This window comes from Miscanthus floridulus, chromosome 9 (assembly GCF_019320115.1).
Source record: "Miscanthus floridulus cultivar M001 chromosome 9, ASM1932011v1, whole genome shotgun sequence".
Lineage (NCBI taxonomy): Eukaryota > Viridiplantae > Streptophyta > Magnoliopsida > Poales > Poaceae > Miscanthus > Miscanthus floridulus.
The window spans coordinates 75,801,182-75,873,270 of record NC_089588.1 but is presented as its reverse complement, the minus strand read 5'-3'; the positions used below and the strand labels follow the sequence as shown (position 1 = coordinate 75,873,270).

Below are 72,089 nucleotides of genomic sequence, written 5' to 3'. Positions count from 1 at the left end.
ACCATGATGTATGCTCGTTCCGTACGTCCTCACAAACTTAGAAAAATAATCTCTAACGACATACTCGGTAGCATACATACGTTCTCTCAATACATTCGTAACTAGACGAGCTACACGTTTCGTTGTTAGTGTACCTGCAGAAAATGCATTTCAGCCCAACCCAACAGATATAAGTATAGAAATGTAAATGCAGGATCTAAATTGCAACTAAATACTTCCATATATGTATACCCATACATATACTTCTGTATCAAAGCTACCCGATGACAATTTATACCCACAATTAAATACGCACCATACACACATGCAAGCATGCATATACAGTCATATCAAAACTAGCTCTCCCCGACCGCATGCTCACGTCTTGCGGTCATGCCACTCATCAACTTACCTTCTTACCTTAGCGTAGAGGCATTTGATCCATACATTACCATTCAAGTGAATGGCATCCATACAATAGCACGCCGTATGGACGACGAAAGTAAAAACCCCCCATGTTAGTACTTAAATAGCCACCTAAAAGTCCTTAACTGGGCATAAAGGAGATGACCACTGGCACACTTTAGATTTTTATAACACAAAACCTTTGTTTTTAAATACACATATGACAAGTTTTAATGTTGAATCCTTGCTCTGATGCCAGCTGTCACAGAACCGTCCAATTTATAAGAGCACAAGTACAATAGCAATCACCGAAGCGATCAAACCGTCATACTTGAGCCCATATAAACCCGGTAGTCCAACGAAATCGTGAAGGATCTCAAACAACCAACATACAAACCAAGATCGTAGAGATTCAACACAACCAGTCACATGTTACATCACAGTTCATAAATAGGTCTCATACATCAGAGTTCGAATAATTATTACAAACCAAGTTTGAAAGTAGCGGAAGCAAAGTAGTTTAACATCAACATCACACGTAGTTTAATATAAAGCCAGGGTCATAGTCATCTCCAACCAAAAGCACAAAGGTGAGATGAAATACAGAATGACCATTGCCCATGGTCCTAGTCCTCATCCACGGCAGGAGCAAGACAGTTCTTGCAGTAGCCATGAAACATAACGTTATCTGCAACAAAGGGAATAAAACCCTGAGTACGAGAAGGTACTCAGCGAGACTTACCCGACCAACTAATATACTAAGACACCAAGGAGTATGCAAGGCTTTATAAGTAGAGCTGGTAGACATTATTTGCAGAAAAAGCATAAGTTATCCAACATCTCTTTAATTGGAAATCACCAGTTATTAATCCTGTCTCATACTAGATTAGCAACTATCCTATGCCAAACATGTTGATACCATTAATTCATCACAATAATAACCATATCCAGTTGAGTTCTTGCATAATCTCATAACCATCATTTTCATCCTTTCCATAACTTACTACGATGAAAGGAACTCAAGTCAAGTTCTCACTATCCGGGAGAGACGGCGATTCGAATCGATTCCTACCCAGCTGGGGAAATATTCCTAACACACACCCAGGCATACCTCGCGAAGGTAGCCTTAGGTCACCTTTGGTACAAATCAGGAACCAAATTCGCGGGTACGACCAGCGCCGCACAATCAGAGAACCACTCTGCCAAGGGTGATCGGGACTCTAACCCGCCTTTGGGCTTACGCCAATGGCTCTCCGCACATCCATACTACCATCCAGAGTGCGCACTTGAACTGCTCGTGGTCCCGGCCTGAGATGAGCTACTCGGCTTCGCGGTCGGAACGACTTATCCAACCAACTATGTGAGAAGCTGCGTTCAACATGACAAGATGACCTCCAACGTCCGGTCCTTAAACGACACAGGTGGAGTCACTATAGTACCACATATAAGACTCCACCCGGTCTCCATTTATTCAACAATACCAGGTTATGTTCCACGATAGCACAATATAGCCAACCGTGATTAAGTTATCACCTATAGCTCGCAGGTGACAGGGAATCACCCGACTTCTACCGGTCTAAGCAGAGCTAAGCATGATAAACGTTCCTGGACTTAATTAGGATTCATGGTAGATATATCTGGTCAAGGAAGGTAATATGCAACAATGGTTTCCAAACAACTCCTGTCACGTAATGCAGCAATACGAATAACTTTAAGTGACATTAATAAAATAGGGAGACTTCTAATGCTCCGGGGCTTGCCTTTCACAAACGTCGAAGGCTGGTGATCGGGGCACTCGGGAAGGTGATCGGCTTCAGGCTTTCCTTCTCCGGGAACCTCTAGGTGCTGAACTTCCTGATTCTCCTCCTGCGGGTCGACGTCGAGCTCCACTAGCGTGATCTCCTCGGTTGCACCTATTGCATGCATATGCATAAATAAGTGCCATGAATGCATAAGATGGATCACGGAGGATGTGATAACAGAATGTACATGCTGTGACAATGATATTAAGTAGCAAAATGATAACAATGCTAACTCCTTATTTGCCTAGTAGGTGCATATCTCTTCTCTAGTTATTTACAAATTTCACACAAAGCAATATCTAAGTTACACATGACAGTTACAAGTTTATATCGTAACTGAAGTTACACTCATCCAAATGTTGTGATCTTAGACTTTCTGGAAAGCTTATAAAATTGTCTACAACTCTTATTTACTCACCAAAAGCTGAATCACAATCTATCCTAGACAAAATAGGAAATCTATGCAGTGCTGTCCAGAAATTCCAGAGAACAAGCAATTCGGAAAAACTAACTTTAAACCGATAGAACTCCAAAACCCTTTGGCCTATTTACCTGAAATTTTAACACAAGATAGATGAAGAAGTTACCTACAACTTTGTTATTAACCATTTCTACAGAAAACATCATTTCGACTATGCAACATAACAAGCAACAGAATCGGCCCGAAAACATGTTAAATCGAATTATAAAGCGACAATATTTCTACTACATGTAAGCATTCAAAATTTGGCACCACCAAGTACACCAACAGTTCAGGGGCATCAAATACACTCAAGAAAACATAATGGCAAAGCCCAAACTATTTATTTAATTGTATTTATTAATTTATTTAGATAATTAGGTTAAATAATAAACCTATACCAAATGTGCATAATAAATTCTCAGAAAATTACAGTGACCTCCAAGTGCTACCACAAGACTACTATAAAAGTTTCATGCCATTTTACCAAGTAAAATATTCTTCACAAAAATGACAAGCTAGCGAGGTCGATTTTAGTGAAAATAATAAACCCTATAGAAAAGTGTCAAACAACAGATTATAAATTTTTCCTAGCTAGAGCATGTCAACATAAGACCAACAAACTTAGAATCACAATTTTATCACTTTTCTAGCTCAAGATATCTAATTTACAAGTTTATTAACATTCAAAAAGTATTTATTTAAATACATTTTAATCACCAAGAAAAATACAATAAACTGTATATTTCATATTTTTATAAAAAACTACACTTCATAAGGAACACATCACAATTTGGTTCACAAAAATTGGACCTCTAGAACTCCACCTATGATTTTTCAAAGTTTGCATCAAATCTGGACAGATGAACTAGCTTTATTTGAATTGGGTTACTGTAGCGACGGAAAACAGAGCACGAAAACAGAGCATCCGCGGCGGCCGGGACGACGGCGATACGCCGGAGCTGGCCATGGAAGCGCAACCTATGACTACGCCGAGCATCTACACGCTACTACGAAGCTAATGCATGAGCTAACGTGGCGCAAGGCGGACGGAAACTGTGCGGCCACGGTGACGGAGCTCGGCGGCGGAACTCCGGCGAGCCCGTGCGCGGCGCTGCGGCCTTACCAAGCCCGGCGAGTGAGAAAATGTGGCGCGGTGCGATGGTGGAAACACAGTGAAGCTTCTACGGTGGCAATCAAGCGACGAGGCACGAGCTTGTGCCGTCAATGGAGATGGCGGAGCTGTGGCGCTGCTGCGGAGCTGCTGCGGTTGCGGAGGAGGCGAAGCGAAACAGGGAAATGAAATGAGGCGCTGGGAGGCTCACGGGCGGACGCTGGCGCTTCATTTGGCGTGCTCTGGCCCGGCGTGGCCTGGCCGGTCAGCAGCGGCGGATCCAAAGGGGGGGCTGGGGGGCTCCAGCCGCCCCTAATTTCTTGATTTCAAGCTTAATCACTGTAGCAAAAGCTTGATTTCACCATTAAACCTTCATGCAAATCAACATCTCCATTGTTTTAGCCCCCCCTTATCCCGCATCGTGCATCCGCCACTGCCGGTCAGGACACCGGCGACGCGCGGCGTACACGCGGCCATCAAGCCCTGAACCCGGTCGGAACACTGTAGCTGCGATTCAGTCACCGCGATAGAGCCTGACGACGCGATTTGAAGCCGCTTGATCTCCTAAACCGTGAAGCAAAATCGAAAACAATCTAAATAAAAGTCGTAGACCTATATACCATATTCAACTTCTATTAAAGAATCAATCTCTAATTCCCAACTAATACACAGTAATATCATGCCAAAATCAAGCCTGCGAAACTGGAATTCAGAGAAGGACTTAGAAATTTCTGTGTTGCAAAACAGTGATTTGTTGATTTTTGTGAGCACCAAATGACTAAGCTATGCACTGATTTAGCTCAAGACCCAAACATAAAAGTTGTTGCCCTACTCAAATACTACAACTTCTCTTAAAGGTTCACTGCCATGCAAAGCCTCTATGACATAGTTCAAACTAGGTCAAACATAGTACTTTAAAATGATGACATACACCATATCAATGACTTAGAGACTAAACTAGACTTAGCCATGAATACCAAAGTTGTTCCTTATGCTATTCTAAACATGTTTAAAGCATTCACAAGGTTCCACACACATTCCATACTTTGATTCCATGAAAACCCTAACTTAAGTAATGTAATTAAGTAACACACATGAAATATAAGCTAACAAAGGTATAGCAATTGAGATGCTCATGCACATGCATGCTCATGGATGCTTATGATCATGCAATGTCAAGGTTAAATGCATGCTTAACACCGAGGGTGTTACATGGAACACCAACATCTTGTGCTTGTATCACCATTTGCTCATGGGAGACATGAGTATCTTTATTTTCTACTATCCCATCTTTTTCACCATCTTGTGACACACTTTATGAAGAGGGTGGATTGATCACTTGCATATCATCTTCATCATCATTAGGCTTGATGTCTCCAACCAGAATGTTCTTCATAGCCTCCCTCAATGGTTCATCACCTACATCATCAAGATTCTCATGTGCTCCTTGGGAGCCGTTAGATTCATCAAATTCCATATCATATGTTTCTTCAACCAAGTCGGTGGCATGATTAAATACTCTATATGCTTTGGACTTTGATGAGTAAACAACAAGAAAACCAATATCACAACATCTTTGAAACTTCCCTAGGTGTTGCCTCTTCTTGTAGATGTAGCATTTGCAACCAAACACCCTAAAGAAGGAGACGTTTGGCTTCTTCCCATTGAACAACTCATAAGGTGTCTTGCCAAGAAACTTTTGAAGGAATAGGCGGTTGGATGCATAGCATGTGGTGTTGATAGCTTCCGCCCATAGAGCTTCGGGAGTGTTGTACTCATCAAGCATTGTTCTTGCAAGAGTGATCAATGTCCGGTTCTTTCTTTCAACTATATCATTTTGTTGAGGAGTATATGTTGCGGAGACCTCATGCTTGATCCCAACTTCATCACAATAGGATTCTATGTTTGTGTTGTCATATTCTTTGCCATTGTCACTTCTAATCTTTTTAAGCTTCACTTCAAATTCATTTTGTGCTCTCTTGGCAAACTTCTTGAAACATGATGCAACTTCGGATTTGTCATGAAGAAAGAATACCCATGTGTATCTTGAATAGTCATCAACAATCACAAGACAATAAAGATTTCCTCCCAAACTCTTGTATGTTGTTGGTCCAAATAAGTCCATGTGAAGGAGTTCTAGCACTCTTGTGGTTGACATAAAAGCTTTGGTTGGATGAGTATTTGCAACTTGCTTGCCGGCTTGACATGCACTACAAATCTTGTCCTTCTCAAACTTCACATCCTTCAACCCTCTCACCAAATCATTCTTCATTAGCTTCTTGAGTGAGCTCATCCCAACATGAGCAAGTCTTCTATGCCATAGCCACCCAAGTGTTGTTTTGGTGAATAGGTAAGTCTTCAAATTTGTATCTTCAGAGGTGAAGTCCACTAGATATAGGTTGTTGTATCTAAATCCTTTGAATATCACTTGATCATCATCCTTCTTAGATACAACAACTTCCTTCTTAGTAAACAAGCATTAGAAGCCAAGATCATACAATTGTCCAATGGATAGCAAGTTGAAGCTCAATGAAGCAACATATAGCACATTTGAGATTGAATGATCATTTGATATTGCCACTTTGCCCAATCCTTTAACCTTGCCCTTTGAATTATCTCCAAATATGATTCTTTCTTGTCCATCTACTTCTTCATCTAGTGAGGTGAACATACGAGGATCACCGGTCATATGTTGTGTGCAACCACTATCAATAACCCAATGACTTCCACCGGTCTTGTAGTTCACCTACACACAAGAGATCAAGCTTTAGGAACCCAAACTTGTTGAGGGCCCTTCATCTTCTCAATAAGTGACTTTGCTACCCAAATTTTCTTAGGCCTATTCTTGTTGGGAGGTCCTAAGAACATGTCTTTCATCTTTCCATTAGAATCCTTTCTAAGCATATAATGAGCATTGAAGGCAAAAGGTCTAGCATGCTTGGGCAAGGGTTGTGGTGGTGGAGTTTGGCACTCATGAGCAAAGTGGCCTTCTTGTCCACACTCAAAACATCTCTTAGGCTTTGGCTTTGACTTGTGTTGTTGTTGAGCTTGAGCCTTCTTCTTTTGGTTTGCCAAGTACCCAATGCCACTTCTATCCATCTTCATGACGGTGTTCATTAGTAGCTCACTTTGAAGATGATTGCCTCTTGTGAACTTGCTCAATCCAATCTTGAGATGCTCTTTCTTTAATTTGAGCTTCTTGTTCTCTTCCTTGAGTGCATCATTATTTTTCTCTTCTTTTAGCTTCTTATTCTCTTCTTTTAACTTCTCATTCTCAAGAATCAAATCACCATCATGATCAAGAGTTTCTAGTACTATGGTGTTGGTGGATTTGAGCTCTTCAAGATCTTTCTTTAGCTTTTCATTGTCATTCTTAAGCTTGACAAACTCATCATAATCTTCGGTCTCAACCACTTGCTTGCCCTTGCAACTAGAACTTTGCTCAATGCTCTCAATGATCAAATAATCACATGATGTAGCTATATCAATCTTAACAACATCGTTAGTAGCATCATGTGGCTCATGGGATAAATATTCTTGAGCAATGACAAGATTATCATGATTAATCTTGAGGGTTGTATATTCATCTTTTAGCATATTATGGCTAGTGATGAGCTCATTATGTATCCTCTCAAGTTTATCATGTTTTTCTTTAAGCTCTTTCTTTGAAGATTTGAGCTCCTTGAGTTTGGATGATATAGCATTATTTGCCTCTCTAAGCTCAACACTAGCCTTTTCGGCTATATCACATTTAGCTAAAAGAGAATCATTCTTAGCTTCTAGTTTTTCATTTTTAGCTCTACTCTTTCTAATGATCTTAGTGTATTGATTTAGCAATTTAACAAGATCATCATAAGAAGGTGATTCATATTCATCATCATCACTATCGCTATCATCATTGCTAGCATGTTCATCACCACTACTATCATCATTTGATACCTTGCGATCACCCTTGGCCATAAGGCATAGGTGTGTAGACGATGATGGCGGTGGTGGCGGTGAAGATGATGAAGAGTCAATAACAATAGCGGCCACCTTCTTATTGTCACTATCATCATCGGATGAGCCACTAGATGAATCAATGTCCGTGAGCCAATCACCGACGATGTATGCCTTTCCACTTTTCTTCTTCTTGTGGAAGTTCTTCTTCTTGCCATCTCTCTTCTTTTATGGCTTGTTTTTCTTCTTCTCATCTTCTTCTTCATTGCTTGAGTCATCTTTCTTGCCCTTGTACTTGTTCTTGAACTTGTCTTTCTTGGGCTTGGTGCATTGGTGTGCTAGATGACCAAGTTCTCCACAATTGTAGCAATCCATCTCGGACATTGGCTTCCTTCTAGAGCTAGTGAAGAACTTCTTCTTCTTGCCATCAAACTTGATGCCACTCTTGTTGAGTTTCTTTAGCATCTTGGCGGTTCTTCTCACCATGAGAGCAAGACTTGCATCATCAATTTCATCATCACTTGAGCTCTCATACTCAAGCCTTGCTTTGCCCTTCTCTTGGCTAGCTTTGAATGCTAAGTCTTTTTCTTTCTTCTTAGTAGAGGATGAACCATCTTGTGGTGTGATGTGCATGTACATCTCATGAGCATTGATCTTTCCCAAGATTTATGTTGGTGTAGCGGTGGAAAGATCACCTTGATGAAGCACGGTCACAATATGCCCATATTTATCAATGGGGAGGACACTCAAGATTTTTCTTACAACATCGGATGGTTGCATTTGAGTGAGTCCAAGCCCATTGACTTCCTCTATAAGAACATTCAAACATGAGTACATCTCATTAGCACATTCTTTAAGAAGCATCTCAAAAGAGTTAAGCTTTTTCATGACAAGATGATAGCGTTCCTCACGCTCAGTCTTTGTTCCCTCATGGAGCACACAAACGTCTGACCATAGTGCATGGGCGTCCTTGTGGTTCCTCACCCGGTTAAATACATCTTTGCAAAGGCCTCTAAAGATGGTGTTTCGAGCCTTTGCATTCCATTTCTCGTAATTAACCTCATCGCCTTGTAGGTGTGTGGCATCCCGAGGTTTTAGGAAACCTTGTGAGGTGGCTCTAAGTATTCCAACATCTACAGCTTCTAGATACACCTCCATGTAGATTTTCCAATAAGGAAAATCATCCCCTCAAAGATAGGAGGAGGTCCATCCCTATGAGACATCTTTCTCTAGGCGGTTAAGCCTAAATATGTGAGCACGAGGCTCCGATACCAATTAAAAGGATCAAGATGCCCAAGAGGGGGGTGAATTGGGCTAATTCTAAATTTCTTTGCAATAATTAAGTCCTACGGTTAGCCCAATTAACCCCTTGTGCCTAGAAAGTGTTTCTATTGATCTACCGCACAAAAGTTTAGCAACCTATGTTCCAATCCTACTCTAGCATGGCAATTCTATGAATGTAAATGACAAGAATTGAATTGCTCAAAGTAAAGAGAGAAGGAGGAACGCGGCGATGTTTTGCTGAGGTATCGGAGAGTCGCCACTCCTCACTAGTCCTCGTTGGAGCACCCACGCAAGGGTGTAGCTCCCCCTTGATCCGCGCAATGATCAAGTGCTCTCTACGGGTTGATTCTTTGACACTCCGTCATGGTGAATCACCCACAACCGCTCACAACTTGAGTTGGGTCATCCACAAGCTCTGCCGGATGATCACCAAGCTCCTAATCACCACCAAGCCATCTAGGTGATGGCGATCACCAAGAGTAACAAGCACGAACTCTCACTTGACCATGACAAGCCTAATGAGAAGGATGGATGCATACTTTGCTACTCTTGCTTTCACTAATGAGGGCTCTCTTTGGGATTCTCAAATCTCAATCACCTCACTAGGACTTTGCTCTTCTTGGCACTCTCAAATGTGTTTCTTAGCTGTTGGAATGAGCAAAAGTGCTCCCTCAAACGAATGGAGAAAGTATTTAAACCTTGGTTGAAAAACGAACCGTTATGTGCCTCTGCGGGGTGACCGGACGCTCCGGTCATGTTGATCGGATGCTCTGGTCAGTTCTTCCCGAACTCTAGTGTTCAAGTTGTGACCGGACGCTGGACAGTGTCTGGTCATGATTTTCCCTCTCTAGAACCTTACTGGAGTCGACCGGACGCTGACCCAGCGTCCTGTCACACCAGACGAAATCACCTTGATCAAATGAACTGACCGTACTCTGCGCCAGTGTCCGGTCACTTCGGAACCAGCGTCCGATCAGCATTTGACCCTCCATTCACTTCCAACTCGCAATCATACGTGAATGAAGTTTGCTCCAATGGATCTAAGGGCTTTTTAGGAGCTACCTAGTGCTAGATTTAGCAAGTGTGCACCATACCTAACTCACTAGACTCATCTAGGTCAAACTACGTGTCCATACCCCCCTTAATAGTACGGCCAAAGGAAAAACAAAGTCCTAAACTACTCTAAGCGTCTCCTCAACACCAAACGACACTTAGAACTAGTCTATCCTTTAAAAACCGAAACGGTTTCCATCGTAGGGGCATGAGCACCATGATAGCCCAATCGATCTCCATTACCGTGACCTAACTTAATTGTCTCTGCAAAACACACGTTAGTCACAGTAATCACGTATTGTCATTAATCACCGAAACCCAACTAGGGACCTAGATGCTTTCATAGGGCTCCAATATTCTCTCTCCTTTCTAGGTACTACTTAAGCACAACATTGCGGAGGGCCTTAGGGGCCTATTGGTAGGGCTTTAGATTCTCCTAATGTTTCAAAATCAGTTTCTCATTAGAAACGCTTCTTCGTTGAATCAGAATCACTTTGTGAATCGTTTGGCTTGTAGGTTGAATTCTGATTCTAAAAAAATGATAATAATTAAAAGGATAAATATACCTCTGTTCTTAGAGAACATATAATTTCCACTGTTATAAATTGAATATTTTTCTCCAATTTTTGTTCCTTGCAAAATTTACGGGATGTGCTCATATGTGTAGTCTAACAGGGTGCATCTAGCAATTTTACAGTCGTAACTTCAGGTTTCTTCTCCTCTGCCACATACATGGTCAAAAGGAACGTCAGACATTGTTGCTCTCTCTCTCTCTCTTCTCTGTGCCCAAGCCAGTGTCAGAAGAGGAGGCTGCCAAGTGCCTCCATGGCCGCAGATGGGAGCTCATAGAAGGCTGCCTCTGTCCGATTGTGGGTGTGCCTCGATGGTTACGGATTGGAGCTCATAGAACGCCACCACCTCTAGAACATGAGAAAGCAGAGGGTGGTCAGGGGTAGAACGGGATAATAAGGAAGCATCGATCCATTTCTCGTGCGAAACTAGAATTGAGCGGATTCATCTTCATAGTGTAAAAAGGAGAACCCTTTCTCACCGTTTCTGGAACGAAACACTACACGCATTTTGGTTTGGCAGCGATTCTTATGTTTCAAGCAACAAAAATTGGAACCATTCCAGCATGCCAAACCGATAGATCATGATTAATTGAGTGGATAAGAGAACGGGAGTGGTGTTAGTTGGATGGGAGTAGACGGGAATCAAGGTTGATTGGCCCCACGTCTCTCCGATACTCTGGAAAAGCATCTGACGCTCGGATCAAAGCATTTCCTAAATTTTTATGTCCCGTGCTTGTCCACTTGATATCATGCATATTAACCGTTTGAATATCATTTTACTGTTTATTTTTATTTATTTAATTATCTTTTGTTGTACATGTAAAAATGGTGCGGACTATATGGATTCAAAACAATCAAAACGTGGTGGGGATCATGCCACTGCATTTGACAGTTGGGACTTGGGAGCTTCACTGCAGGGGACACAAAATGATCTCAAAATGCAAGAAATTAAATAAAGAAGAGAGACGGCATACCGCGTGGCAAGAGAGCACCACTCAAAAAAAAAAATCACAAGAGGAGAAACGGCATCAAGCTAACCAGAAAGACATCAAAACGTCCAGTTATATCCGTAAAATACAAAATATGCAGCACATTGGATCGGAGCTCCCATCATTACGTGCTTCTGTTACCACAAACAGGGAGTACACAAACCACCTCCTTTAACTACTACTACTTCCTTTTCAAAAGAAAAAAAAACTACTACTACTTATTAAACGAGGACAAATACTGGAAAATGTCTATGAGTCTTTTAAGCTCGCAAAAATGATGATCTTGTATCAAAGGTTTTTCACCAACAGATCGATTCCTATGCCAAAAAATGCTCATCCTTCTTTTAAGCTCGAAAATTATCTAATCTAATAAATAGAAAATCGAATAGTGGATAAACCTTTATTAAAGAGAAAGCATAGATGCATGAACAGCTAGTAAGCTGTCATTGTTGATATCAGACCCAAAAACTCTTTCAACGTTCTTCTAGTCCTTTGTTATCTGTAGAGTCACAAAAAACACAATATGTTGTGGATCATTAGTCACAATAAGGGAATGTACAATTGTAAATTCATTGAACGCATGATTAGAATTCATTATTGCCCAATGCCAATATCCTTCTTCATCATGTTATAATACCCACAATAAAAAGAAAAACCCATGCAAATAAGCTTTGAGCTGGAGCATTAATTTCATCAATACACACAGCACTACCGGAGACGGCTTCTTTGCCGATTGTCCCACACTTTGTCGAGTGCTTTTTATCGGGCACTCGGCAAAAGGCTGTTTACCAAGTGCCAGAGAGAAAGCACTCGGTAAACAACTGGCAATCGGCAAGAGGTGGTTTGCCGAGTGCTGAGCACTCCGCAAACAATAACACTCGACAAAACTGGCTTTGCCGAGTGTTATTCTCCTGACACTCGACAAAGGGCCGCCGCCGTTAACAGCCGGCAGCCGCCGTTAACCCTTTGCCGAGTGTCTTCTTCTGACACTCGGCAAAGTGGTGATTTGCCGAGTGTCATTTTTTTGACACTCGGCAAAGCGGTTATTTATCGAGTGTCATTTTATGACACTCGGCAAACCATATTTTTTTCCACTTTTGACCTCCAAACTTTTTCTGCAGTCCTCATACAATACCTGGTGCTCCATGTTCCAATGTGGCACATTTCTCGGATTTTTTCTATATTTCTATAATTTATTTCATTTAATTGAATTTTCTTGGATAATTCAAATTATAACTGCTAGTCATTCGAATAATGAAAAAAATGAATGAAAAAATGATATTCATGTTTTTAGTATAATGTGAGGCCGTATCCAGGACCAGACCACCAATTTCGAACATCTTGTTCACGAAACATGACCACGAACTCGCGGTCGAGTTGTTTTTAAATTCTATAAAAAGCAAACGAAGTCCAAAAATCATGAAACTTGTCAAGATATCATGATATCATATGTGGAGGCTATGATAAAAATTTGAGAAAGTTTCGCGCAAGTTGTCACGTACGATGCTTGTAAACTGAAGAATCTCCGAAGAAGTTTCATGATTTCGTGAAGAGGCCGACAAGGTGGTAAGCATCGTACATGACAACTTGCATGAAACCTTCTCAAATTTTTATCACAGCCTCCGCATATGATATCATGACATCTTGACAAGTTTCATGATTTTTGGACTTCGTTTGCTTTTTATAGAATTTAAAAACAACTCGACCGCAAGTTCGTGGTCATGTTTCGTGAACAAGATGTTCGAAATTGGTGGTCTGGTCCTAGATATGGCCTCACATTATACTAAAAAACATTAATATCATTTTTCCATTCATTTTTTTCATTATTCGAATGACTAGCAGTTATAATTTGAATTATCCAAGAAAATTCAATTAAATGAAATAAATTATAGAAATATAGAAAAAGTCTGAGAAATGTGCCACATTGGAACATGGAGCACCAGGTATTGTATGAGGACTGCAGAAAAAGTTTGGAGGTCAAAAGTGAAAAAAATATTGTTTGCCGAGTGTCATAAAATGACACTCAGCAAATCACCACTTTGCCGAGTGCCAGGACGTATGGCACTCGGCAAAGAATTTTTTAAAAAAAAATTAAAAACCCCTCTTTGCCGAGCGCCGGTCCGGGGGCACTCGATAAAGTTTTTTTAAAAAAAAAAACCTCTTTGCCGAGTGCCAGGCCAGGTGGCACTCGACAAAGAATTAAAAAATTAAAAAAAACTTTGCCGAGTGCCAGATCGGGGGCACTCGGCAAAGGGGGGATTTAACCTCCTAGCCCAGTCGGCCCACACACACCGCACACATGCACACACGCACACACGCACGCCCACGCCTACGGCAGCGCCACCGCCGCTGCCCGCCCGCGCCGCGCCGCTAGAGGAGGAGGAGAAAGAGAGGAGGAGGAGGAGGAGAGGAGGAGAGGAGGAAGAAGGAGGAAGAGGAGGAGGAGGAAGAAGGAGGAAGGAGGAAGAAGTAGGAGGAGGAGGAGGAGGAGGAGGAAGGAGGAAGAAGAAGGAGGAGGAGGCACCCCGGCCGCCGTTGCCACGTCCCCGGCGCTTCCCCAGCCGTCACCTTGTCCACCGGCCCCCTGGCCCCTTCACTACCGCCGCCCTACGACGCCCACTAGGTATGCCCTACCATCGTCGTCGTCGTAGTATTACTAGTAGTTGCGGGTAGTAGTAGTGGTAGAGTAGCAGTGGTGGTAGTCGTAGGAGTCATAGGAGTGGTTGTGACATTGTTATATATATGTGGTTGGATATAATCTTGTGCATGTCAGCCATCATGCCGTTCATATATATGTGCATGTAGGCCATTGTGCCGTTGGTTTTATTGCAGGTTTTGAAAACCTCACCATGCAGGGGAGGTACTGCCGAAATTTTGTATTGATAGTTTTATGTTTCTTTTTTTTGCAGAGAAGAGCCTGTTGGAGCGGAGCCAGAGTACCTCGGCGACCCCGATCGCCTTCCTCGCTGCTGCGGGTTTGCCTGCACCGTGTTGCCTCGCCACTGCACCGACCCGCCACAGCCCTGCTAGCCTGACTCCACCACCACCCTAGGTATAACACCTCTTTCCGTATCATGGTCGTAGATCACGTAACCCAGTTAGGCGTCTTCCGTTCGAAAGAGATACGGTTGGAAATATACAGATATTTCTATATCTAAAACCGTATCTGTTTCAAATTGTCCATGTTTTTTGGACAGCCCGCGGATGTGTAGGTGGGGTTAGTTTCCATGGTCTGCTCCGATCCAAGACAGAGTTTCAGCATCAACTCTCTGTTGTTCTCCGGATACACACTCTCCCTGGCAGGACATGTATTTGGAGAACAGCGGGGAGGTGCTGTCGAAGTTCTGTCTCGGATAGGAGTAGAGCATGGAAACTAACCTCATCTATGGATTCACGCATGGGATTAGGACCTATCCTCACCTATTAGATAGTAGGAACGTCGTGTAGATGCAATTGATGTTTATATTACTCGTCGCTATATATGTTAGAGGATGGAGGACCGTGAGTGGATGTACACAAGCCGCGCAAGTCAGGGTCAGGTCACCAATGAATGGATCGACAAGACCAATGCTTTCTTGGAATGGGCATTTGGCATGGCTGCTAAAGGAGTGAGTAAAATTTGTTGTCCCTGCAGTAAATGTGCAAACAGGAAAAGACAAACGAAGAAGGTCATGGGGGAACATCTTTGAAAGAATAGATTTAGACTATACCCGGTGGGTCTACCATGGTGAAGCCGATCGTATGAGAGAGGAGGTGGTGAGACCATGCGTCGAGGATTATGATGCTGATGCCGGGGTAGCAGACATGTTAAATGACTATCACGAGGCACAGTTCGCTGAAGGACGTACGGAGGAGGAGCCAGAGGCAACCGCAAAGGCGTTCTACGACATGTTTGCCGCGGCATAGAAACCCCTTCATGGCCAGACAAAGGTTTCTCAACTGGATGCCATTGGATGCATAATGGCATTAAAGTCCCGGTATAGCCTAAGTCGATATGCCTTCGATGGTATGTTGACAGTTATTGGCAGCCTGCTTCCGGAGGGTCACCTTCTGCCAAAGAGCATGCATGAGTCACAGAAACTTCTTCGTGCACTTAAGATGCCGTATGAGCAGATACATGCTTGCCCGAAGGGGTGCGTCCTATTTAGGAAAGAATACATGGAAGCAAAGTACTGTCCAAAGTATAAATCCTCTAGGTTCCTGGAGGTAGATTCTGGTGATGGCCAGAAGAGGCAGCTTGACATTCCCATGACAATCCTACAGCACCTTCCATTCATACCGAGGATCCAATGGCTATACATGACTAAGGAATCCGTGAAATAGATGACATGGCACAAAAATGGCAAACGATACAATCCTGACAGGATGGTACATGCATCTGATGGTGAAGCATGGACCCACTTTGATGGCATTCATCATGAGAAAGCTAAAGAGGCTCGTAATGTATGTGTTGCGCTGGCAACAGATGGGTTCAATCCTTATGGAATGATGGCTGCCCCATACACATGTTGGCCCATGTTCGTTATCCCCCTCAATCTCCCCCCAGCGTATGCTTTCAACCACAGAACATATTCTTATCGTTGATAATTCCTAGACATCTGGGGAATAATATGGGTGTGTTCATGGAGCCTATGATTGATGAATTGGTCCGTGCTTGGGAGGAAGGGGTATGGACATACAACCGAGCTACAAAGAAAAACTTCAAAATACATGTTTGGTACCACTACTCCCTGCATGACTTCCTAGCGTATGGGATATTCCACGCCTGGTGTGTTCACGGGAAGTTCCCATGCCCAGTATGCAAGGAAGGTCTGAGGTTCATTTGGTTGCAGAAGGGTGGCAAGTATTCATCGTTCGACAAACATCAGCAATTCCTCCCTCTTGACCATGCATTCAGACGAGACATCAAGAACTTTACGAAAGGTGTCATAGTGATAGACCCTACACCACCGATAATGACTGGTGCCGCGGTTCATGAATAGATAGATGGTCTCGTGGTCAATCCAGAAGGTGGTTTTGTGGGATATGGAGAGCAGCATATGTGGACTCATAAGTCGGGCTTGACTCGGCTCCCCTATTTTGATGACCTTCTCCTTCCACACAACATTGATGTAATGCACATTGAAAAGAATGTCGCCGAGGCACTTTGGGCAACAATCATGGACATTCCTGACAAGTCAAAGGACAATGTTAAGGCTAGAGTGGATCTAGCAACGTTATGCGATAGACCAAACCAACATATGAAGCCTCCTAGTCGCGGCAAGACATGGAGAAGGCCTAAGGCCGATTTTGTCTTGAGCAAGCCCCAAAGGAGGGAAGTATTAGAATGGATCCAGACGTTAATGTTCCCTGATGGGTATGCAGCTAATTTGAGGAGGGGAGTGAACTTATCTACTATGTGAATCTTAGGGATGAAGAGTCATGACTACCACATATGGATTGAGTGGCTTCTTCCGGCGATGGTTCGAGGCTATGTCCCTGAGCATGTCTGGCTAGTGCTGGCAGAGTTGAGCTATTTCTTTCGCCAGGTTTATACCAAGGAGTTATCTCGAACCATGATTGCTGACTTGGAAAGAATGGCACCTGTGTTGCTCTGTAAGTTGGAGAAGATCTTTCCACCTGGCTTCTTCAATCCGATGCAGCATTTGATTTTGCACCTCCCGTATGAGGCACGAATGGGGGGCCCCGTGCAGGGCCATTGGTGCTATCCAATCGAGAGATGTCTAAAGGTTCTTCGAAAGAAATGTAGAAATAAATGCAAAATCGAGGCTTCCATTGCAAAGGCATACATTTTGGAGGAGGTTGCAAACTTCACAATAACATACTATAGTGACAACCTCCCTAGCGTGCATAATCCACCCTCTCGTTACAATGCTAGCGAAAATGAATCGAACCTTAGCCTTTTCCGAGGGCAACTCGGAAGCGCAAGTGCATCGACCCCCAAGACCTTGAATCATGAAGAGTGGCACCATATCATGCTATACATGTTGACCAACCTTGATGAAGTAGCGCCGTACATGCAGTAAGTTCTCAACGAACTTGTTAAATACGTCGTCACTATTCTGCATCTAACCCCCTTGTTTCTCGTTGGTACAGGGAATTTCTTCATGAATTCTGGCGTCAATCAAGGGATCCTACCCCGTAGCAGGTAGATACCCTTCTTAGACAGGGTGCGGGAAATGGAATGCCCGATTTCATTTCTTGGTTCAAACGGAAGGTACCCTCTAATTTAGCTCGTACTTAGTTTGACATTCCAAGTTACTCGTACGTGTGAATAATATAACGATGTATCCTGCTTGAGCTTGCAGGGCCAGAGGGATGCGTCTATGCGTGCTGAGTTGAGACAGGTTGCCGATGGCTTTGCCTATAGGGTCAGGTCATTTTCCGGTTATGACGTGAATGGATATCGCTTTCGCACAACAAGCTACGAGCAGAGTCGGCCCATTCGAAGAACCACAAGTTCTAGAGTTTTTACGCCCGGCGTTGATGAGGTCGAGTATTATGGAAGAATTGAAGAAATATACAAACTCAAGTTTCATGGTTCCAAACCTTTTAATCACATCATATTCAAATGCCATTGGTTTGATCCTGAAGTAACGAGACAGACATATTCTAATCTTGGGCTAGTCGAAATTCGACAGGATTCTATCTTACTAGGAGACGATGTCTATATTATGGCCCAACAGGCCATGCAAGTTTATTATCTCCCATATACGTGTCAAACCAAAAGTCATCTTAAGGGTTGGGATATTGTGCACAGGGTATCACCATACGGTAAAGTGTCTGTCCCAAATGATGAAGATTACAACTTAGACCCAAACACATATGACGGAGAGTTCTTTCAAGAAGAGGGACTAGAAGGGAGGTTTGAGATAGACTTAACTGAAGCGATCGGAATGGAAGTAGACAATGAAACGGTTATTGAAGAAGACGCTGGAGATGAGGTGCAAAATGTGAAGGACTTACAAATGCTTGAGCGATTACATTTAGACAATGACAATGGCAACATTGCTCATTCGGATAGTGTTGATTATTTCGACATGATTGATAGTGACGATGAGACTTATGATTCAGCTAATCCCGATCATGAAGATTATTTCTAATACATGTAATACTATGTTATTTTGTAATTACATTTTGTTTATTTTGCATCTCTTTCTAAGTACTTCTTGTTTATCTGTGCATATTGGTTTACTCTTTTTAATTGCAGGTGATTGAACAAAGATGGTGGGCGGTGGGATGAGGAAGCTAGGTGATGATACTTGTGGTTGTTAATGGTACTTCTATTTGCAATTGTGGTTGTAGATGATGGAGCACTTGGATTACTTGTCAACTTATTTGTGATATATTGTGAGACATGTGACGTTTGTGATATATATGTGGTGTTAGATATCTGTGCTGTTGATGATATATATGTGATGTTGGTGATGTTTGTTATATATATCTTCTGTTTGTTTGGATGGAATGTAAAAACAAATAAAAAAGACTGTTTTCAGTCACTTTGCCGAGTGCAATGGCCATTTCACTCGGCAAAGTGATGACTTGGGAACATGCCGGGGAACATGCTTTGCCGAGTGCATAGGCCATTGCACTCGGCAAACATCACAGATTTGCCGAGTGCCACGGGCCAGGCACTCGGCAAAGATCGCCTGTTTGCCGAGTGTCTTGCCGGTGGCACTCTGCACAGTGGCCACCTTTGCCGAGTGTTTGAGTCAACGGCGCTCGGCAAAGAGGCGACCTTTGCCGAGTGCTTGACCTTGACACTCGACAAAGCCACCGTCATGGTGGCGCTTGTCGTCATGGTGACTTTTCTTTGCTGAGTGTCAGATTAGCACTTGGCAAAGGCTTTGCTGAGTGCCCGATAAAGTGCACTCAACAAAGAGGTCTTTGCCAATCAACTGTTTACCGAGCGCCCTTTGCCAAGTGTAACACTCGGCAAAGGCTTTGCCGAGTGTATATCGGCCTTTGCCGAGTGCCTGAGGCACTCGACAAAGAAGCCGCCTCCGGTAGTGAACACACACACACACACACACACACTTTGTTCCCACATAACTAGCTCACAGATGACCCATAACAACTTGAAGCCATCTAAGTTTTCAGAATTTTATACAGACCGTAGACACTTAAATTTGACTTGCAACAGTCAAAAAATGATTTTGACAACAAAGAGTATCCCACCAACAACTTCTATGGTATCCATTAGTCCCTATCGAATCTCCCCATCTAAATTTTGGTTGTCTGCAGATCCATTTAAATTCCTATTGCTTTAAATCCGGAGCAAACAAAAGGTAATGTATCCTTTCTAATATGCCCAAAAAGCGAAACGTGAGACAAGGTTGGAAATACCATAACGGTCTTTAGTATTGTAAATCTAGTTCTGCCACTAGCATTTGGACAGTACAAAATAATTTTGAACAAGAATCTTGAAGATGTCGCTCAAGGTTCTTAGGCTTTTTCCCATCTCCTTCTTTTGTAGTCAATTTACGATTCATCTACAAAGTAGCAGACAAGTTTGTAAGCATGTGAAAAATGATATTTAAACCCTATTACATGTAGTCATAGTGATGTTCCAGATTCAATCATACCTCATTGGGAATAATTCATCTCCATGCTTAGAGACATCCTTAAGCTTCTTCGTAAACCCTCTCAATGTTTTTAGGATCCGTTGAAGATCACGAAGTCACACGGGCATTATCTAAGGCAAAGGTTTATCCAAATCATTCTGTAGATTAGCTCCACACAGCACACAGCTCAGATATCTATAATTTTTTACTCTGATTTGTCTAACTTTGGCTGAGCATATTTGATATGTGGAACTGAAAGGTCAGAACATTGTTAAATTTTTCCTTACAGTTAGTAGACAGTTGTGCCTCAGAATGGATTTCCTACAAAATTGACAAAAAACAAATTATTTGCAAAGGGACCAATGCAAATACAATTTAACTTTTTGCCAAACTGAAAGGTCCCTAGTTTGGTTTTGGTAATTGAGTGACAACCTAGGTGGACTAATGTGTTTAAATATAAGATACACAGGTGATTAGTCCACTGGTACACTTGTGTGAGCAACTCATTCCATGACGTTGAAGATGGCTTGGATTTGTTGCAAGGCTCACACATGTGATGAAGGAGAGCATTGCATATGAGACATGACATGGAGTCATGTGACTAAGGTGGAGAAGATCAAGACAAGACTTGGCTTGATGGACCGGTTGCAAGCGTGAAAGGCAAGTTGGAGGCTTTGGAGAGATGGACTGTGTGGCGGTGAAGCATGAGCAAGACTTGGCGCTAATGGACGAAGGCAACGGTGAAAAGCAAGTGATGTCAAGATCAATGAACCAACAAGGTCACGTGATGATATGAAGTGGATCATATCATTTGTGATTAGTTGGTGCATGTGTTGCATCAACATTGGAGGAGATGGAATGGAAGGCGCAAGGCAAAGGTATATTTGTAGGTTATTTCATTTCACCGGTCATAGGTGTGTATAGAAGTTTATGATCGGGTTTAGGATAGATGGCCGTACTATCAAGAGGGACAAACTTGTTTGCATATCGATCATCTAGTGCCACTCGAGTGATCTAACTTTGCATCGTTGCTAGGATCGAGTGGCATGGCAAGTTGAGTGGCTAATTCTTTGAAAAATTATTGTGAAAATGATAACACGCATGCACATGGTGGTGTAGACTTGGTGGTGTTGGCACATTTGCTAAGGAGAAGTTGTTGGAGTTGAATTGGATCAACTTGGAGAAGAGAGAAAGGTTTTTCGGTGTACTCCGAACTATGCGATGGCTATTGGATTGGAATTTTGTGTTGACCCATTTTTCTTTGGATCAGTTTTACTAGTGGGTTGTATAGCCCTCAGAGTAAACTTTCCAAAATACCCAAGATCATCGAATTCGAAGTTTGGAGCTAAGAGTTATAGTCGTTTTAGCGTTGAAAGGTCTGTGACCGGACTCTATGACCTGCGCGTCCGATCAGAGAGTCCGGTCAATGTTTCTTTCACGTGCAGAATCGACCGGACGCTAAGGGAGTCCGCGGTCAGTGATGACCTGATGCGTCCGATCATCAAAAGAGCTCTCTAGAACCTCTCTAGAAATGACTAGACCCTAGGAGAGTCAAGTCCGGTCGCGGGAGAAAGCAGAGTCCGGTCAGTTGTGTAGAGATGCATTGGTAACCAGACTCATCCTCGACGCGTCCGGTCGTTGGACCTAGGCGCGTCTGGTCAGAAGCATGCGCGTGCGGAAGCTAGCCATTGGAGCCCAATGGTCGGCTACGAAAGGAGGGGACACGTGGCATCATCCTAGCGACCGGACTATGTGACCTTCGTGTTCGGTCGTTATGACCTGCGAGTCCGGTCAGTGTGTATTTTGTCCAGTGAATGGGCAACGGCTCTTTTAGCCCTTGGGGCTATAAATAGAAGTGGTGGCCAGCTTTGGGCTGGTAGCGGAGCACTCTCACGCCTATGTGCCTTGTGTAGGAGTGCTTGGATGCCCTCTAACTCACTTGTGCTTGCAAGAGTGTGAATCAATTGCGAGTGAGTGTGATTCTAGTGCGTTGTATTGTGAGATTGTATCGAGTGGTACTAGGTGTTCGAGTTGCAAGCCGATGGTGCTTGTTACTCTTGGAGGTTGCCACCTCTTAGACGGCTTGGTGGTGGTCTCCGTCGAAGCACGTAGAGAAGATTGTGCGGTGCTCCGGTGAAGTGATTTGTGAGGGGTATTGTGCTCACCCCGCGGGAGCCGCGAAGAGCAACTCTAGTTGAACGTGTCATTGAGCTACCCTCACTTGTGGGTAGGTTCTTGCGGTGCCCAACGTGTAGGCTTGGCGGGTGATGCCAATTAGCCGTTGAACCACCAAGTGAGCGGTCGACACAACGGGGACTAGTTTGGTAGCAACCAAGTGAACCTTGGAATAAAAATCACCGTGTCATCCTTGTCTTCTCGTTAGTTTGCATACCCTTTATACAAGCTTGTATTTACATTTATATACATTGTGCTTGTGTAGTTGTTCTTATAATTAGTTAGCTTGTGTAGCCTGCTAGTTACCTTCTTGCTTGTGTAGCATAGAACTAGCTCTTACATGACTAATTTGGTTTGAGTAACCTTGTTAGTCATATTATTTAGTTTGTGTAGCTAAGTATTTTACGCTTTTTAATTTAGCTCGTGTAGCCTTATTACTGAGCATCGCTACAGATGAAACATCCGTATCCGATGGGCCGGTTGCACTTATCTCCTCACCCATCCACTTTTTTATAAGTCCACCACAACTCCCGTCAAACCTAATTGTACCCCACGACCGCATATCCCGTCAGCTCCTCCACATTGCATCCTCCCTTAAAAAATCGCATCTCTAATCTAGATTGCTAGGCGGCGGTACTTTGATCCGGATTGCTAGGCGCTGGTGCCATCAGAGGAGAATCGCCAGCTGCCCAGCGCTGATCCGGAGGAGTGCCTAGGGACGAGGGCAGTGGCAACAGTGAGACCCTGCCAGCGCTGATCCGGAGGAGTGCCTTGGGTCAGCAGCGGCGGCGAGACCTTGCCAGCGCTGATCCGGAGGAGTGCCTGGGGGCGGCGGCGGTGAGACCCTAGGGGCGGCACCGGCGGCGGCGAGACGCTAGCGGCGGCACCGTACCAGGAGCAGCGGCATCGTGGACCTTGTGAACAACCCTTCACCGGCTGCCACATCCTGCATATCAGGATCACAGCAACATGGGTTCCCCATAATCCCAGGTGACGTCGGAGGATACTGATAGCCTCAACTACTCAGGGCCGTTCTTCTACAGATCTACGCTGTGTTCTAAGTTCAATCACTCTTTACGCTATGCTCTCTTGTCAGAAGTTCACTACTGTTCTTAACAAAATAGGGTCTTGCAATTTGTAGGAAATAGTGGCCGGGCAGTGTATCGAAGACTTTTGCAGCCAGTTTACATGCCAAACAACATTAGTTCTTAATGAAGAGCTGTTTGGGTACAGGTATATCTGTACAAGTTGGCCCATGCAACAGATTTATTATTTATACATGCTAAAAAGATCAATGCTCTTATATATAGTGAAAATGAATCCTTCTTATTTTTTCTAGACTTCAGTGCTCTAACCTCCGATTGTGAGTTGTTGAAAATGTTCTAGCATTTGTTTATTTTTTGTGTGTTAGTACTCTTTATTTTTACTCGAGTTCAGTAGTTGTTGACGACCTAAACCAACACTGTAGTTGTGTAGTTTTATCGTGGCGAGGATTAGATCCTGATTTATTTAATTTTCTTTTATTTTAGGATTATCATGGAGCTGTAAGGATCTGATGGAAATTTGATTTCCCACACAAGAACTGTCCAGACAGTGCATATATATTGGTAAGTTTTCACACTCCCTATAAATCATTATGTGTCATTTCTGTTGGCTTGACCTTTTAATTTCGTTCATATATTCCTTAAGGCATCTGTTCGAGTGTGTTCACAATATCTTTTTAATTTTGTTCATATATTCCTTAACGCATTGTTCGAATTTGTTCACAGGACCAGATCGTAGAGTGGATGTTTAGTGATTGTTTATTTTTTGCAAACCATGTGTGCAGCAATTATTGTGGTCTTGCACAAAGGAGATTGCAGCAGGTTTTGATATGGCTGCCTGGCAGAAACTCTGCAGAAACATGGGTCAAAGGTGATTGCTTGATTACTGAATCCTGATTCAGATAATGTACTTGTGCAAATTAGGGCATATATCTCATGAACTCCAACATTATTATTACATGGAACTGGGCATATATCACCTTTTTTACGAGGTCAGATAGCTCTATATCACATTATTATTAGCAACGCATATATAGCCCAGGACTGACTATGCAAACCTGTATGTAAATTGTAGTTTGACTCCACTGTGCTAAGGTTGAGATGTAATCCAACTCTGCAAGTGAAAGATTAGTATATTAACCATTCTGATTTTAATTTTCTTATATTTTTGGCGTGGACTGTACATTGAAAGATTTACCTATTTTCCTTTGCATCCAAGGTTAGTTTGTATGATAAACAATCAACTAAGTTGGAATCATCTAAAAAGAGTGTACCAACAGAGCAGGCATGCAACTATGGCAAGGTGGACTCATTAAATTTTTAGACTGAAAGTGTGATGCCAAGTAAACCTAGAATCTGAATCCTCACATGATTAATCCTACTATGACTTCAGACATGACTGGCTCACTTTGGAAATATGCTGATCAAAATTTTTCTGAATCTGCAGTTGCAGAGGCGCAGTGGTGGTTGTGGCATTGCAGATATGATGTTTATTCTTCAAAGAAGAGCAGGTCTGATCAAATTACTAGAAGATTAATCCCTATTGCTTTTCGAAAAACACTAGAACATGATTGAACTAGTCATGACTTTATAGTACAGTTTGTGTGACCTTATTGAAATCATGTTCCTTTATTTCGATGGGAGCTAGTTTTGTTGATAATGTTGTGAATTTCATATATAACATTTCATATGTAGGGATGTTTTTCTTAGGGTATTGTACCAAAATGTTTGTATAGTTACTATATTTTGCACCTTTTTTCCTCGCAGGATCGATGAAATAGGAACACGTGATGAATAGATGGTTGGTGGCATTGTAGATGGCTTATTTATGTTTTGTATATTTTATTCCCATATGAATGTTGTATACAAAAAAAATTGCCCTGAATTTTTCGGATGGTGTTCATTGTAACGCAACAATTACTTCTTAATATATGGCTGAGAGTTTTTTATTTCTCATGTGTGAGATGATCTCCAATTTTTCATTATATTGCAAATGAATTATTTATTTATTTGGGTCCAAATTATAATAATTTTCAATATTAATGTTCATTATATGATTTATTATTCCTTGTTAGGCATGTAAGCATTGCAACAATCCACACTATACGTAGCAATGTATTATACAAACCATTCGACTATGGTTAGTACACATGTAAGCCTTGCAATAGCCATTAATATCGGTTGCAAGTTTGCAACGTTTATTTATAAGTGTTACCAACATATATGTAAGTGTTGCAATAGACCCTTCCAACGCCATTTCTGGCAACGTATAATAATGCGTTGGTATAGGCCTCACATGCATATATGAAATTTTAGCAACGCATATATACATTGCAAAAAGGGGTGTCATTTTGTAGTGTGCTTACTAGATTGTGTAGGTGCTCCCTAGTTTGATTGAAGTATCAGTTGCATAGGTTTGTGTGACCTTGTAAGGTAGAATTGGATAGGTGAGCACTAACTAGCCCGGCACCTTCGTTATCTCTTTAGGATCTCTATAAGGTGCTTGTGAACCTAGATAGAGGAGTGTAGTCTTGGCTAGACCGATAGTTTTAATTCCGTATTTGTTTCGGTTAGCCGACGCGATTAAGTTTTAGAAAAGACTATTCACCCCCTCTAGTCCACCATCTCGACCTAGTCCACCATCTCGACCTTACACAAACTCTAACAAGTACTTCATTATTTGGGATGTACCTCATGCCATTAATCTCTTCATTCTACCTAATATAACTGGGTGAACAAGACATTGCCCAATTCTAACTAGGATGGAGGTTAACCCTAAGTATTTTATTTGTTTGAGGACACATTTTACAACATGTTGAAAGGAATAATCTATTCGTTTTGCACACAGGTTAAAAGTTCATTCTTGATTATGCCAAATTATGGGATATTTCTATGGAAATTCAACAAATACGGTCTATGTAAAAATTATTTCCAAAGTTTGTCAAAGTTGAGTTGTAGTTTCCAACATCATTCTTTTGTTTTCTATAGATATGTGATAAGAGTAGAGTGTTCAGAGCAGAGTGTCTCATTGAGCCTCCCGTGAAAGGAAAGCGGTGGTTGTTTAATAGTGGTGGGCAAATGGTGCTCTTGTGAGTTGTGACCATTATATATGGAACACTGCAATGTATTTTTCCTTTGGAAAGTCTTGCAAACTAGTACGTGTTTTTACTCAACGCATCAGTTTTGCATGAGGTTTGTAGAGTTCTTTTTATATTTGGAGTGGATGAGTAAAGTCTTTTCTAGAGAACTGTTTTTAAGCTAGCATGAAAGCATAAGTCTCTTTGGGTGGACTCACACCCTACAATACTAATTAGGTTTTTTGAAGATGGCCCCAATATATTTTCGGGAATTGCTCTCGAAAGTGCCCTTATACAACTGATTGTAGAAATAGGACCTTAATAGGGTGGGTTTGGAAGTGTCCCGAACCCCCAAAAATTAATTTTCAGCTGCTACAAGAAATATTTTTTAAAAACTAATTCTCATGCCGGAGCATGCATCATATGGTCGTGGGCTTGTGGCATTGCAGGTTGCAAGTTCCCCAATTTGTCCCGAACATTCCAGGGATTCTAAGGCTCGTGCAAAACCCTCCATGGCACAACCACACCGCCACTATTGGAAATAGGAATATCCCGAATGGTGCAACTAAATATAAATATAGACAAAACAATTAAAAAATAAAATTCACTCTAGGTCCCTGAACATGTCTTCAAGTGTCAGATAGGTCCCCAAAGTCCCAATTTGCATTTCTGGGTCCTTAGAATTTGTTTCACTACTACAATAATCTTATTGCAGGAGGGCCTTTTTTATTTTCCGAGGCGGGCATCACACCCGCCATGGTCTAAAGGTCACAGCTAATGGCTTTTTTCCCAAGCAGTTCCTGTGCCTGCCTCTGAAAATCAATTAAAAAATAAAAAACAAAAGCCCGCCAGCAAACCCATTCCGAAGCCCACCGGCGAGCCTGCCTACTCCGCCCCCCTACCGCCACCCCATGCACCACCGCTGTCGGTGTTTTTGGACCACTGACGAGTAAATTTGTATTTGCGCGTCTGGCTCGGATGGTGTGCTCAGAGGACACAAGGGTTTATACTGGTTCGGGTGGAACGTCCCTACGTCCAATTCGCTGCTGCTCGTGTTACTGGCACTTGGTTTGCAGTATGTGTTACAAACAGGCGAGAGAGGGAAAGGATCACAAGTCTCTGGTGGAAGGAGTGAAAGGGTGCTGAGAGATCGCTTGCCGCTCAGCCATGTGCTTGTGTCGTGCTCTTGTGTTTTCTATCTCCTGGTCAGATCTCCCGGGTAGGGGCGCCCTGCTTTTTCTTTTATAGGCGAAGGAAAAGCGCAGGTTACAGCGGAGGAAAAGGAGAAGAACGAGAGAGAAGAAGGCTTCCAGGATCACCGGGTCCTTCTTCTCCTTCATGCGGGTCCCGCCAATCCTGTAGATGTCAATAGGGACGGCTCCACGTCATGGCCTTGTTCGTAACTGGCGCCATGCACAGGCGTCATCCGCAGGTCATGGCGTTCCATTCCGTCTTGGCGGACATCGTGGTGAACTGATGTGCCTGTCATCCTTCGTACGAGGGTTAGGCAGAATAGCACCACCATGCCCGACACTGTTCTTGATGTGAATCCTTAGGTATGGCCCATCATGGCCATGGGTTACATCAAGGCGTGCCAGTCTCTTGCCTGGTGTCAGAGTTTTGACCTAGGCCCATACGCTTGGACCTAGAGTGGTTAGCGGCGGTATGGGTTCCCGTCAGATGAGACGGAGCCCGCGGCCTTGGGCAAGACCCCTGTGGCCTCGAGGTCAAGCGAGACGGAGCCCGCATCCTTGGGGTCGGACGAGACAGAGCCCACACCCAAGGAGTCGGGCGAGGCGAAGCCCGTACCCAAGGGATGGGGCGACACGGAGCCTGTACCCAAGGGGTCAGACGAGACGGAGCCCGTGACCTTGGGGGTCAGGCGAGACAGAGCCTACGACCATAGGGGTCGGGCGAGACGGGACCCACACCCAAGGGGTCGGGCGAGACAGGACCCGCACCCAAGGGGTCGGGCAAGACGGGACCCATACCCAAGGGATCAGGCGAGACGGAGCCCACGGCCTTGGGGTCGGGCGAGATCTTTTAATATGTCTCAGGCCATCCGAGGGAGTCAACGTGGCCGCTAACCTCCTTGCTTTGGCTATCCCTACTATCGATACCCGACACTAGCCCCTGAGCCTGCGGAGGAGTAGAATGCTCCTTTGGAGGCTTCTCCAGATGGGAGGACTCTGAGGGTCTTGGCCTTCTTTTTGTAGCCCGCGGTGTGTCCTGGTAGGGCAGCAGTTCCCTTTTGTCATGATCGGTCTCCTTGGGGGCATGTAACCATAGGATTCAGGAGGTGGGAAAGATTTTTCTTGATTTCAGTCCCCTAAGATCCGATCGGTCCACCGTCGTACTGTTACCGCGTGTTTGGTCTCCTTGCGAGTCCAACTTTCCTCGAGCCCCTACGCGTAGCAAGGGTCCGATCAAGGGTTGGCTCATCTTTGTGATCGTCGTCTCTCAAGCATTTTTTCGATAAAATGGTGGGGTTAAGCCATGCCGTGTTTTTCCTTGATGGATGAAACATGGTGCTCGGTGAGCTGTTAACAGGCTAATCCAAGTGGGGCCCCAGCCTCTCATTCGTGGGGGTCTAGCATGGGTCAACTGGTGACCGACTCCAAACTCTTGGCGGTCAGTCCATATAGTTCTTGGATCTGTTCGATCGGTCCCAGGGTCTCGTTGCCTTTCTTCGAGGAAAAACCATGGACTGGGAATCGACCAAGACTCGAACGTGGGTCGGGATGCCCACGGCGCTCGTGCGCCCGGGTACTGGCTGCTAGTGCGTCCATCCCTTTCCATCCCTCGCTCTAAGGGTGCCCCGAGCGGCTGTGAACCTGTCGGTGGGCTAGCCTTTTGAACTCCTGGTGCTAAATTGTCCGTAGGAGCATTTTCAGCTCTGGATCCCTTCTTACCTGCGATGGTTCTTGGCCCATTCAACGGGCTAACTATCATCCGGCGTATCCTTCGAGGGCGTGACCAGAGATAGCGTGCGCGTGATCTTTGGATGGAGGTGACGTGACGCAGTGTAGCGGGCGCGTGAATCTAGGTGGACGGTTCGCCTTCTCGCCCCGCGCCTCCCTATAAATAGCGGCTTCCTCCTTTGCCTTCCTACACACCAAAAATATAGCCTTACCTTCTCCGTTTCTCCGCCACCACCGTTCGGATCTGCCATGGCTGCTAATCCATCGTAGGAGCCCTAGATCTGTAGCCTCCACTTCTCCGCTGTCGCCTTTGCTTCTCCGCAGCCGCCTCCCTCCTCCATGGATTCGTGGTACCGCTCCGATGTTACCCATGCGCGCATGGAGGGTCTCATCAAGCATAGTCTTCTCCGTAGGAGGACCGATGTGGCAGAGTGGCTTATGCCCAGCCGTGAGGATGCACCGGCACTGCATGATGGCTACGTCGTCTCCTTCGCGCTTTTCCATGAGCGCGGACTCGCGGTTCCTCCCCACCCATTCTTCCAGGGTCTGCTGCACCACTATCAGATCGAACTACAGCACTTGAACCCTAATGGGATCCAGCACATCATGGCCTTCATCACGATGTATGAGGGGTACCTGGGGATCGAGCCCTACTTCGAGCTCTGGAGATATTTCTTCTCCATCTCCTTGATCAAGAAGAAGGAGAGAGGCCGGGAGACCCCGGTGCCGATGGGATGCACAAGCATCCACCTCTAGGGCAGCGGGTGGCCGAGCAGATGCCCTACCAGCTCTCCGAATCCAACAAGGGGTGGCACTCGCATTGTTTCTACCTAAAGAATGACCTTGCCCATCCCTTGTTGGTCTTCTCTGGGCGTCTGATCGAAGAGGTACCACCGTCATGGTTGTGGGGGCCACTCGTCAAGGAGAAGTATAGGATGCATGACCTCCTTGAGGCTATCGTGTTCCTAAAGACCCATGGCCTCTGCGGGGCTAGCGTCATCGGGGGGTATCATGCGAGAAGGGTGGCGCCCCTGATGGCGCGCGTTCTCCCGCTGTATGGGATGACACCCGATGCGCTGCTCGTCAGGATGACGCTCGCCCAGGGGCTGCTCTAGGACAGCGAGGTCACGCAACGCGTCAAGGAGGCCACAGGGGAGGCCAACGTCGTGTTCCCGATCCTAGGGCATCCTATGATGTGGCCGGAGGTGGGCTTCATCGAGCTACCAGTGGGGTTAGCCTTTTGGGACTCTGTCGCACCACTGCTAGAGCATGCGGCCATGATGGCGGTGAACCATGCCGTAGATGAACAAAGGAAGAAGAAGGATGATGAGGAGAAGAAATGGCGGTCGAAGCAGCGAGCGAAGCTGCAGCGAGGGAAGCGGCGTCAAGGCTCGTTAGAAGACAAGGAGGAAGAAAAAGAGGAGGAGGAGGATGATGGCTCCATGTCACCCATCCCGTGGGATGATCTGGCCGCTGAGGACGAGGACTTGCCTTTGTCATAGGCAGGGGCCTTCCTGTGGCATGTCCTGAGGCAGGAGGGGGAGGACACGCCCCTAGAGCCGGTAGAATCAAGCCGCACCGCCCCGTCTGGACCTTCGACGGTAGCCTTAGAACTGGTGGAGTCAGGCCACCTCGCCTCATTCAGGCCTTCGATGGCAGCCCTAGAGCCAGTGGAAATAGGTCGCCCCGCTCTGTCCGAGCCCTCAGCGGCGCCTTCGGAGTCGACGGGAGGGCTCGAAGCGGCAACATGCCGACGAGGAGCTGTCGGGGTTGGGCAAGCCAGCCCCAAAGTGTCCTTGTATGATGGCGTCAAGGTGAGTCAGGAGTTTTTTGTCATCCTTCCGTCCTAACAAACTTTTGCTATGAACTGACCACCATGTCCCTTGTAGCGTCGGAGGACATGGGACTCTCCTACGGCTCTCCCTGAAAAAGATCCTACTCCAGCAAACGCGCCCGAAGCCGGCTGGCGCCACGCCGGTGGAGGGCGTGAGTGGCGTCAAGGCCACGACATCGACCAAGGAGGCATAGCCGATGGCTGCATCCATGGGAGAGTAAGTGGAGGAGGGCACGTCCAGGGAGCCCATGGCGGGTGCGGCGCGGCCGGTCATATCCTCGACATCGCCGGCTAAGGCGGCACGGCTAGAGCCATCATCCATGTAGGAAATCATGTCCGCGGTGGGGTGGATGGAAGGGGGCGCACTCGAGGCATCCTTTGCGGATGTGGCAACAGGGCAGGCCTCCGTGTCTGTCTCTCACCCCCTCTATCGCTAGAGGAGCCGCTCTAGAGGAGTTGCCGCTGCCAGAGAGGTCAGCGCTGCTTGAGGTCGGCGCGGGGACGTCCCAGTCTCTGGTCTGGGTGGCTACCCTCAATGAAGCTGCAAAGGAGAGGGAATGGGGCAGCGTCCACATGGAGGTTGGAGACGCGGTTCACGTCCTGACCACCATGCTAAGCTCGATCCGTGATATTGTCACTTTAGTTGGCCAGGTATAATATGATCGTGCTTCTGACCCTCATGTTATCTTTCCGTGCCTCTAAGTCTTGTCTTCTTCATAGATCCTTATGGCCCACAGCTAGGAGAAGTCCTAGTTCCTTGCTAAGGAGATGTGGCGGAGTGAGGGGCTAACTGTACAGCTTGCTGCCGCCCATCAGGAGGTGGCTGAGCTTGCCCATGCTACCCAGGAGGTGGCCGACCTCCGAGTTAGGGAGAAGGATGCTCGTGACGATGCCCACAAGGCCTAGCGAAAGTTTGCAGCCCTGATCAAGAGGGCACACACAGACGTCGTGGAGGCTGAATGGCTATAGAAGGAGCGGGACAATTTGCTTCGGGACATAGAGGAGCTCCACACAGAGGCCGAGCTATCTCACTAGGAGTGCGCCGACGCTCAGCAGCGGATCGACCACCTCAAGGATGAGCTTTAGAGGGAGAGGGACCTAAAGGTTGTAGCCAAGGGATGTTGCTGGGCTCGCCACGAAAGTCAGTCAGCGCCAAGAAGACGTCCAGCGCCTAGAGGTTGAGGTGACCCGGCAGCACGATGAGGTGCATAGGCTTCTGGCAGACGTGGATGGTAAGTCTTTGGTTTCCCTTGTTGTCTTACTCCCTAGAATCCGTGGTAAGCCCTTTTGACATGGTTAGTACATGACTTGGGCAGGTCTCTATGACAAGCTCGGGGCGAAGGTGGTGAAGAGCCATGGTCTAGAGAAGGAGCTCAGCGAGGTGAAGGACACCCTCCAGAAGGAGAGGGATGAACATGACTACCAACGCGTCGCCGTTCAGCTAGTCTACAATAAGCTCGAGCTGGCCCTAAAGCAGGAGACAAGCTTGCTCACGGTTCATGCCACCCAGATAATGGACTAGCACGTGATATGGCAAGGGGCACGCTTCGATTTGGCGTTCACCGATCATGTGCGATCGCCCGTTCTCATTACGAGAACATCGATCTGGTGACAATGAGCCAAGGCTTCGCACCCATCTATGCTGACGCCAAGCTGGACGACATCGAGAAGGAGGTGGCCCCCCTAGGGCATGACCTTTTTGCCAAGATGGAAGATGAAATCATCCCCCCGAGGGGTTAGTTTAGTCAGATAGGTCAGGCGGTGCACTTGTAATAAGCAGGCAAGTTCCAACCCTTCTGTTTGTCTAAACAAGCTTGTTTTTTGTTTCGGTTGAACAAATTTGTTCTTTCTCCCATTTTATGTGTAAAAAGGGGTAATGCGTTCTGACCCTTCCTGTTGTTTAAGACTATAGAGCTTGAGGCATGGGCGAGAAACTCTGGTCACGCTAGTAAGCAAGAGTGCCATAGCCACTGGGGTGTTGGTTTCTTGCAGGCTGACCAGTTTTACTCCGTGTTTGTTTCTACAAGCCTTGCCTTTAGGTTTTTAACGTGAGGAAGGGTCGGGCATGACGACTATTTCATAATGGATATATATACCCTTATCAGCCCCCGAGTGAGACCCGACCCCTTGCCGTTGCCAGGGTCGGGTTTCACTAAAGATCGAGGAGGCGATGGCGAAACTGGTAGGAGAAAGCATTTTTTTGTTTCAGCAATGTTATTCTTAATTTTCGTACATACCCCCTACCTAGGATCCAAGCCATCATTCTGCGACTGCACATTCGGTCTCCTTGCAAGTCTAACTTCCCTTGAGCCCTACGCGTTCTAGGGGTCCGGTCGAGGGGTCAGCTCGTCTTTGTGATCGTCACCCCATCCGTTCTTTCCGCTACTAGAGGGGTTGAGCTAACGTCACTTGCCTCGATGGCTCGAGTGTCGCACTCGGTGAGCTCGCTAATGGGCATGTCCGAGTGGAATGTGGGTCCGTCGTTCATAACGGGGTCGGCATAGCCCTCATGTGGCATTCCACTGCTCCTTAACCCGCCTCTCGATAGATGCCTGAGTCATTCTAGAGACCAACCCAGGTGGCCCACTAGCCTCACCTCAATGGAGATTCTGTGGGTATGGCTCAAGGTTAGGATCAAACGAGAAGGTCGAGATGACCTTGTCTGATTCTAAGTGGGTCGGGCAAAGGCCGTTGGGGCTCATCTATGTTTTCTCCCCTGGCTTTGTTCGACGCAAGGCGGCCTCGAGCTGTTCGCGGGCCAGGCTTCGAACCCCGATCGGTCGTTGCTCATGTTGAATGAGACAACTACCGCTTTGTGACGCGACGCGAAGCATTGTGATGCAATAATTGCATATGCGATGCTTCGATGTATGAGAATGGATGAATGAATGCTCATACACTAAAAAAGTAAAGTAAGGGTTGGAAAAGTTACCTCGATGGCTCAAGTGACGGGTTCAGAGAACTCTTGTCGGATATGTGCAAGTGGAATCTGAGTCTATCATTCATGACGAAGTCGACATAACCTGCATGGGGCATCCTACTACTCCTTACCCATCTCTTGGCAGCGGCCCAAGCCATCCAATCGACTTGGGTGACCCGCTGGCCTCTCTTCGAAAGAGATTCCGTCGGTGGGCCCCTCCAAACCCTTCCTAGGAAGGCGGAGTCTAAAGCTCGGGGTGCGAGCAAAAAACTCTGATCACACTGGTGAGCAAGAACGCCATAGCCACTGGGGCGTAGGTTTCTTGCGGTCCGACTAGTTTTACTCAGCGTTTGTTTCCGCAAACCTTGCCTTTACATTTTTAACGTGAGAAAGGGTTGGGCATAGAGAATATCTACTGAATAGATATACTCTTCAATGCGTTCCTACTCTTTTCATAGTTAAGGCTAAAAAGCTTGGGGTGTGGGCAACAAACTCTGATCACACTAGTGAGCAAGAAAGTCATAGTCGCTGGGGTGTAGGTTTCTTGCGGTCTAACCAGTTTTACTCAGTGTTTGTTTCCGCAACCCTTGCTTCTAGATCTTAACATGAGAAAGGGTCAGGCACAAAGAATGTCTACTGAATAGATATACTCTTATCAACCCCCTGAGTGACGCCTGACCCCTTGCTTGTTGCTGGGGTCGGGCATCACTAAAGATCGAGGAGTCGATAGCGAAAACCGATAAGAGAAAGCATGCATAGATTTAAGGGTAAAAGCGACGTAACAGTTCGATGTTCTAGGCATTGATGGAGACTTCACCATTGATGGTCCTAAGCCCCATGCCATTGCTGGGGTCAGGGTGTCTCTAAAGATCGAGGAGTCAATAGTCAAATAGGTAAGAGAAAGCATGTGTAGATTTATGGGTAAAAGCGACATAGCTATTCGATGTTCTAGGCATTGACGAAAGACTCCGCCATCGATGGTCCTAAGCTTATAGGTGCCTAGGTTGGGGCACCTCCACGTTGACATACCATCCCTCCCATGGCGGAGAGAGCTTGTGGCGATTCTTGTTGCTCTGGAAGAGGTGGAGTACCAGGTCCCCGATGTTGAAGGCCCAACCCCACACTCGACGGCTATGGTACAGGTGCAATGCTTGCTGGTACTTGGCCGAGCGGAGGAGGGCAACATCGCATGCTTCATCTAGCTGGTCCATGGCATCCTCGAGGGTCACCTTGGCTCCCTGTTTGTCGTAAGCCCTGACCCTTGGTGCTCCATAATCGAGGTTGGTTGGGAGGATAGCCTCGGAATCATAGACCATAAAGAATGGCGTGTAGCTAGTGACTCGGCTAGGGGTCGTCCTCAGGCTCTAGAGCACTGTGGGAAGCTTCATGACCCATCATCTGCCAAACTTGTTCAACCAGTTGAAGATCCTAGGTTTGAGGCATTGTAGGACCATGTCATTCGCGTGCTCGACCTGCCCGTTCATGCGGGGGTGCACCATGGCAGCCCAATCGACGTGGATGTGGTATTCATCGTAGAATCGGAGGAACTTCTTCCCGGTGAATTGCATGCCATTGTCCGTGATAATGGAGTTCGGGACCCCAAAGCGATGGACGATGTTAAGGAAGAACAACATGACTTGCTCGGACATGATCGTGGAGATCGATCGACCCTCTATCCACTTCATAAACTTGTCTACGACAACAAGCAAGTGTGTATATTCACCGGGCGCCCTCTTGAGAGGTCCGACCAGATCAAGCCCCTAGACCACAAACGACCACGTGATGGGGATCATTTGGAGTGCTTGGGGGCAGCAGGTGGGTCTGCCAAGCATAGTATTGACACCCTTCACAGGTGCATAGAATCTGTTCAGCGTCAGCTACTGTAGTCGACCAGTAAAAGCCTTGTCAGAATGCGTTTTCGACCAGGGTCCTAGGCATGGCATGGTGCCCATAGACTCCACCGTGGATATCACCCAACAACTACTTCCCTTATTCGATGGGATGCAGCGTTGTAGGATCCTGGTGTGGCTTTGTATGTAGAGCTCACCCCCAATAAGGACAAAGGACTTGGCGCGACGCGCGAGCCGCCGAGCCTCTATTTTGTCCATCGGTAGCGCCTCATGGAGGAGGTAGACGAGTTAAGGCGTCCTCCAGTCGGTAAGAGGGTCAGGCTCTGTCGCTGGATCCTCATCAAGCTCCATGACTTTAGGGTCAGATGGAGCCAACGGCTGGTTAGCCCCCGGACCTAGGGTAGGTGGCCCATCACCGGTCTATTCTAGCACCTCATAGCAGACCGAGAGCTTGTACTGATCACCAGCAAAGACGCCCATCGGTACCAGCTCTTGGCCGAACGCCATTTTCACTAGCGCATCGGCCACCTCGTTGAGACGCCTCAGGATGTGATTGAGCTTGAGACCATTGAACTTGTCCTCTAGCTGGTGGACTTCTTAGCAATACACAGCCATCTTGGTGTTGTGGCAGCTTGATTCCTTCATGACTTAGTCGATGACTAGCTAGGAGTCACCCCGAATGTCAAGCCGTCAGATACCCAACTCAATGGCGATGCATAGGCCGTTGATGAGTGCCTCATACTCGGCCACATTGTTGGAGGAGGGGAAATATATGCGAACCATGTACCTTATGCGTACCCCGAGGGGTGAAACAAAGACTAGCCTCGTGCCGGCGCCTTTCTTCATCAATGATCCATCGAAGTACATCATCCAGTACTCTTGGTCGACGACTGCTGGCGGCCTTTGGACTTCGGTCCACTCTGCAACGAAATCAGCCAGCACTTAGGACTTGATGGTTGTCCGAGGGGCATATAAAATGCCTTGACCCATCAGCTCGAGTGCCCACTTCGCGATTCTTCCTATGGCATCCCGATTTTGGACGACCTCACCGAGAGGGAAGGACGTCATGACCGTCACTGGATGTGACTCAAAGTAGTAATGCAACTTCCTTTGGGCGATAAGGACGGCGTACAGGAGTTTCTGGATTTGGGGGTAGCGAGTCTTAGAATCAGACAAGACCTTACTAATTTAAGTACATGGGATGTTGCACTTTGAGGGTGTGTCCCTCTTCTTCTCGCTCTATCACCAGGGTGGCGCTGACTACTTGCGTGGTGGCCACAATGTAGAGCAGAAGCGGTTCCCCATCGGTCGGAGGAGCCAGGATCGGGGCCTTTCTCAGGAGCTGCTTGACCTTGTCAAGTGCCTCTTGGGCCTCGGGCGTCCATTCAAAGTGGTCGACCTTCCTTTGAAGCTGATAGAGGGGGAGACTTCATTTGTCGAGGCGCGAGATAAAGCGGCTAAGTGTGACGAGGCACCCTATAACTCGTTGTACCCCCTTTATGTTCCGAATCGGGTCCATCCTCGTGATGGCTGAGATATTCTCTGGGTTGGCTTCGATGCTATGCTCGAAGATGATAAAACCTAGCAGCATACCCCTTGGGACCCCGAAAACGCACTTCACGGGGTTGAGTTTGATGTCGTTTGCCCAGAGTTTCGTGAAGGTCTGCTCTAGGTCGGCTATGACCTGGTCAGCCCATTTGGGCTTGACCACGATGTCATCCACGTAGGCCTCAATAGTCTACCCGATGAGATCCCTAAAACACTTGAGCATGCAACGTTGGTACGTAGCCCCCACGTTCTTCAGGCCGAATGGCATTGTGACATAGCAGAACAATCCAAATGGGGTGATGAAAGATGTCACGAGCTGGTTGGACTCTCTCATCGTGATTTGATGGTACATGGAGTATGCATCAAGGAAGCAAAGGGTTTCACACCCTGAGGTCGAGTCGACTACTTGGTCTATGTGTGGCAAACGAAATGGATCCTTTGGACACGCTTTGTTGAGACTCATGTAGTCAACGCACATTCTCCATTTCCCACTCTTTTTTGTACCAGAACGGGATTGGCTAGCCACTCAGGGTGGTATACTTCCTTGATGAACCTGGCCACCAAAAGCTTCACAATGTCCTCGTCGATGGCCCTGCGTTTTTCCTCGTTGAAGCATCACAGGTGCACTGCTTCACCGGCTTGAAGCCTAGCCTGATCTTTAAGGCGCGCTCGGTGACTTCTCTCAGAATGCCTGGCATGTCTGAGGGTCTCCACGCAAAGATGTCTCTATTGGCACGGAGAAAGTCGGCGAGTGTGCTTTCCTATTCGGAGGAAAGTGTGGTGCCGATGCGCACCACTTTGCCCTCAGAGCTATTGGGGTCTATGAGGACCTCCTTGGTGCCCTCTACAGGCTCAAAAGACCCAGCCGACCGCTTGCGGTCCAGCGCTTCTTTGATGACCTCCTCCCTAATGGCCGCAAGCTCTTTGGAGGCGACAATTGCCATGGCGTGTTCGCAGCACTCGACCTCACACTCGTAGGCGCGCTGGAAGGAGGTGCCGATGGTGATGACCCCGCATGGACCTAGCATCTTCAACTTTAGATAGGTGTAGTTGGGATGGCCATGAACTTCGCGTAGCATGGGCGTCCTAGAATGGCGTGGTAGGTTTCATGGAACCCGACCACCTTGAAGGTAAGAGTATCCATCCTATAATTGGTCGGATCCCGGAAGGTGACGGGCAGATCGATCTGCCCAAGTGGCACGGCCTGCTTTCTTGGCATGATGCCATGGAAAGGTGCCTCGGTCGGCCGGATGTGCGCTCGGTCGATGCCTATGGCGTCGAGCGTTTTAGCATACATGATGTTGAGGCCGCGGCCTCCATCCATCAGCGCCTTGGTGAGCTGCTTCGTGCCGATGATCAGGTCGACCATGAGCTGCGGAACGCTTTTTGGGTGGCTAGTCCGATCAAAGGTTATGGTGGACTCCGACCATCAGAGAAAGGTAGGCATGGCTAGCTCAGCCGTATAGACCTCATGGTATGCAAGCTTCTTTAGGCGCTTGGAGTCATAGGCCACCGACCCTCCGAAGATCATGAGGCAGCCATCCAGCATTAGAAATCCATCGTCCATCCCCTTAGCATCGTCTGTGGCCGGCTTGGGCTCCTTCCTACGCCCCCCCTTGTTGGAGCCTCCAGACAAGAACCACTTCATGAGGACACGGTCCTTGTATAGGTGCTTGATGGGGAAAGCATGGCTCGGGCATGGCCCTTCGAGCAGCGTCTTGAAGTGGTCCGAGGTACCCTCAATGGGCTTTCGATCCCTCTTTGCGGTCGGCAATGGCCATGAGCAAGCCCTCGTGCTGCTGCTTGTTCTTCTTCTTGTTGGGATGGTTGGAGGCGCCTTCGTCGGCGTCCTCGTCCCGCTTTGCCTTGCCTTTGAGGCGGTTGAAAATCACCTCGACCGCCTCCTCGCCTAAGGCATGGCTGGTGGCAATGTCGAGGAGCTCCTTGGTGGTTCATAGGCCCTTATGTCCTAGCTTATGAACCAGGGACTCATAGGTGGTCCTAGACAGGAAAGCTCCTATGATGTCGGTGTCGGCGATGTTGAGCAGCTCATTGCACTACCGGAAGAAGCGCCGGATGTACCTATGAAGAGTTTTCTCGAACTTCTGTTGGTAGTTTTTGAGAACCCATGGGTTCCTAGGACACGCGTATGTGCCCTAGAAGTTTCCCACAAAGATCTCTTTTAGGTCCACCCAACTTTGGATTTGGTTGGGTGGAAGGTGTTCCAACCATGCTTGCGCCGAATCAGTCAGGAACAATGGAAGGTTGCGAATAATGAAATCATCACTATCTGCTCCACTGGATTGGCAAGCAAGCTGATAATCCTCGAGCCATAGTCCAAGGTTTGTTTCCCTAGAGTATTTTGGGATGTTGGTCAACGATCGGTATCACGGTGGGAAGACGGCATTGAGGATGTGTTGGCCAAAGGCCTAAGGTCCCGGCAAGTCGGGGCTTAGGCTTCAGTCCTCGCCACTATTGTAGCGTCCGCCACGATGAGGGTGGTAGTCGCGGCTAGCCTCCTCCCTCGCATCACCGTAGGCACGCCTGCAAGCATCGAGGGTGTCGTGCGCATCATGGTGGAGGCCAAGACGTTCATGCATTGGGACCATGATGCGTGGCCTGTCACCTTGCTACGCCTGGTGGACTGACATGTCCCTGTCGGGTCGCTCTGAGGGCATGCGCTGGCAGGCGTCGAGCTCGCGTCATCGGGACAGTGAGCTCTCGGCCTACTATGCCGCCGCACGCTCGAGTAGCGTGCAAATCTCATGATGGACCCGACGATCCTCGGGCGTCGTGGGCCCTAAAAGCCCCAAGAGCAAGGCCACCGCAGCAACGATGTTCTGGCTTGCCCGGGTGAAGTGTGGGAGGGCTTTGTCATCCTTGATGATCCTCTAGTTCATGTCGCAGGCCACGACATGCGCATACCCACCGTCTCCATGGCGCTCGATCTCTCGCTCGAGCTCCGTCGTTCCTGCTCGAGCTAGAGTCATGCTTCTTCACGCTCTTGGTGCCGCGCCCTTAGCTGCTCTACCCGTAGGCGAGGTAGGGACCCTACGTCCCCCTCGACCTCATCGATGAGGTCGTCTGTTGGGGTAGCCCCTCCCTCATGGATGCTTTCTATGTATCCCTCGGGGGTAGCTACCATTAAACATTCATGCGAGGGGTGATGGCTCCCCCTGTTGGAGTAAGAGTCGGAGGGTGACTCCAATTCTCCCACGAGGAGGTCATGGAAAGATTTCATGACATATTCGGTCATCCCTATGAACTCGTCATTCACAGGGGATGAGGGCGTGTGTTGCGCCATAAGGTGGCCAACGGTCTTTGCGGCATTGCGCAGACCGAATGGGAGCGTTGTCGAGGGGCTCTGGATGAGGTATTCCGAGGAGAGCGGCTATCCTCCTGCAAGCTGTGTCATGACATTGGCGAACAAGAAGGTGAGGTGGCCTAGGTCCTCCTAGGATGGTTGGGGTCCTAGGAAGGCGCCAAGCTAGCGCTCTAGCCTCCCGTAATCGAAGCCGAGGAGCTGGTCGCTCCTGGGGGCGCGGGTCTCTGGTGCGTGCAGCTATAGCTCCTCAAGTGCCTCGGCGATCGCGTCGAGGCCGATAGAGTGGAGAGTTTGGACGGCGGCGGGAACTTGCGCCAACTCTTCCTCCATCGAAATGATGAAGTCCAGGTTCTTGAAGCGCACGTACACGCCTGGGACCCAAGTTAACACCATGACTAGCCATCAGAGGTCTAATGTGGATGTTGAGACGCGCAAAAAGCCCCTACCTGGCGCACCAACTATCGGTGTTTTCGGACCACCGATGAGTAAATTTGTATTTACGTGTCTGGCTTGGATGGTGTGCTCGGAGGACACAAGGGTTTATACTGGTTCAGGCAGAACGTTCCTACGTCCAGTTCGTTGCTACTCGTGTTATCGGCACTTGGTTTGCAGTAGGGGTTATAAATAGGCGAGAGAGAGAAAGGATCCCAAGTTTCTGGTGGAAGGAGTGAACGAGTGTTGAGAGTTCGCTTGCCGCTCAGTCATGTGCTTGTGTCGCGCTCTTGTGTTTTTTTATCTCCTGATCAGATCCCCTGGTAGGGGGCCCAGCTTTCCCTTTTATAGGCAAAGTGAATGCGTGGGTCACAGCGGAGGATAAGGAGAAGAACGAGAAAGAGAAGAAGACTTTCAGGATCGTCAGGTCCTTCTCCTTCATGTGGGTCCCGCTGATCCTGTAGATGTCAATAGGGACGACTCTACGTCGTAGCCTTGTTCTTCATTGGCGCCATGCGCAGGCGTCATCCACCGGTCATGGCGTTCCATTCTGTCCCGGCGGACGTCATGGTGAACTGACGTGCCTATTAGCATTCGTACGAGGGTTAGGCAGAACAACACTGGCACGTCCAATACTGTTCTTGATGTGAATCATCAGGTATGGCCCGTCATGGCTATAAGTTACATCGAGGTGTGCCAATCTCTTCCCTAGTGTCAGAGTTTTGACCTAGGCCCATACGCTTGGACCTAAAGTGGTTGGCGGTGGTATGAGTCCCCATCAGACGAGACGGAGCCCGCAGCCTTGGGCGAGACCCCCACGGCCTCGAGGTCGGACGAGACGGAGCCCGCGTCCTTGGGGTCGGACAAGACGGAGCCCGTACCCAAGGGGTCGGGTGAGGCGGAGCCCGCACCCAAGGGGTCAGACGAGGCAGAGCCCGTACCCAAGGGGTCGGGCGAGACAGAGCCCGCTACCTTGGGGTCGGGCGAGACGGAGCCCGCGACCTTGGGGGTCGGGCGAGACGGGACCCGTACCCACAGAGTCGGGCGAGACGGAGCCCGCACCCAAGAGGTCGGGCGAGCCGGATCCCGCGACCTTGGGATCGGGCAAGGCGGAGCTCGTACCCAAGGAGTCGGGCGAGACGGAGCCCGTGGCCTTGGGGTCGGGCGAGATCTTTTATACGTCTCGGACCATCCGAGGGGGGCAGCGTGGGCGCTAACCTCCTTGCTTTGGGTATCCCTACTATCGATACCCGACAGCCGCGCACCGCGTCTGCGTCCGCAGCCCGCCGCATGCCCGCAGTCGCCGTGTCCGTGCCGACACAACAGATCTGCCATCACAATAGTGGATCCACCGTGTCCGCGCGCCCTTAGATTGGTTTGAACGTTTCTTTGTTTGTCTCATCAACTGATCCAAATATGATCACCGTTTAAATTGGCCTTAGCATTCAAAGATGTTGTGCTTTTTCATAGTTTATTAGATATAAACATCTCTTTTGACTGCATATACTCACCTATATTAACGAGAATCCAAAATTGCAAGGTTTTTGTTTTGAGAATTATACAGTACAACGCAGACACTAATAATGCGTAAGCTCACCTCTATGCCTGTGAACACACGCACGTACACCATATCCCTATGAGCACCTTCGAAGAACTGAGTTGGACCGGCAAATCTCGAGGTTGTTCGGCTTACCTCATATTCGGCTTGTTCGGCTTCTTTTTTCAGCCGGAACATTGTTTTTCTCTTACAACAATTCTGCCAGAACAGTGTTTTTTAGCCAGTTTCAGTCAAAATTCTGCCAGCCGAACGGGGCCAAAGTCACCACGGGCGTCTCGCATCCAGAAAAATACGAGCACCCGTGTCGGCAGGTTCCACCACATGAAACCCAACCAACTCTGTAACCACTAGGCTAGGCCCTTTCGCAATTGCAAGGTTGAAGAGATGAAATCAGTTGTAGTATTTGATTAACTCATTGGTTCATAGATTGGAGTATAGCCATGTATAAGATTGAATGTAATTTGTACAGACTAGGGTCATTTGGGCGTAGATGCTGTGTGAGCGTATATGATTGTGCGTCACAGTCACAGACTCTGTCCAGCAAACCTCGTGGGCCGGCCTTATTTTAGTCGTCTGGTTTCCTGTCTCTGTTGTATGTAGCGTTGCGTCGGCCTTTGTCATTGGCCCAAGGCCCATCATTCTGCCTGTGCTACCCGGTGCTTATTGCTTGCTCCTCGTTATTTCCTCGCACTCACAAAGCATTTGGTTCCAATTAACAAATGGACTCGTATGTGTATCCAAATTCATTTTTTCAAATATCAATGTGGACATGGACATGGACATGGACATGGACATGGAAACAAACTGAAATTGCCTATGAAACTGGATAATACCTGGTATGAACCCGCTAAGGTGAATCATGATATTTCGATGAGAGAAGGTGAATAACTCGATTTAGGGAATGGAGATGACGTTCACTGGCCCGACTACAACCATCCAAGGATGCTTGTGCCTTAGCAACCGATACACCACCTCCAATGGCCGTCGCGATCTTAGGGAGCACGATCAACCAAACCACCAGGGTAATTCCTGCAAGCAATCGAGGAACAAGCAAGAACAAGTAGAATAAGCAACTCAATTGCAAATATGGAGATGAAAAACCAATCTGAACTCACAAAGTTGAGGTTCTGAATCAAGTAGAACGGATGATCTAGTCAACACACGCGTCTACAAGGAAGTAGCAATGGCTAAACTTTCAACAAAACAAAACCCAACTGTTCTTGGTGGCGGCTAAGGGGTATATGAAGGTGGAGGGATGACCACTAGGGTGTTGGGGTCGTGCTCCAACCCTAAGATGCGTCCCTAATGGATCCGACTTGATACACGGCCCATTGGGCCAAACTAAGACGACGCAACACCTTTGGACAGAAAATCTCTCACTAGTAATTTGGTCATTGTGGCCGCCTCAGAATAGATATGGACTTGATTCCAGATCCATGTGAAAATAACTTCATAAGGATTCCATGAAGTATTTGAACGCCCCAATCCGAGTCCGTATACGACCGTGGTGACCATCACAAGTTGGAGCTGTCCTGGAGTCCGAATCCAGCCTGCGCGAATCCTTTTCCTTTTGGTCCTCTCCCTGGTTCCTAACTAAAACAAGAGTGCACGCATCTCCATGATCTAAATATGATGGACAGGAACTCAAGAGTGAACTTACTTGATGATTAAGTTGACGAGCACGGGCGCGAGTATTAGGACCAGAAACTGGTACTTGTGTCGGCGTGGATGTATCGTTGGTGTTAATGTCCTCATCAATATCATCTAAAATAACAGTTATTCCCTCTGTCCTAGGAAAATTTTTGTCTTAGAATTTATAGGACAGATTTAGTGATCAACGGGAATGACCTATGTAGCTCTATTTGTTGTAGGTGATCCACACTAATTAAGGAATATCTGGCTAATTAAAAGGAATGCATGAGTTATGCATGCCGCAATCTCAAACTGATATGATCCAATAATCTAGTATGTCCAAGTGATAAAAAAATCAAGTTTTTATGGGATAATTTTTTAATCCTAAAACATTAAGTTATTAAGTTTTCTATAACGGAGCGAGTATATATCTAATAGCCACATTTATCTTAGCCATCTAACAAGATATTTGATTGAAATATTTATTAGCCTGGTAACACTTTAAAACATATTTGTACTTATCTAACTCATGATTTTTTTTAAGTATGAACCATATATTTGTTTTAAATATTGGTCTTTATGTCTTGTTCATCGTATACTGTGGTATTCGTTTAAACTATTAGTTTAAGTATGCCTTTATTCGCAAAAGAATTTGATGTGTTTTTCATGAACTTAAAAATGTACTCCGTTTCGTAAGTTTAGGAACAAGAAGAAAACAAATCTGTTTGAAATTCGCTGAATATCCCAACGGGGACTGGAAACTGAAATGATCCAATTAGTATTACTGCAATATTCAGATCTGTATCTGAAATTTTGTTTCAATATATATATAAAAAAGCAACAACCGTGGAATGAAATCTCGTTTCAGTACCACACCCCTGTTGTTCAATCAGGCCAGTACTAGTTTGTATTGATGGCCAAAGTTTAAACATAGGATGCCACCAAAGTAGCTGTTAAAACGACACTCGGTGCCTGATTCGCCAAGATGGACGTTGACAGCAGGATGAACGCACTTACGTCGTCATAAACACATGTGACGACGGGAACTTTCGTCGTCGTGGTCACTGTCATCAGCTGGCTGGGCTTGACCTCGTCAATCGCCACGCCAACCCTGAATCTTCCTTGACTTGATAGCAGCCCATTTCATTCCTCGGCTCCTCGGCTCGTCATCACTCGTTTCCGTGCGATCCGGCCGGCCTTTTCGGTCCCGTTCCGTTGCTGCGGTCGGTTCTGCCGGTTCTCCTTCGATCCTATAGTCAACTTTGGAGTACTCCGATCCGTTCGTGAATGAATAAACCTGAGTAGTTGTGGGGTATGGTCCTGGTATCTACAAGACAAGACATAGGCTGCATCATCAGAGGTGGCTCGGCTCATAAGATCAAGGCATGCACGGCACTGCTCGACGTGCATCGCAAGCTATTGTATAGCACCAAATAGGATACTTACCTTGTAATCCTACCCTCCAGAATATATAAGGAGAGACAGGGGTCTCCTAGTGGATATCTCCAATCATCTCATTGACATACAGCAATACAATCAGACGCAGGACGTAGGTATTACGCCTTCACGGCGGCCGAACCTGGATAAAACCTCGTGTCTGTCTTACGTCACCATCTCGTTCGTGGCTTGCACACCTGTCTACCGATAATCTACTACCTTGGGCATACCCCTAGGTAGACTGCCGACCGTATTTTATCGACAGTGGCGCGCCAGGTAGGGGGTGTGCGTACTGCTCCCCAGACGAATAAGATGGTCATCATCCCCGGTTCCATGGCTACGCCGAACGGCCTTACGTTCACCATCGGCCAGATCACCTGGACCACTGGCTCCGACAACTTCATCGCCATGACCACGGAGGAGGCGCAGATCCAATCTGCATCGACCACTGCTTCACCAGCATCAGCTACGGCTCCGACCACGTTGGATCTGGCTCCAGCCACACCAGCATCGTCTTCAGCCACGCCGACAACCCGTCGTTCGCTTCCTCGCTACAAAGGGAGACAGATCGACAACACCGACCTGCTTGACTCCATCGATCAGGACGACGTCGCCCGGACTACTTACTCCGACCACCTGCCGCGTCGCAATGATGATCGCCGCGAAGAACGGCGCCGTGACAACCACGATTGCCGCCATGATGACAGTTCGGAAAGCTCGAGCGCCGGGCAACTTCGTCAACGCCGACCAGATAATGCCATACGCCGCCGACCAGACGTTCTATCTAAAGCTAAGTGACGCTTTAATATTTTTCTAAATATTCTCCAATCTTCGTATATCACCATAATATTTCTCTGAGCTGTTTTCTCTATGTTTACTCTCCAAACGTTTTTCTATGTTTGCTCTCCAAACGTTTTTCTTTCATGTATACCATCTTAAAGATGACATACAACTAAGTCTAAGGCAAACCCTCGAACAGTCACGTTGATGCTCGGACGCCTCCAGAGACGGCCCTGTCTCCGGCTCCTCCCTACACGTGCTACGGGCTCCGCGCTCTGCGTTATGGGTGGTCGGCAGCGGCTCCTTGGTCACGCCTGTTCCTCCTACACGTGCACGAGCTCCGCGCTCCGCGTTATGGTTAACGGGCTAGCTAGGGCTGGAGACTCAGCTACACATTAACTGCTCGGATGGTTTATATTAAACATAAATATATTTTCACGCCAACTGGTCGTCCAACTGCATACGCCGTTTCATCACCATTGCTGATTTTTCTCCAGGGTTCATTTATTTTTACATCATGTACTACCCGTTCTACATGTTTGTATTGTAGGATCATCGTCCAGGTGATCGAATCACCTGGTGCTCGGGCTTCTCCACCGATCAACTGGTCGGACCGCTCGGTTCATGGACTCCATCGCCGACCAGTTGATCGGACTGTTCGCCGGTCGCCTCTACTCGATGCTCACTTCACCGCCGACCAGTTGACCAGACTGTTCGTCGCTCTTGCTTTATCGCCAGCTACGTCGGTTACTCCTCAGCGCTCGGATTCTTCGTGCTCGAGGACTAAGTGGGCACACTTCACCGCACGGACGTCATCAGCTACGTAGGTGCTCTGACCTCGCCACCTACGTCGAGGACTCCTTGTTGCTCGGACATCGCCGCCTGCGCTGAGGACTCCTCGGTGCTCAGACCTCGCCGCCTACGCCGAGGACTCCTCGGTGCTCGGACATCGCGACCTGCGCTGGGGACTCCTCGGTGCTCGGACCTCGCCGCCTACGCCGAGGACTCCTCGGTGCTCGGACCTCGCCGCCTACGCTGAGGACTCCTCGGTGCTCGGACCTCGCCGCCTACGCCGAGGACTCCTCGCTGCTCGGACCTCGCCGCCTACGCCGAGGACTCCTCGCTGCTCGGACATCGCTGCCAACAACGCCGGGGACTCCTCGGTGCTCGGTCATCGCCAGCGACATCGGGGACTCCTCGCTCCTCGGTGCTCGGTCATCACCAGCGACGCCGTGGACTTCTCGCTCCTCGGTGCTCGGTCATCGCCAGCGACGCCGGGGAGTCCTCGCTCATCGGTGCTCGGTCATCGCCAGCGATGCCGGGGACTCCTCGCTCCTCGGTGCTCGGTCAGCGCCAGTGACGCCGTGGACTCCTCGCTCCTCGGTGCTCGGTCATCGTCAGCGACGTCGGGGACTCCTCGCTCCTCGGTGCTCGGTCATCGCTAGCGACGCCGTGGACTGCTCGCTCCTCGGTGCTCGGACATCGCCAGCGACGCCGGGAACTCCTCGCTCCTCGGTGCTCGGTCATCGCCAGCGACGCCGGGGACTCCTCGCTCCTCGGTGCTCGGACATCACCAGCGACGCCGGGGACTCCTCGCTCCTCGGTGCTCGGTCATCGCCAACGACGCCAGGGACTCCCTTGTTGCTCAGATCTTGCTACGTCTCATCGGTGTGCTATCAAGCTGCTCCATGCTGTTCGGATCAGGGTGCTGATCTTGGACAGCACGTCTGGGGTCTTGATACGCGCATGTCGAACGACGTTGGCAAAGCTTTCAGACTTCTTTTTCTTTAACCCTGCTACAAGATTCATTCTTCATCTTCTAGCAGGCTCGGAGACTAAGTGGGCACACTTCACCTTACGGTGAATGTGCTTGTTCTCATCTCGAGGCTACGCCCAGGGACTGGCTGCCTGCTCAGCTGGTCTTCTACTTTCTAACCCTGGCACCACGCGACTACGTCACCTACTATCACGCTCGGGGACTAGCTGTGGAGGTATGGCCCCCGGTATCTACAAGACAAGACATGGGCCGCACCATCAGAGGTGCCCCGGCCCACAAGATCAAGGCGTGCACGGCACTGCTCGACGTGCATCGCAAGCTATTGTATAGTACCAAATAGGATACTTACCTTGTAACCCTACCCCTCCAGAATATATAAGGAGAGGCAGGGGTCCCCTAGTGGATATCTCCAATCATCTCATTGACATACAACAATACAATCAGACGCATGACGTAGGTATTATGCCTTCACGGTGGCTGAACCTGGATAAAACCTCGTGTCTGTCTTGCATCACCATCTCGTTCGTGGCTTGCACACCTGTCTGCCGATAATCTACTACCTTGGGTATACCCCTAGGTAGACTGCCGACCGTATTTCGTCGACAGTTTAGATCTAAAAATTGAAGGACAGCTTGGATCAACGTGCATGTAGGAGTCGTCTGTTTGCGTTAGTCAGGGGGCGTTTGGGACTGCTCAACTCCACGTTTTTTTTTGCTCCGCTTCATGTTTTTTAGCTAAACGGTTTCAGCTCCATGTACTCTGTTCGAGGAAAAAGGGTGGAGTTGTGAGAGCACCTAAAACTCTAGTTTTTTGTGGAGCTACTCCACGATGGAGTTTGTGAAACAGAGTTTGTGTAGGCAGTCTCAAACTTTTTTTTCGTCCTCCTAAACCCTGGTTGAAAATTTTCTATGCTTGTTGTTGTTGACAGGCTGTGGCTTCCTACAGTACCATTTTTTTTACTTTGTACAAGAGGTTTGTCCCACACTGTACTGTACTAGTCTTGCCGCTTGCATCATGCTTCATGCATGCATGCGTAGTACGTGCCCATTTTAATCCCTGTACATTTACATGCTTTCAAACATTACTCACTCAAATCTGTCGTCGACATTGATCCATCTCCATCTCCATGGATGTCAACTTTGTATATAATAGCAGCTTGAAAAAAAAATCTTGAAAGCTACGTATACTCACCGGTTGAAGCTGAACAGGTCCATTTCGTTGCCCGGCCGGATGACCATCAACCATCATGCAAGCATAGTTGTTGTTTTCAGAATTATTTTCGAGACAACCTGTTGGTTTGGATCTCTACTTAATATATAATACTTCTGTAAATGAACCCTCAGGCACCGACTGACTATATTCGAATTGTTCAAGAATACGTACATCATGCCAAATATGTGCTTGCCAACGTATCTAGCAATCTCTGCACAACAACACTCTCGGAAAAAAAAGGCAGAATACGGCTTCAGTTACAGTGTATTATTGACTTGGCAAAGATACATCTCTTTGGCAATTTGCATGAGAGAAGCTCGGCACACGTGTGGCTAAATTTTCAGTGCTTGAAAAGTTAACAGAGTATATGGTTCTGTTATCTGGACACATCTTTTCAAGTTAACAGAGTATAATTCCACGGCATTGATATATTGTCATAAATGTAAGTTGAAAAATACACCTACAATATAATGCAAATGTGAAAACACATGCTCGGCAATATTGTCCCTCCTTCTCGAGACGGACATCCATGACAAAATTCGATAACGAAAGGGTTTGACAAATCTCAAGCCTGATGTGGACTGCACAAGTTCACACGTCGATGTGCAGGGGACCTTGAAAATGAACCAGAAATTAAACCTTTTAAAAGTATAGATATGCTTGAATTTTTGCCAACGCATCTATTCTATCATTGTACGTAACACAGAAAATCAATAAGCGTGTGTACCAATAGTGGGCCAAATTAGCTTGGCACCACCAAGTACGGGCTACAATTGATGCACTCATAAAGAAAAATGGTAATGTACTCATAAATAAAATAAATGTTTTTTATATATGATAAATACAAAGATTATTTGTGGATGCACAGATATACCCATGGCATGTTGAAAAATCACAGGTGTCGATAACATTTGGATTATTTTCTTTAAGAAAAAACATTGTGACTATTTTCTTACCAAATGATTAATCTATTCTCTGAATTTGACAGGAATACAGATAAGAAGAAAATTGCTTCTCGTTAGGAGTAAAAGATTAAGTCATATAAAGCTATTGTTTTAGAACCCTTTTGTTTTTAGTTACATCATTAAACCATATACTCTCTCCTTCCCCAAAATAATTCAATTTTAGAGGAGCAAGTCAATTTTTTTTTAATTTTGACTCAACACTTATGTCTCTAAATAGGTTTACTATGAAAATATACTTCCTAATTAATCTAATAATATTATTCAATATCATAAATGCTATTTTTTAAAAATATTTGGTTAATTTAAAATAGTTTTACTTCTCGAAAAGTGACCATTGCATTTTTTTTCAAATGGAGTATGTACCAATTTTTTGAATTGTCTAAGTATGTATTTTAATAATAATACTAGTGTTCCTATAGAAAAAAAATTGCTATATACTCCCACCATTCAGATTTATATGTCGTTTTGTCTTTTCTAGATACATTTATATTTTATTATATACCTAGACATATCGTATATCTAGATGCATAACAAAAGTTGTGTATCTAGAAAAGTCAAAACGAGCTATAATTTAGGACAGAGGGAATAGAAAAGAGTTTATTAGAACTTATTCAATGTAGCCTCCTCCTGATTAATATAAAAAACCACGAGATCAAAATGGGACAGTGAGCTATTATATTTCAACAATCAATGGCATATTTCAAGAACTATATTGTCATCTTACAACATTGATCACCATCTTTGAAACGTGTGTCGTCATCCCATGACAGTGCACTGCTTACTTTGAATCTTTTTTCTTACAATTATTGCACAAACCCCACTGAAATTCCTCTAAATGCACAATTGCAGGAACATTCATGTAGAGACAAAAATACAATAATAAATAAATAGAGAAAAAACAATTGCAGGAATGTTTACAGATTGGCTCCCTCATTGGCTGGCTGGCTGTCTCCTTCCTCCCGTTCTTCCCTTGCATCCCCGTCGCGCTGTTCAACGTTCAAACCCTTCCACCTCCTCTTCCCTTGGTCGCGCAGTCGCCATTGACGACCCCCTCCACCTCCACCTCCCTTAAATCCCTCCTCTCCCCGCGTCCTTCTCCCCCATCTACGCCTCATTCCCTCCAGCCTCACCGCAATCCACAGCTAGCTAGCCAGCCAGCCAGCCAGCCGGGGAGATCTCCAAGAAACCATCTTGGAATCCGAGAACACCCAGCATTCGGTGTCAGCCAAGGATTCGAATTCTGTCGAACGAGCTCTCGGGGCCAAAAAAGTCCGATAATTTCCGCGGGGAGCTCGAGGAGGCGTCTCGGCAACCGGAGGAGGAGACCCCGTGGGGATTAAGGAGGGGGAAAGATGGTGAGGCTGCCGTACACGACGGCGCTGACCACGCTGTTCAGCTACGGGCTGCTCTTCGCCTTCGGCCAGCTCAGGGATTTCTTCCGCAAGTTCGTCGACTGGTTCAAGGCCAAGAACATCAAGGTACGCGGCCGGCCGGCCGAATTCCGCCTCCCCCCACCCGGATCCTGGAGATTCCGTCCCAATTTTTCTTGGTGTTCCTAGCCTGATTCGGCGTTTGGCTTCGTGCAGGGGTACGCGCCGATCTGCCTGGGCCTGGAGGATTTCTATGTGCGGCGCCTGTACCTGCGGATCCAGGTGAGATGAACACATCCGAATTCATTGATGTCTGAAGAAATTTCTCTGCATTATCTTGAAAATAGGCTGTCCTGGTATATATTTGGAGCGTATTATTAAGAAATCCGAGCACATTGAAGTGGGCTATTATGTTCAAAGATTATTCTTTTTGTTTATCTTTGAGCATTTTAAATGTAATCTTCCCTAATTTTTTTATGCTTATTATTCATGCCTTTGAATGTCTTATGCACCTGACACTAGTGAACAGATAAACTTGCTTTGAATATTATTCTAGACCAAAATACTATATTCTGAAATACTGTGGTGAGCTGTAAGTTAGATGTATTCTACTGGTTAATGTTGGATTCAAGTTTGTTTTGCAAAGCAAGATTGAGCCCTTCAGCTACTTCATCGTTGATTGTATTGGATATAACCAATCCGTCCTTTGTGGTTTTATAGGATTGCTTTGGTAGGCCGATCGCAAGTGCACCAGATTCATGGTTTGATGTTGTTGAGCGCACCTCAAATGACAATAACAAGACATTACAGTAAGCATTTATTCTATTATTCTAATTTATGGGAAATAAGTTCAGCTTAGCCAATATGACAATAGACTAAACATAGTTAACTATGTCTCGTCCACTTTTCAAGGTATAAATTGGGAATGAATGATCATTCAGACATAAATTATGGCAAGTAATGGAATGAAAAGCAAGTTTCAACTGTCCCTAATGCTCATTATTGATTTATTGTTGCAGGTGTACCTCAAATACCACCAGGTGCCTCAACCTGGGCTCCTACAACTACCTTGGCTTTGCTGCAGCAGATGAGTACTGCACACCACGCGTTATTGAGTCTCTGAAGAAATACTCAGCAAGCACCTGCAGTGTCCGTGTTGATGGCGGTACTCTACATTCTCTACATGCTTATATTTTTACAACTTTTTAGGAACAAAAACTACTAAGCTGATCCCTTCCATCTTGTAACAGGTACAACCAAGCTTCATGCTGAGCTGGAGGAGTTGGCTGCGCGTTTTGTTGGAAAGCCTGCTGCTATCCTATTTGGCATGGGTTATGTTACAAACTCTGCCATCATTCCCTGCCTAATTGGAAAGGTTTGATCAAATGCTTAAAAATGTGGCTAAACAGAGGTGATTACTATATCTAAACCGAGGGCTGATTATTTATTTTACCTTTTTGCAATATTCCAGGGTGGGCTGATAATTAGTGACTCTCTGAATCATAACTCAATTGTCAATGGCGCGAGAGGATCCGGTGCAACTGTTAGGGTTTTCCAGCATAACTGTAAGTTGTTGCGAATTTCAGCAATGCAGATCAGTATTTGGTCTATCTTATTCATAATGACTTACAATGGCTGATGTAATCTTACAGCCCCTGCTCATTTGGAAGAGGTCCTGAGAGAGCAGATAGCTGGTGGTCAACCACGGACACACAGACCATGGAAGAAGATCATTGTCATTGTTGAGGGTATCTATAGCATGGAAGGGGAGCTGTGTAAACTCCCTGAGATTATAGCTGTCTGCAAGAAATACAAGGTCTTGAGAATTTTCTTGTAATTAAGTTTGGCACATAAATTACTCTTTTCTGCTTCTCAGTCCATTGATAACCTTAACTGAGTGGAACAACGAGGACTGGCCCTCTGGCCACCCATAACAGTCATATTCATTTACTCCTTGTTTTGTGAAACAGGCTTACACATATCTGGATGAGGCCCATAGCATTGGTGCTGTTGGGCAGTCTGGCCGCGGTGTTTGTGAACTCCTTGGGGTTGACCCAGCTGATGTAGATATAATGATGGGTACTTTCACCAAGTCTTTTGGATCATGTGGTGGATATATTGCCGCATCAAAGGTGCATACTTCTGAAAGCAACCATATTATGACTGTACTACATGGTAAGACTGCGTTGAAGACTGGCTGATTCTTTTCACTATGACTTTCAGGAGATAATTCAGCACCTGAAGCAGAGTTGTCCGGCCCATCTGTATGCTACTTCCATGTCACCACCAGCAGTCCAACAAGTTATCTCTGCCATTAAAGTTATCCTTGGGGAGGATGGCTCCAACAGAGGTACTAAACAAGCTTTTTTAACACTTACTTTTTCCCTTTTCATTTCATTTGTACCTGTGTTAATGTTCAATTAAATAATTCTTTTTTTCCTTGTGATATATTGAAGGTGCCCAAAAACTTGCACGCATCCGCGAGAACAGTAATTTCTTCAGGTCAGAACTCAAGAAGATGGGTTTTGAGGTTCTTGGTGACAATGACTCTCCTGTCATGCCCATAATGCTCTACAATCCGGCTAAGATTCCTGCATTCTCTAGGGAATGCCTTAGACAAAAGGTTAGTAGTAGAGTTTGTCTGAATATTCTGAAGATCCAAATAGCACTATGCTTTTGGTATAGTTTTCTTTTTAAAATATTACTTTCTTTGAGAATTGTGGTGCTAATAGCAATCTGCATGTAGTCCATATGCATCACTATTTGCACCCATCGGTTTCATTCCTCCTATTTGTCATGCTACTGATAAGATGCTTATATTTCAGGTTGCTGTTGTTACCGTGGCATTTCCTGCGACACCTCTTCTTCTTGCTAGGGCACGAATCTGCATTTCTGCTTCACACACTAGGGAGGACCTGATGAAAGCCCTTGATGTGAGTGTTATATATATATTTTTGCATAAATACTTCATTTTATTCTAGTAGCCATAAATAGAGCTGAACTGATGTGTTTCTTGTCCGTGCAACCCAATTTCAGGTTATCAGCAGAGTTGGTGACCTTGTAGGCATCAAGTACTTCCCTGCAGAACCACCAAAGATCGCTGAAGCTGATCATGATAAGCTGGAGTAGGAATGAACCCTGAATCGCCCCATGAGTGATTGGAGTTGTTAGAATCCCTTTTGGAGTTATCAACAAATCATTATGGAAACAAGCACGCATTGAGCAGTTTCATTGGGATTTTGTCGATACGCAAGAGTCCAGGATCCGTCGTATTAGCTGACTATTATTTGTTGATTGTACAACTATTCTTCCAAATGTGTATAGCTGGTTGAAATTCAGTTTCTGTTGTTAATCGATTCCCAATATGTAATATAATTGGAGGCAATATAAATTTTTAGTTGAACGTTGCTGAGTTTCCCCGGGCAGACCACTGACGACTATGAAGGCCTCTTGCTTTCATGTATTTTTTACCTTTTGTATTCAGTCTATGTTATATGGGACCAGTAGATGTGTCTTTACACTTTAGATGAAGTTACCAATTACTTAGCTATGTATTATTTTTTTTTGATAATTCAGGGCCTGTTTGGTTTTCCCTGTTAAAGTTTAGCTAATTGTCGGTGCAGAAAGTGATCAACAAGTAAATATTTGTAGTTTTGCCAGTACGTTGTGATCAGAGGTGGCCTTAGCACTCAACGACACAGGGTATTATACTGGTTCAGACAACGTGTCCTATGTCCAGTTTGAGTCGGTTGGTGACTTTATTCTTGAGCCTAGGTGTTCGAAGTTTACAGTGGGGTTACAGACAAGAAGAAGGATGGGGTACAAGAGGTCCGGTCGGACTCCTGCCGGGAGGGTTGAGAGTGACGGGAGCCCCGCTATGAACTAAACGTTCGAGCGTGTGCTCGTGGTTCGAATTTGGTGGTTCTGTACTAGTGAACTTGGTCGATCTAATGAATCTGAAATGACTTTGAATGCCTTTGTTGGGAGAGAGTGCATCCCCTTTTATAGATGAAGGGGGTGGCCTTACAAATGAGAGGGAGAGAGTACGTGTGCTTCTAATCCTTGTCGCCCACGCCGGCGGGTACAGGATGATGGTAGGCGCCCACAACACTGTTGGATGTCAGATGCACGTGGGAGGTTACGTCGTCTTGTTCAGGTATGGCAGATGTCGGTACCTGCTATACTGTTGATGCCCAGAGGCATGTGAGGAGTCTTACCATGTTCTCCTGGTACGGTAAAAGCCGGCGCCCACAACACTGTTGATGCCCAGAGACATGGGGGGCCTTACCGTATGGGAGTTAATAGCGCCCACAATACTGTAGGGGAAAACGTCAACGCCTACAACACTGTTTTAGGCTCTGTCGTGCCAGAGAGGTCGCAGAGTACTATTTCTACATGTGCTCAGGGTACGGACCCCGGTATTGCGGTTTGACTTGTGTGCCCTGCCTTGCTTTCTTCGTTCGTTCCCTGGTCCTTACCGAGCGGGCGTCCCCGGTCGGTTGGTTCCAGTCGGCTCTGATTGCGCCAGTCAGAGGAGAGCAATGAGCAGGGGTTTGGCGCACCCCCAGTTGGAGACGCAGGGTCGGAGTCGGAAGCGGTGTTGGTCCAGGCCTTCTGGTCAAGAGGCCATCCGGAGGTGGGCTAGATACCGGAGCGAGCGCTCCGGTCGAAGAGGTGGGCCGGAGTTGGAAGACAGGTGATGTTCCTCCTCGGCCAGACCTTTTGGTCGGTGATTGAATTGCCCTTCTGGCCTGTTGTTTAGATACCTAGGCCGGCCCGGGAGTTTGCGCGTTGTCTGCTTGGGCCGAGCCCCTGTTGAGAAGCCGGTCCGTGAGGGACCCTGGGTTTATGAACCCGACAGGAGCCCCCGGGCCCTCGGACGATTCGGGTAGAATCGTCTGGGGGATTTTTGTCTTGACGGCGGGTACGCGTCAGCACACCCGCGGGTGTAGCCCCCGAGCAATTCGGGCAGAATCATTCGGGGGGTTTTTCGTGTAGCCAGCGGGGGAGGCTTTCATTTTGTCGGCGGGTGCACGCGAGCGCACCCGCGGGTGTAGCCCCTGAGCCCCCGGTCGATTCGGACAGAATCGTCTGTGGGGTTTTGTCAGTGGGCGTGTGTGCGTGTTTTTAGTCGAGATGGAGTTGTCAACCAAGGCGTCATTGCGCAGCCGAGGCGGTTTAGTTTTTTAGGGATCGAGCGAGACGGAGTCGTGGATCTTGGCGTCGGTGCGCACCGCGGGATCAGGTGAGTCGGAGTCGTGGATCCTAGCATCGGTGCGCGCCATGGGATCGGGTGAGTCGGAGTCACAGATCCTAGCGTCGGTGCGCGCTGCGGGATCGGGCGAGTCGGAGTCGCGGATCCTGGCATCGGTGCACGCCGCGGGATCGGGCGAGTCAGAGTCGAGATAGTTTTTTAGTTTAGGGTCCAAACGAGACGGAGCTCATGGATCCTGGCGTTGGTGTGCTCGTGGGATCGAGCGAGTCAGAGCCATGGATCCTAGCGTCGGTGCGCGCTGTGGGATCGGGCGAGTCGGAGTCGTGGATCCTGGCGTCGGTGCGCGCCGTGGGATCAGGCGAGTTAGAGTCATGGATCCTGGCGTCGGTGCGCGCCGTGGGATCGGGCGAGTCAGAGTCACGGATCCTGACTGTTAGTCAGTTAGTTTTGGGATCGGATGAGCCAGAGCTTGTGGATCCTGATGGGGCGAGTTCGGGGTCGTAGACCCAGACAGTTAGTTAGTTTAGTCGAAGCGTAGCCGATGGATGGGGCGAGTTTGGAGTCACAGACCTAGATAGTTAGTTTAGTTAGTCGGAAGCATAGCCGATGGATGGGGCGAGTTCGGGGTCGCAGACCCTGGCCTTGGTGCAGTCCGCGCAGCCGAGGCAGTTAGTTAGTTAGTTTTGAGATCGGACGAGATGGTGCTCGTGGATCCTGGTGTCGGTGCGCGCCGTGGGATTGGGCGAGTCAGAGTCGTGGATCCTGATGGGGCGAGTTTGGGGTCGCAGACCCAGGCGTTTTGGTGTCTTGAGCCCCCGAGCCCTGTTGGGCCTTAGTAGGGGTCGGTTTGAGTTGTGTGCGTTACCCCGTCCTCGGTTCCTCACAACCGGAGGGGCTGAGTTTTATCACTTGTCCTGATCGCTCGAGCTCGAGTGCGCACTCGGTGAGTTCGCTAACGGGTATGATCGAGTGGAATCCGGGTCCATCGTTCGTGACGGGGTCGGCATAGCCCTCTTGTGACATTCCACTGCTCCTTTACCTGCAACCCGGTAGATGCCTGGGTCATTCCGGAGACCGACCCGGGTGGCCTAATGGCCTTCCCTCGATGGAGATTCTGTGGGCTTGGCAGAGGTTTAGGATCAAACGAGAAGGTTGAGATGACCTTATCTGCCAGACTAGGCGAGGGCCGCACGGGGCTGATCTGCGTTTTTCTCCCCTAGCTCTTGTTTGTCGTGGGGCAGCCTCAAGCCCTTCGTGGGCTGGCCTTCGAACCCCGGTCGGTCGTTGCTCATGTCGAATGAGGCAACTGCCGCTTCGTGACGCAACACGGAGCGTTGTGATGCATTTCGCTGCATGTGCGATGCTTAGTTCTCGAGCCCCCGGGTGGTTCAGTGCCTGAATTGTTCGAGGGGCACGGGCGTATGGAATGAATGCGCGTATAGATGTATGATATGATTTAAATAAAGAAATAGAGGGGGTCGGTAGTTTTACATTGACGACTCGAGTGACGGGGTTTGAAGAGCTCCAATCGGAAATGTCCGACCAGGACCCATGCCCGTCGTTCGTGACAGAGTCGGCATGGCCTACATGGGGCGTCCCTTTGGTCCTTACCTATCTCTCGGTGCATTTTTTTGAGCCGTTCGATCGACTTTAGGAAGCCCGATGGTCTCTCCTGGTGGAGATCCCATTTTTGGGTTTTTCCAAGTCCCGCCTGGGGAAGCGGAGGGCCACCTGCGTGTGGTGGCACTTTGGTTCTTGTGCCCGGCGTGCGGTAGTGGTTGGCATGCGGTTAGTGGTGGGCCATGCCTAGGCCACGTCCCGTCTGATCAGAGGTCGTTCCATCGGGTAGGGCGTGTCTCATCGGTCAGGGTGCGTCCCATCTGCATTGAATGGGAAAGAGAGAGGGTTTTTCGCTCCGCCATTTCATATTTCCCGATCGGCGCGCCTTCCCCAACTGCTGCACCCTTTTCCTTAAGTAGGAGAAGGGAAAAGGTTTTTGCCCTGTTCCTTTGCCTATTCCTTATCTGCCGCCTCCTTTCCTTTTTCCTTCTTGTCGAGAGCGTTCTTGGGAGCCACGGCGGTTTCTAGGAAAGAAAAGAGGGAGAAAGGAAAGGGACAGAATGAGGGAGAAGAGAGAACTCATGAATCTTCTTGCGATCCTTGGAGCGAGATGTCGAACTAGAGGTCTTCCACCATGAGGGAGTCGGTGTTGAAGGCCTTCGCCGTAAAGGGGTTTCTGCCGCCGAAGGAGGTGGCGCACTGGAGGGCTCCCAGGAGGGAGGAATTTCCACAACCCTCGGCCTGGTGAGGTGGTTTCCTTTCTCGCCTTCCATGAGCGTGGGTTGGGATACCCTCGAGCATTGGTTCTTGCGCAGGCTCCTTAATGAGTGGGGTCTGGAGCTGCAGCACCTTAATCCGATGGGGGTGTTGCACATCGTCGGCTTCGTCACCGTCTGCAAGGCCTTCCTTGGGATGGAGCCACATGCACGGACTTCTTCCGGTGGCTGTTCTCTGGGCGAGCTTTGCCGGTGGGGAATCCGCCCGAGGTCGCGCCGGTGGGGGGGTTTCGCCCTGCAGAGGAAACCGAGCGTGGGAGGCTCGTATCCCGCGTACATCCCCTGCGACTCCAACCGGGGGTGGCATGGGGAGTGGTTTTATATCAGGAATCTGTTGGAGGCGGCGTTCCTGGCATTCACCGGTGGGAGGCCAGAGAAGCGGGATAGTTGGTCGTGGGGCTGTTCCCGTCGTGAGAAGAAGAAGGTGGAGATCATCGAGGTGGAGCTTCAGAAGCTTGTGCGGCGTGGCCTTGACAGGGTGTGGGTGTTCCACACCCTCTACCGCCACCGGGTTGCTCCGTTGGCGGAGAGGGCGCGGCCGATGTGGAGGTACAGCGGTGTGTCGGACCCTGATCGTGCATCGCCGGAGGAGCTGCCGGATGACGAGGTCTAGAGTCGCCTTGATCGGGTGCTGCAGCTGAAGCCCAAAGAGAAGGTCGAGGGAAAGCCCATACCTCTCAATGCCTATAGATGTCAACGGGGCCCTGTTCCCCGAATCCCCATGGGGAATTCACCCATTAGGGGACGGGGATGGTATGAATTCTACCCCCATGGGGGATTAAACGGGGCTGAAGTTATCCCCGTCGGAGATCACGGGGGCGGGGATGGTATGTAGGCCCCCGTCCCCGCTCCCCGCGGGGACCCGATTCCAAAGGCCCATATACTGGCAATGCCCAATACCTATGATATATAAGCAATGTTGCAACCCTAGCTCCTATCAAAACGATCAATGGAAACGCAAAACGAAAGTTACATTTCATAGTCCCATTATATCACTTAGGGTTTTAAACCAATTTTTATTAAGCGAAAATGCTATAGAACATATATGTGCTACTTAAATAAAGTTTGAAGTGCAAACTTTGTAGATGACGATGAAATACCTATGGTCCATGGGGATCCCCACAGGGACTAATTCCTCGCGGGGATGGGGATGGGGAGAAAGTCTCCCCCATGGCACTTGATGGGGATGGGGATGGGGAATTTTCTTCCTCACGTGGACGGGGATGGGGAGGCACTCCCCGACGGGGAATTCCCCGTTGACATCTAGATTAATGCCTCGGTGGAGTCCAAACTGGTTTGCTCCTCTTTCTTTACTTCGTGTTCTTTTCCCCATTTGCTTTCCTGCTTTTTTTATCTTGAGCCGCCTGTTGCGTAGGGGCTTGATGCTTATAGGTCTTGGCCGCACCTTCCAAAGGGGCTGGAGGGCGTGGCTCGATAGGCTGCCCAGAAGGAGGTGGTAGATGCCAAGAAGAAAAAGAAACCCGAGGTGGCTCAGTGGAAGTACAAGAAGGAGAAGGAGATTGCCCGGCGCGTGAAGGCTGGGGAAAATAGGTGCGACGTCGAGTCCGAGCTCGAGTCGGAGGATCCCACATATGTGGATGACATGGTTTTCTCCGAGGAGGAAGGTCCGGAGGTTGTTTTGACCTCGGTGGAGCATCGCGACCCTACGACGACGCCCACTGGTGATGAGTAGGAGGCGGAGAGGAACGCCGAGGTTCCCATGCCGAGGAAGCATGCGGCGAGCGTAGACATCACCGGCGAACGGGAGGCGAAGTGGGCACGGTCACCGCGCCCCTCGGTGGCGTCGCCGGTCTCGTCCCCGCCTGTTGCGGGCGTGACCGAGCAGGACAGGCGGTCAGAGGAGCGGGCTTGCACCCGTGTGTCACCAGGACTGGTGCCAGCGCATGACTCACGGCGGGAGGATGCCCCGCCTGCCGCTTCGGCCGGCGCGTCCTGAGCCGAAGGTCGTGGTGACCCGCAGGTCGGGCAAGAGCCAGTCGGAACAACTCCGCCCTCGGCTAAAGTGAGGGGGCATAGGTCGTAGCCCGAGAGCGGTCCTCGCCCTGCGAGCACGTCGATGCCGGGTCTTGGCTTCAGAGTAGTGTCGCTTACCTCCTGGCATGTTTTCCTTTGTTTCTTTTCGACCTTGTTGTTGAGTCTATTTTTTGGGTATGACTGACCCATACTCTTTGTCAGCGGCCGGGCGATGACGGGGTTGAGTATCGCCCCAACTCCTATGCAGGAGGCTTGGAGGCCCACCCTACAGCGCGCCATGACGAGCGGTGGGGGGGAACAGGATGGTGGTGGTGAACCCTTCCCTTCCGGGGGTGGTGCTCCCCAGGACGGTTGTTAGTACGACAACAGTGGTGGCAACGGTGCTGGCGGCAATCTCGGTGGCGACGGCGGAGGCTTCACCGGTGGTGTCCCTTACGGCCCCTCCTCTACCAGCCATGGTGGAAGAGGAGAAGGAGACTGAGACCCCTATCACTTCGAGCGAAGGGCTGCACGGCTCACCCTCGCGGTCGGAGCCGAAGGTGCCGGGGGAAGATGTGGCCAGGACCGAGTTAGAACACCTGTCAGTAGCCCGCGCAACCGAGGTGGTGGATATCCCATCCGACGACGAAGCGGATGTCATGGCAGAGCTGCTAGCGTTGTTGTGGGAGCTGGCGGTGGTTCGGTCGGAGGCTGGGCCCTCCGGCAGGGCTACTGGAGGGTGACCTAGAAGTGGCCCTGCCCTGAAGGACCCAACAAAGGTATGGTTCAGTCCTTCGGGATTCCTAGGAAGTGTCAGCTCTAGGACATCCTTGGGGAGAAAGGGCTCACCGTGGAGTCCGATCTCAGCCAACCTATCGGCGAAGCTCGAGGATGCCCAGGAGCAGGTTAAGTCCACGCCAGTAGTTGGTCAAGGTCGACCTGTAGCTCACCGCAGAGGTTAGTCTCTCATGTTCTTGATCTCTTAGTCTGTTGTTGGTTGCCTCAGCATGCTTGTTTTTCGCTTTCATAGGGTCTGAAGGGGATGTCGTCCCACAAGTCCTGTTTCCTCTAGATGGAGCATGCCCAGGGTGGCTGAGCTTGAGCATCAACTGGAGTCCGCCCACCATGAGTCCCTAGGATTAGGGCGGCTGAGGTGGCCATGGTGTGCGTGGAGGAGCAGCGCGCAGCAGAGCGGGCGACCGCCACTGAGGAGAGGCTTGAGGAGGCGAAGGCTCGCCAGGCAGAGACTGAGATAGGGTTGCAGAAATTCCTGGCGGACACTGAGGTGGTGCTCCAAAAGTCCCTGGAGACCCTTGAGTCGGAGCGGAGCGCCTTAGTGTCGAAGCGGCGTGCCCTGGAGTCTGCTCGAAAGGCCCTGGATTCGGAGTGTAAAACCTGGTCGAAGGCAGACCAGGAAGTGCTCGTGCTTCGGGGCCAAGTGATGGGGATGGAGGAGGCGAACGCCCGGCTACACGCGCAGACAGCCCGGCAGGCGGAGGAATTCTCCGTCCTCGAGAACTTCCACCTCGGTATGTACCTTTGCTGTTTTTCGTTGTGTTGGTTTCTTCCTTTTCAGCTTGTTTCTGAGCATGCCGCCCTTTTTGCAGAGCTGGGCGAAAAGGTGAAGTCGTTGGAGCGGGACCTGGAGACGGTCAAGGTGACTTTTGGCCAGAATGCAAAGGCACTGCCCAAGTCCCTTGAAGAGCGACATGCTCTTGAGGGGGAACTTGACCAGGTCCGCAATGTTGCCCAGCTTGTCGTCTTGGAGGTCTTCGGGTCGGCTCCAAGTACTAGCACGCCCGCCGTCCAGCTGGTGGAGGTTCTTGATGAGGTCCGAGCCCTTATCACAAGCGAGCTATTCTACGGAGTGTCGAGGGTGTTGACTTCGGTGGCGACGCACCATCCGAGCCTAGATGTCGCCACTATCTGCAGCAGGTATGCCGATGGCTTGAGCATGGAGGACATCCAATCGATTGGGGAGAGCTTGCTACCGCACGCAAGGTTGGTGGCAAAGCAAGTCTCTGCACAGTGGGTGATGGATGTCCGCCGTGAAGACATGGCCAGGAGCGTGCATCGGGGGGACGTCGTCCAGCCTGCGGATGGCATAGAGCCTGGGTCAGAAGTGGACGTCGTCCTACCTCCAACCGAGCCGAATGTCGTCCCATCGGAGAGTGAGCAGCCTATGCCTTCGCCGGTCGCACCGACAGCAGATGCCGTCGAGCCGCCCCAATAGCTTGTAAAGTATAAGTAGTTTAGTAGATGTAAAAAGTTTAAGTTCGTGGGGGAGCCCTCGTGTAAACGTTCTTATGTACTTAATGACTGCAATTGGTTTTGTTTTTTGTGATGGAGTTACTCCGTTCGGGGAAGCTTGTCCCTTTCGTTCCTTAGTTTTCCCTTAGCATAATTTTGTTTTTTATTCTTTCTTTCTCATACTTGCCCATTCGTCTCGTAGGCTGCAACCTTAGGAGCTCGAGGCATGGCCGCGAGGCTCAGCTGCTCGTAACCGTAGTTAGAGGCGGGGTTGCGATCGGCCAGAATATTTTAAAGCAAAGCTACGCAAGGCAAATTAAAGGAACAAACTATCCTTTTGTTTGGGTAGGAAGGAGTTTCACCATATGATAACAAATGAAGAAAGAGAGGTAGTAGTGCACCCTCGTGGAGCCCCCGAGCGACCCAAGCCGAAAAGTGTTCGGGTCAGGGTGGTCTTATAGGAGCAAACGCTAAGTAAACAATGGTAAGACTGAATTTTAGGGGAAGAAAAACGACATAGCTGTTCCAATCATTTGGTGAGAATGTCATCGTTGTCGTCATTCAGTCGGTAGACGTCCGGTTGGATCACTTCAATCTTCAGTCATCCGGATCCTTGTTCGCTATGCTCCCTTTCTTGGCTACTGTTTCTGCGCCTTTTTCTTCCTTTGACCCACCGGCCTGTCGCAGAAGGTGCTTGAGGAGCTCACAGTCCTTGTAGAGGTGTTTGATGGGGTAGGCGTGGTTGGTGTATGGGCTCTCCATGAGCTCATTGAAGTGGCCCAGAGGGTCCTGCTGGGGCTGCTTGCCCGTGTGTTCAGTCATGGCAACCAACATAGAGCTGGCCGATCGGCGGCGATCTTTTCTATTCTTTTTCCCCTTCTACGTGGAGGGGTGAAAGCTCTAGTTTGGTTTTGGTTAATTGATGAAACCCTATGTGCTAACCTAGTTTATCAAGATGATTATGAGATAGGTAGCACTACTCCAAGTGATGAAGAAATGGCGAAGATCATGACAATGGTGATGGCGTGGTTGTGGTCAAATGCTTAAACTTGGAAAAGAAGAAAGATAAAAACAAAAGGCTCAAGGCAAAGGTATAAAATGTAGGAGCCATTTTGTTTTAGTGATCAAGACACTTAGTGAGTGTGATCACATTTAGGATAGATAGCCATACTATTAAGAGGAGTGAAACTCGTATCGAAATGCGGTTATCAAAGTGCCACTAGATGCTCTAATTTATTGCATATGCATTTAGGATCTAGTGAAGTACTAACACCCTTGAAAATGTTTGTGAAAATTTGCTAACACATGTGCACAAGGTGATACACTTGGTAGTTGGCACATTTGAGCAAGGGTGAAGAAGTTAGAGTTGAAATGGAGTTGGTCAAAATGATGCTGGCATCGGTCTACTGATCGGACGCTGGGTCACTCAGCGACCGGACGCTGAAAGGCTGTGTCCGGTCGAACTGACGGGTCTGCATAGTACCTAGGGTATTGCACTGGACGCTGGTCTATGTCCGGTCAAGGTGGACCGGACGCGCCCAGTCGAAGAAATACGCCTCGAGGAGCTTACTGGAAATGACCGGACGCTGGGGCTTCAGCGTCCGGTCAGTTTTGCTGGAGCGTCCGGTCAGCTTCATAGCCGTTGAAATCTGACAAACATCGTTTGAAGCTATTGACGCGTGGCGTCCATCGGGCGACCAGACACTGAGGGCCAGCGTCCGGTCAGTCTGACCGGAGCGTCCGGTCAGCCCGCGTTATGCCCAGTGAAGGGGTATAACGGCTCTATTTCGTGGGGACTTCTATTTAAGCCCCATGGCCGGTTCTAGCTCACTCTCTGGCACATTTTCATTGACATAGCAACCTTGTGAGCTTATCCAAAGTCCTCCCACTCATCTCCATCATTGATTTATCATCTTTGTGAGATTGGGAGATAATCCAAGTGCATTGCTTGAGTGATTGCATCTAGAGGCACTTGGTATTCATGTTGCGCTGTGGATTTCGCTTGTTACTCTTGGTGGTTGCCATTACCTAGATGGCTCGGTGTAGCGGTGGAGGATCGACACGAATTGGTGATTGTTCCAGGCTGCCTTTGGTGATTGTGAGGGGAGTTGTACCTTCCCCGGCGGAGTGCTGAAAGGTAACTCTAGTAAATTGCTCGTGTCATTGAGTTACCTCACTTGTGGGTCAGTTCTTGCGGTGTCCTATCATGTGGACGAGGTTTGTGAAACACCTCTTAGCCGCCGAACCACCAAGTGTTGGTCGACACAACGGGAACGTAGCGTGTTGGCAAGCACGTGAACCTCAGGAGAAAATCGATTGTCTCTTGTCTTTAGCATTCTCCCGGTGATTGGCTATATATTCATCTTGTGATTGGTTCATCGCCTACATGACGGTATAATCACCCTACTCACATATTTATATTCTTGCAAACTAATTGATACAAGCTCTTTAGTGTAATTAGAATTGAGAGCTTGCTTTAGTATTTACATTCATCTAGTTGAGCTCTTTAGAGTAGCAAGTTTGAGAGCTCTTAGTGAGTAGTTACATAGCAAGTTTGGGTGCCTAAGTAATCATTGCAACTAGAATCATTGGATAGGTGGCTTGCAACCCTTGTAGAGCTAGAGCAAGTTTGCATTACGCTATTTGTCATACTAATCAAATTGCTCTAGTTAATTTGTAGATTTTTAAATAGGCTATTCACCCCCCTCTAGCCATATTAGGACCTTTCAAGTGGTATCAGAGCCATGGTCACCGTTTGATTGAAGGCTTAACAACCTCGGTGTCAAATTATGGCTCAAGTTGTGTTCAACCATGTGGGGGCAAACCACCATTCTTTGATGGCACGTGCTATGATTATTGGAAGAGAAAGATGAGGATGTATCTTGGTTCAATCAATGATCAAGTATGGGAAGTGGCCGAGAATGACTATGCTATCATTGATCCTGATGATCCAACCAACCAAGATAAGATCAACAAGCAATGCAATACAATGGCTCTCAACACCATATACAATGCCATTGATTCCAAGGTGTTTGAGCAAATCAAGGATTGTGAAAGAGCAAATGAGGTGTGAAAGAGATTGGAGGAAACATATGAGGGCACACCGGCGGTGAAGAGTGCCAAGTTGTACATCCTCAAGGACAAGTTGACAAGTTTCAAGATGAAGGATGATGAGAGCATTCCAGAGATGTTCCATCGGCTACAAGTAATTGTCAATGACTTGAAGGCTTTGGGAGAAAAGATCCAGGATGATGATGTCTCCCATCGGTTCTTGATGTGCTTACCTCCAAGATTTGAGATGTTTAGATTGCTCATCATAAGAGGAGGATTGAAGGATATTACCCCTAACCAAGTACTAGGTGATGTCATGACACAAGATACATACTGTGTGGAAAGGGAGGGGGATGACAAGGATGACAAGAAGGAAGAAGAAGAAAAGCATAGCATTCAAGGCTAGCTCATCATCATCAAAGAACAAGGGCAAGTCCAAGAAAGAATCGAGTGATGATGATGATCTTAGTGATATTGATGATGAAGCTATGGCTCTCTTTGTGCGCAAAATGGGAAAATTCATGAAGAAGAAGGGCTATGATGCAAGAAAGAGAAGAGATCACACCAAAAAGAAAGAGTATGTGAGAAGATGCTACAATTGCAAAAGCCCCGATCATATAGTAGCAAATTGTCCATACAATAGTGACAATGATGAGGATGAGAAGAAGAAGCATAAGGAGGAGAAGAAAGAAAAGAAGGAGAAGAAGGAGAAGAGAATGACCTTCCAAAAGAAGAAGAAGGGTGGAGGCTATGTGGTCATATGGGATAGTGATGGCTCTTTGGATAGTGATAGCTCTAGTGATGATGACAAGAAATCTATCAAGAGAGCACTAGCAAGCATAACCATCAACAACAAGCCCTCCATCTTCGACACTCCATCGATGTGCCTCATGGCAAAACCTACCAAGGTAAAATATGATGTGAGTGATGATGATGAATGTGAAAGTGATGCTTGTAGGAGTGATGATGATGATGAGGAGTACTCCAAGGAGGAGCTCATGGACATGTGTGAGCAAGTGCATACTTGCTTTGAGATGAAGAGAAAGGAGTGCAAGGAATTGAACAAGAAAGTCAAACTTCTTGAGCAATCCCATGATGAGCGCAATGCAACTCATGAGAGGCTAATGGAAGCCCATGAGAAGCTTGGCAAAGCTCACTCTAAGCTTGAAAAGGCTCACTCCTCTCTCATTGAGTAAGTCAAAGTGGAGGAAGCCAAGAAGGAGCAAGTGATCATAACATGTGATGTGGGACTAACATGTGATCTTATTGATGAATCTTTTCATGAACCCATTATTGTTGCTCCTACTAACACTTCTTGTAGCACTACTACTTCCACTTCACCCTTGAGTGATGGTCTCACTTATGATGCCTCACTTATGGTGGAAAATGAAACCCTCAAGAAGGAGGTGAATGAGCTCACTCGTGCCTTAGGCAATGCCTATGGTGGAGAAGCCCACTTGCTAAAGTGCTTGGGTAGCCAAAGATTTTCTCTCAATAAAGAGGGATTAGGCTATACCCCCAAGAAAGGCAAGGCGGCCTTTGTCACTCCCAAAGCTAGCTTTGTGAAGGGCAATGGTCGGTTTTGCAATAGATGCAAGCAAGTTGGGCATATAGAGCAAAATTGCAAGACTAACAAGAACAAGCTACCTAATGTATCCTCAATCAAATTTGATTCTTGTTACATGCTTTATAAGGGTTCCAATGGTGTGAAGGCTAAGTTCACTGGTACACCAATTGTGAGCCCAAAGAAGAAGGCCATTTGGGTACCAAAGACCTTGGTGACTAACCTACAAGGACCCAAGCAAGTTTGGGTACCTAAAAAGAATTGATCTTTTTTTGTAGGTAATTATAAAGCCGGAGGAAGGCATTGGGTGCTTGATAGTGGGTGCACACAACACATGACCGGTGATCCAAGAATGTTCAATTTAATCAATGAAAGCAAGAGCAATGGGATTGATAGTATCATATTTGGTGACAATGGCAAAGGCAAGGTCAAAGGGCTTGGTAAGATTGCAATATCCAATGATTTGAGCATTTCCAATGTGCTACTAGTAGAGAGCTTGAACTTCAACCTATTGTCGGTAGCTCAATTGTGTGATCTTGGTTTCAAGTGCATATTTGGTGTGGATGATGTAGAGATCATAAGTGTAGATGGCTCTAACTTGGTATTCAAAGGATTTAGATATGAGAATCTATACTTAGTTGATTTCAATGCTAGAGAAGCTCAATTGTCAACATGTTTGATCACTAAGTCTAACATGGGTTGGTTATGGCATAGAAGGCTTGGTCATGTTGGAATGAAACAATTGAACAAATTGATTAAGCATGACTTAGTTAGAGGCTTGAAAGATGTCACTTTTGAGAAAGATAAGCTATGTAGTGCATGTCAAGCCGGAAAGCAAGTTGGTAACACACATCCTAAGAAGAGTATGATGAGCATGTCTAAGGCATTTGAGTTAATGCACATGGACTTGTTTGGACCAACCACATACACTAGCATTGGAGGAAATAAATATGGATTTGTGATTGTGGATGATTTCACTAGATACACATGGGTGTTCTTTCTTGGTGACAAGAGTGATGTGTTTGCAACATTTAAATCATTTGTCAAGGGCATTCACAATGAGTTTGAAACAACCATCAAGAAAGTTAGAAGTGACAATGGTAGTGAATTCAAGAACACAAGAATTGATGAGTTGTGTGATGAATTTGGAATTAGATATCAATTCTTGGTCAAGTACACTCCTCAATCAAATGGCTTAGTTGAAAGGAAGAATAGAACCTTGATTGACATGGCAAGATCAATGTTGAGTGAGTACAATGTGAGTCATTCATTTTGGGCCAAAGTAATCAACACGGCTTGCTACTATAGCAACCGACTCTATTGTCACCCCACCCCATGATGGAGAAAACACCTTATGAGCTATTGAATGGAAGAAAGCCAAACATAGCATACTTCCGGGTTTTTGGTTGTAAATGCTATATATTGAAGAAAGGCACTAGATTGAGCAAGTTTGAAAAGAAATGTGATGAATGTTTCTTGCTTGGTTACTCCACTACTAGCAAGGCTTACAGAGTTTGGAATTTTGCTAGTGGTACTCTTGAGGAGGTTCATGATGTGGAATTTGATGAAACAAATGGTTCCCAAGAGGAAGATAAGAATATAAATGATGTAAGAGGCACTCAATTGGTCAATGCAATGAAGAACATGGACATTGGTGAGTTAAGGCCTAGAGAGGTGATTGATATTAAAGATGACAAGAATCAAGTGCTCTCTAACTCAAATGTGCAAGCTAGTGGTTCTCATGATCAAATCCAACAAGCACTAGTGATGGCAATGTGCAAGATCAACAAATGGCTAGTTCATCATCTCAACCAAGTGATCAATCAAATGCTAGCAATCAAATGCAAGTGCTTCAACCAACCAATGTTGCAAGAGATCATCCATTGGACACTATCATTGGTGATATTTCAAGAGGTGTGCAAACAAGATCAAGATTGGCTTTATTTTGTGAGCATTTCTCATTTGTGTCATCCATTGAACCTAAGAAGATAGATGAAGCTTTGAGGGATGTTGATTGGATCAATGCTATGCATGAAGAGCTAAACAACTTCACAAGAAACCAAGTATGGGATTTAGTTGAGAGGCCTAAGGATCATAATGTGATTGGAACTAAGTGGGTCTTTTGGAACAAGCAAGATCAAGATGGGATAGTAATAAGGAACAAAGCAAGATTAGTGGCTCAAGGTTACACTCAAGTTGAAGGTCTTGACTTTGGAGAAACATATGCCCCGGTTGCAAGATTAGAAGCAATTAGGATCTTGCTAGCTTATGCTTGTGCCAACAACATAAAGTTGTACCAAATGGATGTGAAAAGTGCATTTCTCAATGGGTACATCAATAAGCTTGTGTATGTTGAGCAACCTCTCGGTTTTGAAGATGAAAAGAAACCCAACCATGTTTACAAGTTAAGAAAGGCTTTGTATGGATTGAAGCAAGCACCTAGAGCATGGTATGAGAGATTGAGGGATTTCCTACTCTCTAAGGGATTCAAGATGGGAAAGGTTGACACCACTCTCTTCACCAAGAAGCTTGGAAATGACTTGTTTGTAATGCAAATCTATGTTGATGATATCATTTTTGGGTCAACAAATCAAGAATTTTGTGTGGAGTTTGGTAAAATGATGGCTAATAAGTTTGAGATGTCCATGATTGGAGAGCTTAGTTACTTCCTTAGTCTTCAAATCAAGCAAATGAAGTATGGCACATTTGTGAGTCAAGGCAAGTATATCAAGGACATGCTCAAAAAGTTTGGAATGGATGATGCTAAAGCTATTAGTACACCAATGGGGACAAGTGGAAGCTTGGATAGTGATGCTAGTGGCAACATGGTGGATCAAAAGATGTATCGGTTTATGATTGGAAGCCTACTCTATGTGACCGCATCAAGATCGGATGTAATGTTTAGTGTATGCATGTGTGCTAGATTTCAAGCCTCACCAAGAGAAAGTCATTTGAAGGCAACAAAGAGAATATTGAGGTACTTGAAGCATACACAACATGTTGGATTATGGTATCCCAAAGGAGCAAGATTTGAGTTGATTGGATATTCGGATTCCGATTATGCGGGATGCAAAGTTGAGAGAAAGAGCACATCGGGCACATGTCAACTATTGGGAAGATCACTTGTATCTTGGTCATCAAAGAAGCAAAATAGTGTAGCACTTTCAACCGCCGAAGCAGAGTACATTTCGGCCAGTAGTTGTTGTGTTCAATTACTTTGGATGAAGGCTACTTTGAGTGGTTTTGGAATCAAGTTCAAACAAGTGCCATTGCTATGTGACAATGAAAGTGTCGTAAAGCTCACCAACAACCCGGTTCAACACTCAAGAACAAAGCATATAGATGTCTGTCATCACTTCATAAGAGATCACAAACAAAAAGGGGACATTTGCATAGAGAGTGTGGGCACTGAAGATCAACTTGCCGACATATTCACCAAGCCACTTGATGAGAAGAGGTTTTGCAAGCTAAGGAATGAATTGAACATACTTGACTTCTCAAATATGTGTTGATGCACCCCCATTATATGACATGCCTCACCTTCGAGCAAAGCAAGGTAAAGTTGATTGACATGTCATCCATCCATTGCTAAGGACATGATTAGTGCATCTAGACATATTTTACACTTGAATAGGCTCATTCATGAAAATCAAATGAATTTTATGCTTGTATGGTACCACTA

General features: G+C 47.2%; 1 protein-coding gene and 1 long non-coding RNA gene across 3 annotated transcripts; both read left to right on the top strand.

Annotated features, from left to right (window-relative positions):
• The first annotated feature begins 22,899 nt into the window (after positions 1-22,899).
• Positions 22,900-25,313, top strand: LOC136482174 (uncharacterized). 2 transcript variants are annotated; one of them, XR_010764999.1, is made up of 6 exons: positions 22,900-23,326; positions 23,478-23,569; positions 23,866-23,943; positions 24,165-24,250; positions 24,827-24,890; positions 25,147-25,313. It is a non-coding gene; the product is annotated as an uncharacterized lncRNA (long non-coding RNA). The 2 variants fall into 2 exon arrangements; XR_010764998.1 differs by having other exon boundaries at positions 24,106-24,250.
• Positions 25,314-51,593: 26,280 nt separating this feature from the next.
• Positions 51,594-55,473, top strand: LOC136482173 (long chain base biosynthesis protein 2a-like). The gene is made up of 12 exons (XM_066479405.1): positions 51,594-52,125; positions 52,234-52,299; positions 52,738-52,826; positions 53,037-53,182; positions 53,268-53,392; positions 53,489-53,582; positions 53,670-53,833; positions 53,988-54,149; positions 54,241-54,367; positions 54,474-54,640; positions 54,843-54,950; positions 55,054-55,473. The coding sequence occupies exons 1-12, from the start codon at positions 52,000-52,002 to the stop codon at positions 55,144-55,146; spliced, it is 1,467 nt and encodes a 488-aa protein (XP_066335502.1). The 5' UTR covers positions 51,594-51,999; the 3' UTR covers positions 55,147-55,473.
• Positions 55,474-72,089: the final 16,616 nt, after the last annotated feature.

Excerpts from the sequence above, each read along its gene's own strand:
- LOC136482173 (XM_066479405.1), top strand. The coding sequence starts at position 52,000 with ATGGTGAGGCTGCCGTACACGACGGCGCTGACCACGCTGTTCAGCTAC. Across the intron at positions 53,183-53,267 it reads CAGTGTCCGTGTTGATGGCG|GTACAACCAAGCTTCATGCT; the intron begins GTACTCTACATT and ends ATCTTGTAACAG. Across the intron at positions 54,150-54,240 it reads GATATATTGCCGCATCAAAG|GAGATAATTCAGCACCTGAA; the intron begins GTGCATACTTCT and ends TATGACTTTCAG.